General features: G+C 35.2%; 2 protein-coding genes and 1 long non-coding RNA gene across 3 annotated transcripts; 2 read left to right on the forward strand and 1 right to left on the reverse strand.

The window, feature by feature from the left end:
- The first annotated feature begins 531 nt into the window (after positions 1-531).
- On the forward strand, positions 532-29,318 carry LOC149896011 (uncharacterized). The gene is made up of 15 exons (XM_090118194.1): positions 532-763; positions 3,559-3,616; positions 15,941-16,000; positions 16,766-16,873; positions 20,075-20,188; positions 20,477-20,611; positions 20,905-21,085; positions 21,573-21,676; positions 22,159-22,349; positions 22,983-23,198; positions 24,647-24,820; positions 25,291-25,415; positions 26,691-26,867; positions 27,108-27,270; positions 29,058-29,318. Exons 1-15 carry the CDS (start codon positions 733-735, stop codon positions 29,258-29,260), a joined length of 2,040 nt encoding a protein of 679 aa, XP_089974320.1. The 5' UTR covers positions 532-732; the 3' UTR covers positions 29,261-29,318.
- LOC149896012 (uncharacterized) lies at positions 9,574-10,975 on the reverse strand. The gene is made up of 3 exons (XR_016458395.1): positions 10,643-10,975; positions 10,451-10,512; positions 9,574-10,376 (listed from the first exon to the last, which is right to left on the reverse strand). It is a non-coding gene; the product is annotated as an uncharacterized LOC149896012 (long non-coding RNA).
- A 5,517-nt stretch (positions 29,319-34,835) lies between the features above and the next one.
- LOC149896013 (protein C-mannosyl-transferase DPY19L1) lies at positions 34,836-51,363 on the forward strand. The gene is made up of 10 exons (XM_090118322.1): positions 34,836-35,044; positions 35,746-35,996; positions 37,148-37,356; positions 38,929-39,109; positions 39,894-40,804; positions 41,434-41,540; positions 42,895-43,051; positions 43,662-43,787; positions 47,919-48,080; positions 50,153-51,363. Exons 1-10 carry the CDS (start codon positions 34,957-34,959, stop codon positions 50,178-50,180), a joined length of 2,220 nt encoding a protein of 739 aa, XP_089974448.1. The 5' UTR covers positions 34,836-34,956; the 3' UTR covers positions 50,181-51,363.
- The last annotated feature ends 2,732 nt before the right edge of the window (positions 51,364-54,095 follow it).

The raw sequence follows: 54,095 nt of genomic DNA on the forward strand, positions 1-54,095 counted from the left end.
TGAGTTCGAGTTTATGTCAAATTATTTATGGGTAAACACGCGTAGAGCGTTCTTTCGTTGTTCTTAGTGCGTTCTATGCAATGATCTAATACTGAAAAAGACTGATAGGTACGAGTTTTTGTTTACACTAAACCATCACGTAAGAATGTTATTTTGATTTAAATACACCGTAAAAAACATTTTTGGTTTTGCTTAAAAACCGGGAAATCAGCACACATGCGTATATTACTTTACAAGAACAATATTCACACATGTAACAATTTTTAAGCACACATGTAAAAAAATAACCAAAACACACATAGGTAATTCACCTTTATGTTCATACTTCATACGATGCGCGAGTATTTGGTTGTGTTCAAGAGTCGGAAAATCTTCACACATGCAAGAATTGTAGCGTTTTGAGCGATTGTCACACATGCGTATATCTAAATGCAATATACTAACACACACATACACATGTGTTGATTTTATACTAGCATGAACAATTCATAATACAACAGACAACTATGTGCACTATATTACTTGCTCTGTGATGTGGTGGTGATGTGCAGTGTTCGCTCAGCGTCGTTCTGAGCATGTACCGCGCTCTGCTAAATTAAATACACGCCGGGAACATCGTCGAGAAAAGTTTAAAGACCATAAAATAAAGATCACACAATAAATGTCGTCGGTATAAGTGTTTGTGTTTATTAAAATAATTTATAATATTATATAGTTCTAAAATCTATCGATATGATATCTTCTAAATTCTTTATCTGTTTGGGTAAGTAAAGCTAATTATTATTATATATTATCTAATTCTAATAAGACTTGTGCGTCATCTGCGTTAAAATAAATAGGAAAATGCTTCCTTTTACTAGATACAATTGAAAAATTACTACATAGTATAAAACAGGGCCTTTCCCGCCGTATGCTTAAATCTTTAAAATTACGCAAGGGATTTTGATTCAATTTTTTTCAAATGATCCAGTTATGCTCGACGAAGGTTTTAGTAAATCTATATTATAAAACATTCGAAAAAGAATTATCGAATTCGGTCCACCCGTTCACGCGTGATGCCGTGACCAAGGAAAACGGGTTTCATTTTTATATACCTACTAGCGGTCCGCCCCGGCTTCGCCCGCGGTATATATTTCGCAATAAAAGGTAGCCTATGTACTTCCTCAGGGTCTAAAGATTATCTGTGCCAAATTTCATCAAAATCGGTGCAGTAGTTTATGCGTGAAAACCATACATACATACATACATACATACATACATACAAACCTTTCCTCTTTATAATATTAGTATAGATATAGATTTAAAAATAAACTATGTATTGTTGTATACGTAGTATATTATTATTAGTCTGTGGTATTGTCAACGCTATGTAAATTATATTTCTATCTATGTTTGGTGCCTAAATATTATGTTTTTTCCTGTTGACCTCACAAAATAAAGCTTTAACGAGCGTGAATAAATAGTTGATTGACGAGCTTAGGGAAATAAAATATTAATCACTAAGAAACAAATTGACTACACAATGGTTATTATTTAAATTTTAAATGTTGATAATTTACTGCGTAGAATATGGTTATATAAAAATGTATTATAATCTATGCTAATCTTATATATAAAAATGAATCGCAAAATGTGTTGGTAAGCGCATAACTTGAGAACGGCTGAACCGATTTCGTTAATTCTTTTTTTATTATATTCCTTGAAGTACGAGGATGGTTCTTACGTAGAGAAAACGTAAATATGTACCACGGGCGAAGCCGGGGCGGACTGCTAGTATGTATTATAAAGCTGAAGAGTTTGTTTGTTTGAACGCGCTAATCTCAGGAACTACTGGTCCGATTTGAAAAATTCTTTCAGTGTTAGATAGCACATTCATCGAGGAAGGCCATAGGCTATAATATTATATCATCACGCTAAGACCAACAGGAGCGGAGCCACGCGGGTGAAACCGCGGAGCGCAGCTAGTTTATAATATTTGCTTTGGCTAAACAGAAAAGCTTTAAAGTTTGTGAGGATGGATGTTTCTTACTCTTTACCAATACTACCGATTACAATGAAATTTGGTATGTAGGTAGCTGAAGACCCAGAATAAGACATGGGCTACTTTTTATCGCGGAAATCCAACAGGAAAGGTACGGTTTTTTTTGTAAAAACGCGGGCGAAGCCGCGGGCAGAAATCTAGTAATATATATTTAATTGGAATATCGCCGTTGGCTATAAATAGTACCTACAGTTTCGTCAAAATATTGTTTACTGGTGATTTATCAGTATAATTAAAATAGGATTATTTATAATAATTCCTAGCGTTTTCCTTGTTAAATAACAAACTTAAGTAATGATATCATCATTTAGCTTTAAATTAGTGCCAATTAAAATTTATAATATAGGTAATATTAGATGTATCCCGCGGTTTCATCTGTGGAAAAAAATCTACGACAAAAATTGTTACTCCTAACCTTTAGGAGTTGGTTTAAATAAAGTAGGTACCTACTTCTCCATTATCCTTTGATAAACTTTAGTATTGTACTTAGATCATTAAGTTATTGTATTTTTCTCTATAAGTGTTATAAAATAAACCTTTATTTCTAAACCTTTAAATCTAAACCTTACCTATCTATTAAATTAAAATTCACGGCGAATAAAATATATACTTAGTTTGAAAAACTATAAAAAACACACGCTTTCGAGATAGATCAAACTAAAAAGTAATAGTCCGGGATCCATCGCCCATTTTTGCAAGTGATTACTATCAAGCTAATTTTTCGTGAGTAGCTTTATTTTGATGAGATGAATCTCTCGATTGTGGTAGCTACCAGAGGAAACAAGGATAAAATATTTTGATTTGATGGTTCTCAAATATTAATTACTAACTGAATGTTTTTTTTTTGTTCAATCTCAAGATAATTATCTAAATTATTCGAAAAAATATTTGTCCTACAAAATCTATGGTTTGATCAAAGAGTCCCCCTTTCCAATGTGTATCGATAATGAAGTCATCATAAATGATTATTAACCAGCTGATTTTTTTATTTTCACTTATTTAATACTTATATAATTCAACAGACATATTGTCCTACAAATTGCGTAATAAATATTTGAGAACCGTCAAATCGAAAATTTTTATCCTTGTTACCTCTGTAAGCTACCACAATCGAGAGTTTCGTACATGAAATTATTGGGCGTCTCATCAAAATAAAGCTACTCACGGAAAATTAGCTTGATAGTAATCACTTGCAAAAATGGGCGATGTATCCCGGACTATAAAAAATAATTCTTAATCTAGGAAACAAACATTAACCAATACAAAGTATAAAATTGTGAAAAAAGCGTGGGGTGTCATGTGCAGGTAATCAGCTCTTGAAAAGCGCCAGGCAATTAATTAAATAAATGCCTTGGCTAGTTAACAAAATTATCATTGTTTTCCGTTATTCATGAACTGTTAATCGCAACGGAGTGATTATGGTATCCCCATGGGAATTTCCTTCGACGTAAGAAGAGCACAATTATATCTAAACTAATATGGAAAAATACATTTTAATAATATATTTCTGTTTTCAGTTGTTTCGACTGTCATACATACAGCCAGTGCCGGGTTGTTACACCAGTCTTGGTACAGGTAAATATGATTTTTTTATACACTAACTTATTTGTAAAAAAAAACCGCCCAAGTGCGAGTCGGACTCGCGCACGAAGGGTTCCGTACAATGGGGGATCCTTAATTTTTTTATTGTTGTTATAGCGGCAACGGAAACAAATCATTTATGAAAATTTCTAGCTATCACGGTTTTTATGAGATACAGCCTAGAGACAGACTGACGGACAGACGACGTAACCCCAGTAACAGGGTCCCGTTGTACCTTTTCGGTACGGAACCCTAAAAATGTGAGAGTGCAGAAGTTAATGTGACAATGTGGTGACAATATATAATATAATATGTATACGTACCTAGTCATTGCCCACATCGTATGTTAACGACCACCAACTTGCCAAGTTAGGTGTGAAAGGGATAAAAAACATACAGGCGTCATTCAACGTCATATTTTCTTGTTACAAGTTAATGTTCATAGTGCAATCTCCAGTGTATTAGATATAAGCTTCTTGAATAAATATATTAGTTCCATAGACCATCGTTCTTTATTCGTGACGTCATTATAATTTCATTCTTTTGTACCTTATTCTTTAATGCCGATTTTTCAATGCTTGGTTAGTGGTTAAAACTTGTTCGTCGAATAATGTATAAAACTACCATTTTAAAAACGTATTCTAATTGCCTGTATTTGACAGTTTACGTGACATTTTAATATTATCGTGTAATACTTTATTAGACGGGTAAGTTTTATCCAAGGATTGAAAAATCGGCTCTAAAAAGATTACAAATATGTACATAGTAAAATACTTATTTAGTCTTAGAGCATTAGAAGTACAATCGCTACATAGATAGATAGATAGATAATAATTTATTGCACACACAAGATTCACATAAATCACAGAAAAATACAAACAGATGCAAGTATGTACAAATGGCGGCCTTGTCGCTAGGCAGCGATCTCTTCCAGACTAACACTAACAGTAATTTGAATAGAAAAACGCATTTAAGAAAGAATATGAATGAGCAAAAATTATTGCGTTGGGAAAAATAAACTTTTATTTCATACTTACATAGTTAGTTAGTAAAAATAGCTTACCGCTGTCGCTGTCTGACCTCTGACCGTCCGCTATTCCTTATAACATCGCCTATCTGTCAGTGAAAGTTCCGCCAAAATTGGTCCAGCCGTTCAAGAGATTAGCCGGAACAAACAAACAGATAGAGAGACATAATTTGTAAAAATTACTATTTTATGTACCGTACCTATATTTTATATTTTTTTATTATCTTGATAAACTGCATTCATTAACAAAATATATTTTAATAATTAATTCAAAATCCTGTCCAGGATTTTTCCAGCAAATCTATTTTAAATAGACTAAATCACTACATAGTATAAAACAAAGTCGCTTTCTCTGTCCCTATGTCCCTATGTATGCTTAAATCTTTAAAACTACAAAACGAATTTTGATGCGGTTTTTTTTAATAGATAGAGTGATTCAAGAGGAAGGTTTTAGTATATAATTTATTATGTTTTAGACAAAGTGGGCGAAGCCGCGGACGGAAAGCTAGTTTATTATAAAATTGGTCTCATTCTATATTATCACCCTGTTAAGGTCGATTTAGGTATATATTAGATACTAGAGGTCCGCCCCGGCTTCGCCCGTGGTACATATTTCGCAATAAAAGGTAGCCTATGTCCTTTCTCGGTTATCAAAATATCTCCATACCAAATTTCATACAAATTGGTTCAGTAGTTTAGGCGTGATTGAGTAACAGACAGACAGACAGAGTTACTTTCGCATTTATAATATTAGTATGGATTACAAACGGACACTAATTTTATTGGTAGAGATGTAGTGATGAAACAATAATATGTTTATTTGCAAATATAAACGTTATGAAACAGGCAATTGATGTCTCGAAACGCGGGGTCATTCTCCCGAGTCACAGGTCGTAAGATTCATTTATCGATGGTGAAGCATAGCGTTGTTCTACGTACAATTAACAGATTTATTGATTTATTTTCGAATAATGTAAATGCTGAAAACACTGATTATGAATTATTGAATTTTTGGAAAAAAAATGGCCAATTTTAGTCAAAATTTAATAGTTTTCTGACAAGAATTATTATACAAGTTTCCACCTTGGTGAGAAAAATTAACATTTTTATAAAGAAATTTTTTTTTTAAAACCTTAAAATGAGCTATAATTCTTCGATTTACAATATCACAAAATTCTCCATATAGATTTTGAGATATTTGACGCAATACCAAATATCCCTAGACTTTGTTGATGTGTGTTTATCCTGTAGACAGGATATTTACATCGAACGATAATAATTTGAATAAATGAACGAATTTATAGTAGAGCCATTTTAATAGGCAACATTTGACAGTTGTACAAAATTCAACAACATAACCTAGTAACGACGACATAGAATAACATGATAATATTATGTATTTCGTTTTGTTAGAACTGCACATTTGTTAACTGTTTTCAATTACGATTACATATTTATAATAATAATGACATACTTATACAAGTAATTTTAAGATTTGTATTTACTGATAAACCATTCTAAACATAATAAGCAATACTGATTTATAGCATTCTCTTATCGGTGTTTGAAGTTAAACTCCTCCGAAATGGCTTGACCGAATCCATGAAATTTTGTGTTCATATCTATCGGGTAGTTCTGAAAATCGAACGACATCTGTGTAAGTAGTAAGAGTCAGGCAGAATAATATTGCCGGGACAGGTAACAAAAAATTTATAGAAATAATATAAATCTGAAGAGTTTCAACACGCTTAACCCTAGAAAGATAATCATATTGAGTAGTACGGGAAAGATAGTCATGCGTCAAATTTACGCATGTTTCTTAGTTAGCTCTAAGTCGAGGTATATTATTTTTTTTCTATAAATTGTAAGTTATTATATATTTACAGTTATATTAGAATAATTCACACTACAAATAATTTATTTGTAATTATTTTTATACATATGAAAGAAACGAAAACATTATACGTCTGCTTTAAATCTACAATTCTTGTAACTCGTATTATTTCTAATAAAAACTTATTTTTGACCACAATTATCAGACTTTTTTATATGTTATATATATTTTGTACATATAGTTATATAAAAAAATAGTGAGAAACAAGTTTAGCACATATCAACGTATGCTCACGACATATAACTATGTTACATTTTTTGCAGGAGGAATTTGCCTTTCGTCATATTTCAGAAGGACAAAAAGTATAGTAAATACGTTTTTTTTTCCGAAGGCCTCCTCAGTACTTTCTTACGATGTACCAGATACTTCATTTGGTAACAAATTGGAGATATTATCACGCAAATATCTTATCAAAGCTGGTGATTCTAAACACCCACGCATAAACAAAGAAGATAGTTCCATGCTTCTATATTTCATGTTTTATTGACTCAGATGTTTTTGTGCTTTGTTGTTAACATTGTGGCTATAAATTTAATATGCAATATACAGGCAATTTTATTGATTCCATAAAATAAAGCCATTGGCCATCTCATTGTCTTGCTACTATTGAACATCAGGGAACACATTCGGTCTAATACATCTACTCTGCCTTTTGCTTGAATGTAATATATCATTTTTGCTTTGTAACTCATCGGGAAAAGCTTCTTCTGTGTCACTTTACTCATCTTCAATTTCGTGGTCCTCCTACTTCACTATCGGTTTCTTTACAGGGACCCTCATCGCTTTGCATAAGAGCGGCTAGTATACAATATTCTTCCAATTTTCTATCCCCAAATGTTTTCTATATTTGCTTCAATATGTATAAAAATAAATTTTTAACATAAGTCACAATATACAGTAATAATAAGCCAAAAAATATTCAAACTACCATAGAAGTCAAAATCTTAAAAGTCACGGTAAAGATAATCATGCGTAATTTTGACTCACGTAGTCGTTATATTTCAAAATCGGTTACACTAACTTTATTGACACCTATACCATAGGTTATCTCTCAGTGACTTATGAAATGTCCTATAAGCACAGTTATGGATTCGCGACATTTAAAAAGATACAGCTATATTTCGAAAACGCAGGAGTCATTTTGACGCAGACTATCTTTCTAGGGTTAACTGAGTATCTGGTGCCGTATTATGACCTCTTAATCCCAGTCAGTTTACGCCTAGCACATTTGTATAACACCATAATTAACCATAGCTGGTTATTGCCACCATAATACGAATTTGCCAGTCAGTTCAATTCACAGCGTAAACAAGTGTCCAGACAACAACTCATAATACGGCCCCAGAACCAATTTCAAAAATTCTTTCACCTTTGGATACTCTGACTGATATATGTAGTACCAGAGACGAACAGCTAGTTGTAAATAGTAGGAAATCATCTTCGAGCAATGTGTGGGCTTTGAACAGTCTGTCGTAGGTACATACGTCATAGTGTATTTTGGATGATGCACATCTAAATATAATCCATTTTACAAGTTCAAAGCCCTCACTATGCTTTTATTAAAGGTAATCGATGATCCTTTACGTAAGATGTTACAAAATCGTTAGAAAAAAGTATGTGAATATTGAAACCGTAGTTTTTGTCAATAATTTAAAATTTAAATAAAGGCTATAGAGAAACTAATGAAAAGTATTTTAACTTTTTATTATTACGGGTCAGCCCCCCTAGTCAAGTGGCTTTCTGTTAGCGTAGCGTTCAATAGAATAGACAACGAATGTATGAGATTGACGTAACCTGTAGATACGTTTATCTACAGCCTACGTCAATCTCATACATTCGTAGTCTATTCTATTGAACGCTACGCTAACAGAAAGCCACTTGACTAGGGGGGCAGACTAGCTTTTCAAGTCCGCGATAAAATTTCAGAGTCCATAGAAATTCATACTAACCAAAAACATTCTTATTTTACTGCTCCGCTCCTGTTGGTCTTAGCGTGATGATATATTATAGCCTATAGCCTTCCTCGATAAATGGGCTATCAAACACCGAAAGAATTTTTCAAATCTGACCAGTACCTAGTTCCTGATATTTACGCGTTCAAACCAATCTTCAGCTTTATAATATTAGTATAGATATTATTATTTAGATTTATGAAAATTTAATAGTTACTTTGTTTCTCCTTTGTGTATTTCGTTATCCATTTCATCTTGAAAATAAGTATTAAGACGATACACAAAAAAAAATCCACTGCTTGGCGGGCGGAGTCTAATAGCTCGCTATCGCGAACGCGGGTGTGCGCGAAGTCATTCTTGCAAACTCGCCGCGCTGCCGCTGGCCGACTCGGGACAAACATGTATGGAGTCGTCATACAGTTATAATCTTATATATAAAAATGAATCGCAAAATGTGTTGGTAAGCGCATAACTCGAGAACGGCTGAACCGATTTTGATAATTCTTTTTTATTATATTCCTTGAAGTACGAGGATGGTTTTTACGTAGAGAAAACGTAATTATATGTACCACGGGCGAAGCCGGGGCGGACCGCTAGTATTGTTATACATTTATTCAATTGTTGATTTATTGGTTTTATTTTCTTGCTTATAAACAAATAATCTTCTTTCCAACAACTACTTAGACATTATTAATAATTATTATTATTTCGTAATGTTTACTTTATTACAAAATAATACAGGTTATAAATAATCTTTAAAATAACAAAAAATATTGTTACTCTGAAAAAATGAAATGGTAATCAATAACGCGGACTACTGAATTGATTTAGATAGAATTTGATGCTGACGTAGATATTACATCATGCCCAGAAATGAAAGGTACTATTTCTGAAAGAAGTTATAAACCCTAATTCTTCTCAGTCAAAGTCAAGAGTGGAAGATATCACTAATACAGTAAAACTGATGCGAAACTTTGGATGTTAATTTGTATATTTTTTTGTTAGTTGTTACTTAATCACGTCAAGACTACATTACCAATTTTGATAAAATATAGCTAATTGCCTGGATTTACACATAGGATACTTTTTATCCGAGCTGAACACTTCTGTGGGATAAAACAGGATTCACGATATAACCTAATTCCAAGCGGGCAAAGCCGCGGTCGGAATGATATTTTTTTAAATAGAAAAATTGTTTAAAAAAAAACACAAAATATATTGACGCATGTATTTATTTTTTGCACTCTATTATAATTGTAATTATTCATTACAAATAATCAAAATAAAATAGCCAGAACAAAGTTAGGCCCTGGTAGGGTAGGTAGGCAGGTACAGCAATGTGAGACGAACACTGGCTTATTTATACCAATAATAATGTATTATAAACATTAAATTAAGTCTACAACAAAAATACATAATATTAGCTAATGTGAAAACGAATCAACCAATCAACCCACAACAATGAAATGTGCACACAAATATTCATCCAAATCGGTTCATGTGATTAGGAGGAGTGACTGCAGCGCCATCTTCCGGGCCCAATTGTGTTTCCAGATCACCCAGGAATTCAATTTAATATACTTACACAAAATTTTTCGAAATTAAAACTCACATTACTATGTAAATATGAATATAAACCTGTTTTAGTACTAAGCAATTTCCCGCACAGGTGTAGTAAGTATAAATGAAATAAATATCAACATCAAATTCTTTATACAACATACTTATCTACCACCTATTAAGAAATGTAATTCTTGACATTTTTTCGTATTTTTTTTAAATATAATACTACTCCAATGAGCTCCTGTTCCATATCACGTCCGCCATACTTCCACTAAGTTCACCATGATTTTTTATTTCTTTGCACTTTGTTGCTTTTTGCTAAAAATGGAATCATGCGATAAAACCAGTAGAACGTTGATAACATACATTTTTGACTGAATAAAGGTACTTACGAAGGAGTGGGTTCACATTGTGAACAATCAGTGGGTTTATTTTCCTTCTGGATTCCGGATTTCTGAAAAGATTATCTATGCTATAAAATATAAATGAAAAAAATCTTACACATTCGTTATGTACTTAAAACAGGGGTACATATCAAACATCGTCTATAATACAATTATCATCAAATTTAAAATAAAACCAACTTCTTCATTAATTTGTTCCAATTGTAAGCATTCTTTTTTCTCCAACCTTTATGTTTCTTCTTCTTATTTTCTTTATTGTCCCCATTTGTCTCATTTTGTCTTATCGTGTTGTCACCCTTTTTTACGATTGCGCGAGCGACACAAGTTCCCCGTGTGACGGCCGTAGCGGGAATGACTCGTGCAGCGATCGGGGTAGGAAGGTACAGGGCGGCTCTCGCTATATTGGCTGGTCGCGCGCTAATTTCAAGTATTTCTTGTTTATTTCAAAACCATCGCATATTTCAAAATTCTAAATCGGTAGACGTATAGGTTGTATATTTTATAGTTAATATCCAAAAAGTCCTAACTTTACGTTTGTTATTTTGAAGATGCCAGAGATTATAAAAAAATAACAATGAGAACTTTGTATTTTTTTTCTATCGAGAAAATATCATGGAATCATGTTTCTAAAACGGTAGACGTATTTTGTTACTATTGAACTTTCTTGTCAAGAATTTTCATCACGACAACTTTAATAATATAAAAATTACGAAGGTTTGAAAAGGGCCGTAAATGTTAGAAAAATTAATTCATCACCTTAAATCATCGCTCAATCTGTATTAAAAGCACTCGTTTACACAGCGTCTGAAAATAGCTGCCGCCGGGTTTTCCCGGCACTTACAAACATTAACCTGACAACAACACGTTTAGTAATTGAAGTGAAACTTCTTTATCGGGGTTGGAAAAAAAATGTATGCGTGTACTAGAGTACAAACGTAAGAATTGAAACTTCTTTATGACCTTAAAAATGTCACGAGTATGGCGTAACGCAAAAATGTCACGCGTACGGCGTAACGCAAAAATGTCACGCGTACGGCGTAACGCAAAAATGTTACACTAAATTTTTGTCCAACCCCGATAAAGAAGTTTCACTTCAAAAATTTAGTGTAACATTTTTTCGATACGCGTGACATTTTTCCGTTACGCGCCATCTTTTTCTTATCTTTACCACGCGTGATTCGACGTATTTCTGTAAAGTTGCATATTAGTAATTTTTTTTTTTTTGAAAAATAAGGTCATAAGGAATTTTCACTTCTTACGTGTGTACACTAACTACAACACGCACACATTTTTTTTCTGTTATGGCAAGAAGATATAACTATTTTCCAGCCTGAAAATATTTATTTACCTATTAACTATTTAAATATTGTCGTTGCCATGAATAAAATAATGAATTAATGAATCACCAACATAAAAAACATAATTATATTACATTATTTTACTTTCTTAGTTTTTTTATAAGACCAATACTACCTAATACACGCAATAATAATCCAGTAAAAATAAACATTTGAGTTAACTAAAATTATTATAAAGATTCCAGATTAAACAAATAAACATCATTTTTGTCATATTTAAGACAGGCTTTAGACACGTTTAAAAACAGATGTAACATCATTGAGATAATATTACTACGTATGGAGGCAGGAGGAGACACCACGAACACAATCTGTGCGCCATTTTTTTGCTCTAGTTAACTAAGTTTTAAAAATTATCATCTAGTTAAGGTAACGGCACCAGTGGTGGACAAGCATCCAGTAATGGACAAAATAAATATTAAATTTAAATATTAAGACCAAAATTAACGTTATATAATTTGGCAATACTTAAAATAAAAGTTTGGTTCATAAGCTATCAAAATACGACATTTCATCTTATTCGGCCAAAATGTTTGAAGATGGCAGAACGTTATGTTTAGTTGCTGCGACTCGTTTCGAAGAAATCCGTTTTTACTAAGGAAATCCTTAAGGAAGTGAGGACACAATTTTGGTTATAAGAATTTTTGTATAAATGTTAGCAAAATTTGATATTACTTTTATTTATAGTAGTTAATTGTACGAAATATTACACGATTTAGTATCATGATAGGTTATGTTGTTTAAATAAAATTCTTCAGTGTCCATAACTGGATTTAATTCTATGGATATATCCATTTATGGACATATGTCGAAAATAAACTTTTTTTAAAGGTAATAATTACATGCGCTTTTCTGTATTGTCTTTTCTTTCTAATTAATAATATACCTATCACGACCATTTCAAACAAAGGGTCCCAATATTGTACAACAATTGTCCATGACTGGATTTGCTTTGGTTCCTATAATGGACATTGATATTTTTTGTTAAAATTACACTAATGGGTCCAACAACATAATATCTATCTAAACGTGAAGAATATATTTTAGAACAATGGGTCATTATGTGCTGTGCGACTCGTTCTCGGCTTCATTCTCTATCACTGCGTAAAGAAGTCGCATACTTATGCGTATTGTAACGCATCTATCATAGAGAGTTCTCTGATGAACTGTTTGGATCGCTGTCTGCTGCTAAATTCCACCACCATATAGCACACACGCTTAAATTTCATCCACACCACCTTGACAACAGTTTAAAAAAAACTTTTTGTCTCGTGCTACAATTTGGAATCCATATCGATGGACCGATCAGATTAAGACTGCTGGCGGATTCAGATTGGCGATTCACTTCACGAGTGTAGCGGAATGCCAGGAAACAGGCGGAACATCGTGAAGCGGGTAACATCTACCCCCCCAAACCTCATGTTGACCACGTTTGCTCTGACTAGAGTGATATGACGAAGAAGAAGAAGTCCCAAAATGGATGGATTGGCAGTACTTTTTTTAGTTATATTTTTCATCCCTGACTTATTGAGAAAAAAACCCATATTGGTTTTTCTTAACGGACATAACTCGTATTTAACGATGCATTTGTCCAATTTTTGCCTAGAAATTTTTGCCTGTTTTAAATATTATAACTATGCAAAATAATTAATAAGTACTATTTTTTATAAATACATCCCCGATTTATTGTATTCTAATCATCATTTTCAAGATTCTATTGATAACTATAAGTCTTCTCCAAGTGTAAATAACTGGAGAAACGACATTAGGTACAGTCCATAAATGGGTGTTCATAACTGGATGTTGTCCAAAACTGGGTGTCCATCATTAGATTTTTCACTGTCCAACACTGGTGCAAAAAAGTGTTTTTTTAATTTATAAATAACTTCATTATTTATGCATTGTAATCTTTTTTCTAACATTGGTTACGTTAAACTAACATTGAACTAAAGGTATTTAACTAAACAATATCCAATAAAGTTAAAAAACCTACGAGAAATTTGCAAAAAACTTCAATTTTTTCCTTAATCTGTACAAGACTGGTGCCGTTGCGTTAGGTACTTACCGATGAAAAGTTATGTTAGTCACATTTCCGTATTATTTGTATTATTTGTGCAATATCGTAACACATACGAAGGCATATTTGATGCGTTTCACTTTAAAACAAATAAAAAATGAGCGTGCAGTTAAGCCATATATTATGGCTTATGTTGAGCGGAACACAAGTGATGTAGGCGGTGTCGTCTCCATAATATGTATATCTCAATGTGTAACATTCCATTTTTAAATTTACCATTTGACATATAGACCGGGAGATACTGACACAAAATTTCGAGTCATTTGTAACAGGATAGCGGTTCTACAGGGTTCTTAGTACGCAATGACAAAAAGAAAAATGATGGTGTGAACGCTGGTACCGGCGGCTTAGTCGCGTGGGCGTTAGTCGAACTCGTCGGAAAATAGCGAAAGTCAAACGATTTGTAACAGTATGGCACTTATTTTTCCTGGAAGTTTGAGGATCAAAGAATATAAATACAAAATTTCAAAGATCTAGGTGTTGGAAATCTTCACTTATATAAATTAATACTAAATTAATTTTTCAAGTATGACAGCACTTTTTCCCCCTACTAGAAGTATGGCAAATATAATAATGGTCACATTTTATCAAATACTCTCCAAAAATCCAAATGCAATACTGGTACAAAAAGTTTGGCGAAATAAATTTTTTTTGCAGATTTTCGGCGGTATGGCGACCATTTGGAATCGTCCGAAAAGTATGGCATGGCGATTTTCGTAAATGGCTGCACGACGATGGTTACCTGTGAAAAAGTTAGCCTGGTACAAATGGTTGAATAATTGTTTTATTTAAATCAACATATTCGCGTCGGTATGGCGGGCTGTAAGTCACACCGGAAAAGTATGGCATGACACTACCGCCTTCTTCTTTTTTATGGGCTATCGGTAAATACTAAAATTTTTGTGTTACAAATCGTTTGACTTTCGCTATTTTTCCGACGAGTTCGGCTAACGCCCACGCGACTAAACCACCGATACCAGCGATCACACCATCATTTTTCTTTTTATCATAATTGCGTACTAAGACCCCTGTAGAACCGCCATCCTGTTACAAATGACTTGAAATTTTGTGTCAGTATCTCCCGGTCTAATAGGTATATCAATGTAAAATTTTTCCAGATTTTTGAGAAGAAATTAGAAATTGGTTATGGTTCACATTGTGCAATAATTATTTCTAGAAGCCGCTAAGCGAACGGATATCTAAAAATACGAGCGCATAGCAGACGAATATACACATCTAAAAATAAAAAAGACGCGAATAATCCTAACGTGAATCCAGGTCAATGTTCCTTCGGATTTAAAGAACTGTCTTCGCTACAATTTTGTTTCAATAAACCTTTTTTCTTTTTAAATACCAGAGACGTTACTCTAAAATCGAAATCTGACATCTAGAATCGAATGCATTGATTACTTGTGAATAAAAATCATCATAAATTAATAAATGCGTTGTTTTTTTTTTAAATTATGAAGATACTTGTCTTATTTAGCTCCTTAAATTTACTTAAGAAAGTATATTACTGGGACAAGGATTCGCTTGATGAATTTTAAAATTGACATGTGTTTAAAGTTCGATTGACAAATGTTTCAAGTCCGTATCGATTAATTCACTTTGATCGCAGGTTATCTCTCTTCGGAGATAAAAATAAAATTGATAGACGTCAAATGTTGCCTATTAAATTGGCTCGACTATAATATTATAATAAAGAATATAGCTTACTAGCTTACCGGCCGCGGCTTCGCCCTGTTTGTCTAAAACCTAATAAATTATATACTAAAACCTTCCTCTTGACTTGAATCACTCTATCTTTTAAAACCGCATCATAATCCGTTGCGTAGTTTACAAAAAAGAGCGTGTGTGCCGAGCACACGTGTCAGAAGTGAAAATCGTCGCCTTACTCCATGACGTGACCGTATTACCATGACGCGACCTTGAAATTTTACTCTCAACGCGCATGAAGTTTCAGCTTAAAAATATAACAGCAGTTATTTGTTACCATGTAATTTTATGTAATAGTAAATATTATATTTTTTCTTCTATTTTCAGTGATCCACACAACAACATTGATGCCTTATCACGAACAAAGAGACAGAGTTATGCCTGCAGGTGAGACTTTTCCATATTTGCTTATGCTTAAGTAAATCTTATATACTTACCTAATACATAGATTTCCGCCCGCAGCTTCGTGTTTTCAAAGAAAAAACCCGCATATTTCTGGTTCCTGTGGGATTTTCGGGATAAAAAATAGCCTAAGTCTTATTCTGGGCTTTCAGCTACCTACATACCAAATCTTATTGTAATCGGTTCAGTAGTATTTGCGTGAAAGAGTAACAAACATCCATCCATCCTCACTAACTTTCGCATTTACAATATTAGTAGGATAAATCTTATATAATAGGTAACTTAGAAAAGCTATAGGTACTTAATAATATTATAAAGCTGAAGAGTTTGTTTGTTTGTTTGAACGCGCTTATCTCAGGAACTACTGGTCCGATTTTAAAAATTATTTCTGTGTTAGATAGCCCATTTATCGAGGAAGGCTGAAGGCTACAACAGTAGTGGAGCACTGCGGGTAAAACCACGGGGCACAGCTCGTTTTTAATATCCTCTTCCTACTAATATTATAAATGCGAAAGTTTGTGAGGATGTGTATTTGTGTGTTTGTTACTCTTTTACGCAAATACAACTGAACCGATTACAATGAAATTTAGCACACATATAGAGTGTAACTTGGATTAACACATAGGATAGGTTTTGTCCCGGAAATCCTACAGGAACGGGAACTATGAGGGTTTTTCTTAGAACACGCGGGCGAAGCTGCGGGCGTAAAGCTAGTTGATATTATGCTAATAAATTATATTTCATTTTCAGTGAAGATCAGTTCCAATGCTTAGACGGTACTTGTTTAGACTTGGAGTTAAAGTGTGACGGTAAAGTCGACTGTCGCAACGGAGATGACGAACGATCCTGTCGTTTGAAGTAAGTAAATAAATATTAGAATAATCCTTAATCTTGTAGCAACATTTTATTTACTGCTTTTAAGAATGATTTATAAATAATAAATAAATATTCAGGACAATTTTCACACACGGCATTATCTGATCCCATACTAAGCTTTCGCTTATGTTATGGAAACCAGATCGCTGATAAACTTGCATACATAATTTTAAATATAAGTATTTATAACTTATATAGATAATAATTAACACCCAGACACAGAGAAAACATCTATGTTCTCTCTCTCTCTCTCTCTCTCTTCAGCCTTTTTCCGTCCACTGTAGCCTGTAGCCTAAGGCACGCCATAGAGCTCGATCTTCAGCTTTTCGCCGCCATTGAGTACCAGCAACCAGCTGCGTATATCGTCGCTCCACCTGGCTACAGGGCGCTCTACACTACGTTTGCCGAGTCGCGGTCTCCACTCTACAACGCATTTGCCTCAACGGTTATCCGATCGGCGACAAATGTGGGGCCATCCCACTGCCCCTTCAGCGTACAAATTCTCTACATCTATGTTCATCACGCAAATATTTGCCCCGGGTGGGAATCGAACCTCTGGCTTGGAAGGCAGGGCCACTACAAACCAAGCCAACCGGTCAGTCATTTTATAAGACGCTTTAATTTGATCATACGATGAAAATTGTGGCTGATCAAAACAGCTGATAATGGAGACGAAACTAACGCTGTAATAAATTAAATTTTGTTATAGAACCTACTGAATATTTGCTTACAAACAATACTTTAAGAAGAGAGCGTACTCCTCCCTCAAAGGCCGGCAACGCAACCATAATACTCCAGAGTCTGTGGTTGTTCATGTGCGGCGCCAATCATCGCTTTCCGTATGGTGACGCGCAAGCTCGTTTGCCGACTTATACATAAAAAAAGACGGGTTTGCACTCCGGGAGTGCCGGCAGAAGTGAAAACTTGATTATTAACGTTCAGCATGTTTGATATTTTGGAATGGTATCCGTCTTACGCATGGAATATAAGGGCTAAAAAAAAAACATCCGTCTTACGCTTTTTCGATCAGGCCACGTGTCCTGACGCGAGTTTAAGATTTTATACCCAACGCCGCTAAAGAAGTTTTCACTTCAAAAAACACTCAAAAATCAAAATGAACATTTCAAAACGTTTGGTATTAAATTTTATAGCATTAAATAAGATGCTTTAGGTATACTTTAATTTATTTATTAAAAAAAGAAAAAATCCAACCCCGCCACATAAAAATATTTTTTATATTCTTTAAAAAAATTTAATTTCAAGACTTTTCATTCACATTTGTTATACAGAAGCTTTTCTTGGGAAACATGAAACGTAAAATTATTCTACTTACTTACTTACATAATTTTTAAAAGAAACATGTTTTTCCTTATTCTTCTATGTCATTTATTGGAAAGAAAGGAGACTTTTTTTTGTGGGCCCACCAAGATTCGGTAACGTATAGTAATAAAAAAAAAAAACGTGTAAAAATATAAAATTATATTATGAATTTTGAAGCTTCGTTGTTTTACAAACGAAACCGGAATCATGAAATCGAATTAAAAAGCCTTATTTTGATAGCATCCCTGCTGCAGTAGTGCTGTCTACAAACCAAGAACAATGGCCAACATTAAAAAAAAACTGGAACGAAACGTTTTTATCGATAGAATGAAAATAAAACCAAAAAGCGAAAAAAAATGCCTTCAATAAACCACTTTAGAAACTGTTTTTATTCTTATTTATATGGAAGAATAAGATTGATAGCAATTTTAAATCCTGTCATTTATCAAATAAAACAATTTTTTTCTACTCAGCTAAAAAAATCCGTGTAACGAAACGTTATATCTATTGGCTGCTTTGATGGAATATGTCAGATTCCTCCTGTCGTAGCCCCCTGTGTCAATGTTTGTAGTATTTGTATTCTCTTTGGTTTGCAATGTAAACAATGTTTTTTTTTACCTATTTTAAAATGAAATTGCTACAACTTAAGAGCGTTTAAATAAATAAATAAATAAATATTTATAGGACATTATTACACAAATCGACCTAGTCCCACAGTAAGCTCAATTAAGGCTTGTGTTGTGGGTACTAGGCGACGATAAATATAATATTTAATAAATACATATATAGATAATAACACCCAGACCCAAGAACAAATAATTGAGTTCGTCACACAATTATTTGCCCTGACCGGGGATCGAACCCGGGACCGTCGGCTCAGTAGGCAATTGCTTTACCACGCCAACCGCGTCGTCAAATCGTCGTCGTTTATTATTACAATTGAACATGAATAATAGAATAGCTGTGCAAATGGATACCTATCCTAATATTATGTACCTACTCCTAGTCATAAAATATCACGTACCTAAATACCTACCTACTTAACTAATAATTTCATATTGAATCAGTTTTTCCAATCGCTAAAATCGCATCAAGGTCCAGAAACTTGAGGTACACCCACTTATATCTATTTTCTATACTATTTATAACCAAATCGGGTCTCTGTGTTTGCGGTAGGTACCTTCGTTGTGTCCGATTTCCGAGCTTGGAATCGTGACAATGTATATGATGTTTTCTAATATTTATTTATTCATTTATTTAAATATATTGTACCCAATGATTCGGATGGGTCACACAAGACAAATTGCTTATTATCAGTTAGTTTTTATGTAGTAATGAGGTGAATGTTTGCACACGTATTTCTAAAGATTCCGGTTAAATCATGTAAAAGTAATGTCACCACTTTAATCTGGGGACTTCAAGGAACAAATTAACACACATTTCATTAATATACGCTAAGAAATTGAGGTGGGCCTATTCTCCAAACAAAAAAAATTGTCTCCTTTCTTATCGCGCGTTGCGAAAGGGGGCTAGACGGAAAAAATTAAGACGAAAACTTGTAATGACACTTTTTACTATAGTCGCAGAATGCATAAGAGTAGCTAGACTATAGTTGTAAGCCGTGCGGCGTGCCTGTTTAATTAAACATGCTTGCGGCCTAATTTTGACTGGCAACCTAGGCGATATACATTCTCCTTAAAATATGTGTACATAAAATTTTCGTTTTACCAAAAAAAAACGATGAACGCACGAATCCTGCTGTGGGATTTTGTTCTTTCATAAAAAGCAAGCCAGTTATTTAATATTTTAGTAACTTAGTTCAATACGGGTCTTATTACTTATACACACTTATATATTTTCCAGACATATAAACAAATGCAACGACGGCACTATAATATCAATGGACCGGGTGTGCGATGGAAAAGTCGACTGCCCGGATCGCAGCGACGAGTCGCATGCGCTCTGTAGGAAAATGCAGTAAGTGTGATGGATTTTATGTTAATTTTTTTAAATTATTACTATTTTTATGCTTTTTTTTAAATGCATTTTTTTAAAATTAGCCGTGTGCGATTTTATTTCGCACGCTTTACAATTGTAATGCAAAATAATGACGTGTATTTATGACTACAAATAATATTTGCTGCTGCCGCTGCTGGCTAAGGGGGCTAGGCGAGCGTCAGGAAAAATTCTCCACGACACTTTTGTGATTACTGTGTGATTCACTTATTTCATTTATCATATATGCATTTATATGTGATATTCCAGATGTCCAGACTACCTGTTCCGTTGCACGTACGGTGCGTGCGTGGACGGGTCGGCGCCGTGCAACAACGTCACCGACTGCGCTGACAATTCTGACGAACTGCAGCCAAGGTGCAGGAAGCAGAGCGATATTGTCGGGTTGGTATTTAAATTCAATTTATTTATCACTACATGGTATACAAACAAAGTCGCTTTCTCTGTCCCTTGGCCCCATTGAATGCTAAAATCTTTAAAACGTACGGAGCGTAGGAGGTAGCGCAAGAGGAAGGTCTGAGATATAATTTGTTAAGTTTTAGAACAAGCGGGTGAAGCGGGGAAAGACTATGATATTTAAACTCAAACAAAACCCATAAAATGTATGAAATACTTCGTAATAGAAATGTATTTTTTTTAAATTAAAATATACCACCGAAAAATTATATACGTTCCAGGGACAAGTTCAGGTGCGCCGACGGTGAGATGATAGACCTGTTCCTCGCCTGCGACGGTATCTCGCACTGTTCAGATAACTCCGACGAACAACTGAGCGCTTGTGCATCCGCTGTGTGTTCCGCGAACTTGTTTCAATGTGCGTACGGAGCGTGCGTGGACGAGGGTGCCGACTGCAACGACGTGAGTGACGTCACACAAACACACACACACATTTTTTTTTCATAAAATAACTATAATTGATAAGATAAATTATGTATACTAATTACATATAAAAACGCCAATTACAAGGTACACAAATAATAGTCAAATTGTGTGACTATTACAATAAGTATTCTTGATGAAACACAAAACTTAAATGAACAAAAATAAAAGTAAAAGTGAACCTATTAATGTGACTATGTGAGTGAATGAGTGGATGTGTGAACAGTACACACTCATGTGTGTGTTTGGATCTGTGTGTGTGTGTGTGTGTGTGTGTTACTTATTCAAGTTATTGATAATCATATATCCGTTGTCCGTGTAGTACCAACCAACATTCAGTAAAGGATACGAGCTTACTCCCAATACTACAAATCTGATGTATACAATAACAAACGGAAGCCAATTTTACGCACATATACAATTAAAAAGCCGATGTATGAAATTACAAACAATTTTACGCTGACAGATACAAGAGTGCGCGGATGGCTCGGACGAGGACGCGCTTCTGTGCAAGCGAACACTCATCACCACCACCACTACCACAACCACGACCACCGCACCAGCAATACAGTAAGTTGATTCTTACCAAAACCTATTGGAACGAAGTTGCGAAAGAGGGCTAGGCGGAATTAAGACCAATTTGTATCGACACTTTTTGCTTTAGTTGTAAGCCGCAATGAACAATGTGAGCAGCAAAAAAATCGACAGTTAAGCTGACGTGGGCAGTGTTATTTTTGGCGCTATTGAAAAAAAATCTAAATCTACACTTTTTAGCAGCAACTAATTCACCTGCATTTATCCAACGATAATCCCTTTTCCGATTTCTTCACGCTCCCTTAAATGTAAAGCTAGAACTGTTGCTGATTTTCAGCGATCGGGTTGAGCAACAAAATCGTCATTATAAAAAAAGGGCCAAAAATTTAGGCGTTGTTTTTTTTTAATTTCGCTATATTTTCACCGCCAGCTTTACAGACCTTAGTTTTATATACAGGAAAGAAAAAAATATAATTAGTTTTGTTCTTTACATATATCGCGACTAATTAAAATTCCAGACCGCACATCTGCGCCCTCCCTCCCCACCCCAAGAACGGTGCGTTCCGTTCCAATATAATCCTGCAGGACGCGCAGAACACTCTCATTTACGTGAACACGACCTGCTTCCAAGGGTTCAAGGTTGTGGGGAATGAGACCTTCTTCTGCAGTAATGGGGTCTGGTCGGATATTTCGTTTCCCAAGTGTGAGCGTGAGTATACTTTTTTTGTTGATTGATTTATTTGTTCAGGGAAATAAATGTATGACATTTACAATTCTTACTCATAAATGAAAAAAAATGTTTGGGAAATCCAAAAAATTATAAAACGTGTGAGGCGTTAAATGTGCCTAACACGTCTTGTAATTTTTTTTTAAACGGAAAATAAAAAAGAAAGGAAAACCTCACTTCCTTACATATTGTTTTAAGGAGGTAGGAACCAGCCCATTGGTGGACACAACTACGGGGATTATCTCGGCAGACACTCCCTCCCACATCTCGACAGCCAGATATTTGAGCCGTTTATCTGACTCGGCCTAAAAAAATATTTATTATTATTATTTATTTATTAATTATTATCCTACTACAATATTATAAATTCAAAAGTTTGTGAGGATGTGTATGTGTGTGTTTGTTACTCTTTCACGCAAATACTACAGAACCGATTACAATGAAATTTAGCACACAATATATAGAAGGTAACTTGGATTAACACATAGGATAGGTTTTATCCCGGAAATCCTACGGGAGCGGGAACTATGCGGGTTTTTCTTTGAAAACGCGGGCGGAAAGCTAGTTTATAATATTATGTTTGGATTTATTATTACTTTTTGACTGTACTTTCAGGATCGTGCAAGCTGGAGCCGTCCGAGAGCGTGGTATACCACTGCGTGGTCACCGAGTGGTCGGGCGCGGACGGGACCCGCAAGTGCGGCAGCGAGGAGCTGGAGGGCACCATCGTGCAGCCCGAGTGCCGCAGACCGAACTACTTCAGCGCGACCGACCTGCCGTACATGGTGTGCAGGGACGGCAGATGGAACTACCGGCCCAAGTGTGACCCAGGTACAGAGTGAATCTATACTAATATTATAAAGAGGAAAGGTTTGTATGTATGTATGTATGGTTTTCACGCATAAACTACTGGACCGATTTTGATGAAATTTGGCACAGATAATTTTTAGACCCTGAGAAAGAACATAGGCTACATTTTATTGCGAAATATGTACCACGGACGAAGCTGGGGCGGAAAGCTAGTCTTCAATAAAATTTTTCAACATGATGAACCAAAATTTCCAATAAGCCAGCCATTAAATACTAAAATTATTTTTTTTCCTAACCGATTATGAATACATAGTTTGAGGGCAGTACGAAAAAATCATAATGCACAACACTTAGCTGAGTGGGAGGTACCCATCAATGAAAAATGTAAAATTACCTTCAGGCCTTTTATTTTGTGATGCGTTTATGTATGAGTGTATATATGAAAGCACGGAACCTTCACTTTGTTTGCTTATTATTATTTTTTCCATATAAATAAATACTAATAATAAGTTATTGCTTAGTGTCGTACTTTATTTTTGGAACGAAGTTCCTTATCGTGCGTTGCGAAAGGGGACTAGAAGACGAAAAGTTGTAACGATACTTTTTGGTACAACATGACGTGTCAAATGGATGTTGTAGCAAAAAGTGTGTGTGGTGCGCGCGTGCGCGTGTGTTTCTCTGTCTGTCTCTCTCTCTCTCTTTTATAGATAAAGGAAATTCGTTCCATCCGGGTGTCCCTTGACACCCACTTAGGTATAAATTTATAAGGAATAGAAAAAATTCGATTACGAGGCGGGACTCGAACCCGCATCCTTTCACACCAATCCGGGGCAGACGCCTGACCAACTCAGCCATCCGTGAAGTAGGCGAGTCCCGCCTCTATCTCTCAAGTTGGATCGAAATTCGAACTGCACATGGTGTACGAATTTTATTATACATAATCGGTTAAGTGGTTTAGGAGTCCATTGAGGACAAACATTGTGACACGAGATTTATATATTCTACAGTCAAAACCCTGAACCAGTCAATATCCTTATTGACGGTTATTAACCTTATTGACTAAGGGCGTCGGTTAATATATCCTTATTGACTGATTTAATCTGTTTTTCTATTCTTTATAAATTTATATTTATTAAGCACTAGGTTTCCGCCCGCGGCTTCACCCGCGCAGTCAAAGAAAAACCCCGTTTCCGTTTCCGAAAGTTCCCGATCCCGTGGGATTTCCGGGATTGCGTCATTTTTACGGGATAAAAAGTAGCCTATGTCCTTTCTCGGGTACCAAAATATCTCCATACCAAATTTCATGAAAATTGCTTCTGTAGTTTAGGCGTGATTGAGTAACAGACAGACAGACAGAGTTACTTTCGCATTTATAAATATTTTAAATTAAATTATAAATATTATAGTATGAATTTGAATGCCATAAAACCAAAAATATCAAATTTAACAATATCTTGTTTGTCTCGCAGAGTGCGGCACGCTAACACCACGCGGAACTCCACTGATCCTGGGCGGGGAAGTGGTCGAGCGCGGTGAAGTGTCGTGGCACGCGGGCATCTACTGGAAGAACATTAGCAACGCGGGCACCACGCACGAGCAGATATGCGGCGGGTCGCTCATCAGTGACTCTATTGTGTTGTCTGGTGAGTGGTAAGATGATAAAAGTACCTCCCAAGTACATTAATAAAACCATTTAAAATAATTCTTTTTTCAAGTTACGTTTATCAAGAAATTAAGCGATTCGTTTTTATTATTTATGTCATAGTCAGCTGGTTGAATCTGCTATTTGGTTGAATGACTAGCGCGTTCATTGAATTGCGGTCTGTACTGGGTGGCACTTTGGTGGGGGCGGAATTGTGGAATAAAATACAGTATTAACAATGAATTTTACTGTTGTTTTTTTTTCATGTGGTAACAACGTGATAATTTGTCTACTTTTCAGTTATATTACGCTCGATATATATTGTTATTCATTTAAAAAATGCAAGGGCGTCAAATTCGGGATCCGCACCGGGTGCTAATGTCCGTTCTATGCCTCTGGTCATTCAATCAAATGGCAGATTTCACTAGATGACCGCGACATAAAGCTTACATTGATTATGTGTATGTCCAGCGGCGCACTGCTTCTGGACCCTGCAGTACGGGCAGCTGCCCCCGTGGCACTTCGCGGTGGCGGTCGGCAAGCTGCACCGCGCCTGGGACGCGCCCGCCGACGCGCTCTACGCGCAGAAGCGGAACGTGAGTACAGTGCCATCTGTTCATAGTAACATCGAAGGGAAATATCAAACACGTTAGACTATATATATATATAAGGGTGGCCATACAGGGACCACTTCAAGCAGTTGAGACCAACTGCTTGAAGCCGCGACCGCGCGGTGAACTATGGACATTCATTCACTACCGTACACGGACTGCTCGAGCCGTCGCGACCGCTTAAAGCCGTCAACTGCGCGGTTTGTAGCGACAGCTCGAGCAGTCAACGAACCGCTCGAGCAGTACGTGTACGGCCGCTCTTAGTGGACGTCATACGAAGCATTTTGTAGAAAATAAACAATCTCCTGTTTTTGTTAGTTTGTATTTATTTTAATACAGCTAAAATAATTGAGATAACTACACATTGAGACAAATAACAAAAAAAGCGTGAGCCCCGTTCGTCGACGGATATCTCATAATTCTCTCAAACATTGTCAAAAGTGTTAGAAATCGTTTCGGTCCCTATAAATATATATAATTTATTAAAAATTGGTCACAATAAACGACATGGGCGGAAAGCTAGCTAATAAAACATATATCTATTTCCCACCAGCCCCCCTAGTCAAGTGGCTATAGCGTAGATACGTTTATCTACAGCTTACGTCAATCTCATACATTCGTAGTCTATTCTATTGAACGCTACGCTAACAGAAAGCCACTTGACTAGGGGGGCTGGTAAGAGAGATAAAGCTTTCCGAGCGTTACTACGGCGCGGCCATCAACTCCCAAAACTTTAGGACTATCGACTATCGATCTATTTTAGAACGATCTAGCCAGACTTTAGGATAGTATCCGAAACAAGGATAAATATATATCTAAATTTAAGTATGTATTTCAATAATTTCCTATCAGGTAAGAGAGATAAAGCTACTTCGGCACATCCATCAACTCCCAAAACTTTAGGGCGATCTAGCCAAACTTTAGGATTTGTTTAGGATAGTATCTGAAACTAGGATAAATATATTTCTACGTTTCTAATAAATAGCATTCTATACCCAAATATTTCAGTAAAGGTATCTATTTCCGATTGATGATATTCTGCAATTGACAGGCAAAGACTGGATGAAGGCAGCTGGAAACAGGAGGAAATGGGGACAGTTGGAGGAGGCCTATACCCGAAAGGGGCCAGGACATTTAAACGAATTGCACTATTAATTTTTTTTTTTTCATGTACTATGTATCTTTTGTTATAAATTGTATTTAAATGTCATGGAAGATAAGGGCTAAATAAATAAATAAATAAAATCTATTTCCCACCAGGTAAGAGAGATAAAGCTATCCGAGCGTTACTACGGCGAGGCCATCAACTACCAGTACGACATGGCGGTGGTGGTTGTTTCCGAACCGTTCTATTACCGCACCTTCATACGCCCGATCTGTTTGAGCTTCTCCCAGACGTTCAATAAGGAGCAGCTGAAGAGAGGCAATGTTGGCAAGGTTGGATTATATTTGTTTAGTTGGGACAGTGTAGTGTAGTCTAGTACGTGCTATACCTAGACCTAGATCGCGTCATGGCAATACCGTCACGTCATGGAGTAAGGCGACGATTTTGGTGTCTTTGAATATTGTCAAAGAAGTTTCACTTCTGACAGGTGTGCTCTTTTTTATTGAAAAATCAGCCATGAGCCAAATATTTTATATTTTTAATTAATCGAATGATTTCTTAAAACCTTTCAGGTAGCAGGCTGGGGCCTCACGACCGGCCACAGAGGCTCCGAGTCGCCCATACTCAAAGTACTCGACATGCCGTACGTGCCGTTTGACGAATGCGTGAATAAGAGCAAGCTGTCGTACCGCGAGTTTCTGTCGGGGGATAAGATTTGCGCGGGCTATGGGAATGGTGAGTGCTTTTTTACTATACATTTATAATATAATATAGCCACTGCTTTTTCAAAACGTTCGGTAAGGACTAATTTTCTCGTCCAGAATCCAGGCACAACAGTGTGCAAGTGCGACAGCGGGGGCGGGCTGGGTTTCCTCGCGCACGTGCAGGGCACGATTTTATAATGGAGTAGGCAAACGGGCATGTGCGCCTGATTCTAAGCGAGTCCACATATTCATCCTAAGAGGCCGCTGCAGAAGCGTTGTCGATTTTTAAAATCACTGCTTTTCCAAAGCGTGTTCCACATGTGACCCTTTAGACATTACTTTTATTTAACTAGCTGTGACTCACGGTTTCACCCGCGTGGCTCCGCTTGTGTTGTTCTTAGCGTGATGATAATATATAGCCTATGCCCTATAGCCTTCCTCGATATATAAGCTATCTAGCACCAAAATATTTTTTCAAATCGGACTAGTAGTTTCTGAGATTAGCGCGTTCTTTATAATATTAGTAATAATTACACCTCTTATAAAACTTATTTCAAAACGAAACTTCGTTCCAATCGGGTGTTCCACGCTACATTTCAGGCATAACTTGTTTTGTCCAGGCACAACAGTGTGCAAGGGCGACAGCGGGGGCGGGTTGGGTTTCCCCGCGCACGTACAGGGCACGATTTTATAATGGTCTAGGCAAACGGGCTTGTGGAGCGCCTTATCGATAGTCCACATACGTACATTTTCATTGCCAACTTTTAAAATCCCTGCTTTTCCCAAGCGTGTTGCACATGTGACCCTTTAGACATTACTTTTATTTAACTAGCTGCGATCCGCGGTTTCACACTTGGTGGCATGGCTCCGCTAGTGTTGTTTTTAGCGTGATGATAATATACATATGTGACCCTTTAGACATTACTTTTATTTAACTAGCTGCGATCCGCGGTTTCACACTTGGTGGCATGGCTCCGCTAGTGTTGTTTTTAGCGTGATGATAATATACATATGTGACCCTTTAGACATTACTTTTATTTAACTAGCTGCGATCCGCGGTTTCACACTTGGTGGCATGGCTCCGCTAGTGTTGTTTTTAGCGTGATGATAATATACATATGTGACCCTTTAGACATTACTTTTATTTAACTAGCTGCGATCCGCGGTTTCACACTTGGTGGCATGGCTCCGCTAGTGTTGTTTTTAGCGTGATGATAATATACATATGTGACCCTTTAGACATTACTTTTATTTAACTAGCTGCGATCCGCGGTTTCACACTTGGTGGCATGGCTCCGCTAGTGTTGTTTTTAGCGTGATGATAATATACATATGTGACCCTTTAGACATTACTTTTATTTAACTAGCTGCGATCCGCGGTTTCACACTTGGTGGCATGGCTCCGCTAGTGTTGTTTTTAGCGTGATGATAATATACATATGTGACCCTTTAGACATTACTTTTATTTAACTAGCTGCGATCCGCGGTTTCACACTTGGTGGCATGGCTCCGCTAGTGTTGTTTTTAGCGTGATGATAATATACATATGTGACCCTTTAGACATTACTTTTATTTAACTAGCTGCGATCCGCGGTTTCACACTTGGTGGCATGGCTCCGCTAGTGTTGTTTTTAGCGTGATGATAATATACATATGTGACCCTTTAGACATTACTTTTATTTAACTAGCTGCGATCCGCGGTTTCACACTTGGTGGCATGGCTCCGCTAGTGTTGTTTTTAGCGTGATGATAATATACATATTATAGCCTTCCTCCATATATGAGCTATCTAACACCAAAATAACTTGTTTTGTCCAGGCACAACAGTGTGCAAGGGCGATAGCGGGGGCGGGCTGGGGTTCCCCGCGCACGTACAGGGCACGGTGCGCTACTACCTGCGCGGCATCGTGTCCACGAGCCCGCCCGCGGACGACGGCGCGCTCTGCAACCTGTACGCGCTCACCAGCTTCACTGAGGTCGTGGCGCACGAGCCGCTCATCAGGGAGTATTGGTACGTGTAGGGCTCTAGATGCCTGACCAAGTGGACCTCTACATGCCAGACCAAGTGGACCTCTACATGCCAGAGATGGTGGTACGTGAAGGACTACTTGCGAATGGACCTCTAGACAAATGAAAGAAACAAGTCAAGTTTATGTCAATTAGTATGGAAAGAGAATTCTATTTCTCAGCATTTCTGCCATTTGTCGAGAGGCCCTGTAGTGTGTAGTCACTGTATAGTGCAGTACCCGATCATATTGTGACGTGACGTTCAGCATTCCCGCGCTATTCGAGCGCTAAGAATCGACCTACACCTTTTTAGTTATGATATCGTTGGCTAAATATTACATAGTACCTACCGTACCGTACAAAATTGTAATGCGCAAGTAGAATTTTGTAAACTTGACTTAATCAAATACTGTAGCGACAATTTAATATTTAATAATAATATTTTTATGTACTATAGCATATACTATAAGACACTGGTCCAGGATCTTCTCTTTTTCGATGGAGGAATTCCGCCTTCCTCCCTTTAAAGACTTTATTTTTATTTTTTATCAATAGGTACAGTAACAGATTGCAGAACAATTCCTTATATCTAGCTCTTACATTAAAATACATATAAATTCCACAACCCAATTAACACAGCTTTGAACTAAAAAAACTATAAGAGAAACTGTTTACATTATGACCATGTTTTACCAAAAGTTTAGTTGAACAAAAAGGTGTAGATCGGTGATAGTAACAAAAATGATGGTTCTCAATAATTCGTGTAAATTGTTTTTGGAACGAAGTTCCTTATCGCGCGGTTTTTGGAACGAAATCCTCACGACACTTTTGCTATAGTAGGTACACACTATAGCAAAAGTGCATTTCTTCACTTACCTATTTAATTATACCTCATAAAATACTAATTTCAAAACGAAAGGAACTTCGTTCCGATTGGGTGTCCTACATGTCCTCAGACACCAGTTTGGTTACTTATGTAGACCAAAATTGTCTATTACTCAAAAATGGTTGTGTATTTCGGCTTTGTGTGTGACTCTATTGTCTACATATTATTTTTATGAAAGGATGTAATTACCTTTGTAACATGTAATAATAATTTAAGTTGTATTTGTATTTTGATTAATCGTCTTGACACTTAAAATTAAGAATATGAAATTTTAATAGCTCATCGAGTATGGTATTAATATTTCAAATTCTTATTTCAATCTGAAATGACATTTAATTTATGAAACTTACATTAGCAGCGGCAATATAGAGAAGTTCGTAAAAAAACTCGGTGTTTTAACCAGGAAATATGTGCATTTTTTTATTGCCATTTTTATATAGTTTTTATGTTTTCTGTAACTACAATGTACGTTTTCTGTAACTACAATGTACGTAGGTAGTATAGTAAGTTTATCTAAAGAATCTCAGTAAAATGTTTTTTTTTTATCTTTTATAGCGTATCCTACATCCTGAAATCCAAAAACATATTTTAGTTTATATTCTTTGATACTTAAATATTTTTTTCTAAAAATGTTAGTTTTAGCATGTTTTAGTGAGTATGATAATAGGATAAATCCTAATAAAAATGTCTCTTGTAAAGAATAATACTTATAATGGTGCTCAAAGTAAGTTCCTTCGTCTTGTGTGGTCTTGATTATATTTAAGCTTTTTAATATCAGCTGTTTCTAAAACGCCCAAATTTTAAATGTCTCTAGTTTGTATTTGTCATAAAACCAAAAACTTCTTACCTTCATATTAAAGGAATAGAATAATTATTATGTATTAAATCAACTTGTATTAAACGCGAGCGAAGTCACTGGCATCGTATAGTCATCAAAATAAGATCATAGTTACCTTCAAAATATTATTATATACTAGCTTCCGCCCGCGGCTTCGCCCGCGTGTTGTTTTGATAAAAGGTAGCCTATGTTCTATCTCAGGGTCTAAAGATTGTCTGTGCCAAATTTCATCAAAATCGGTTGAGAGGTTTCAGCGGGAAAGCGTAACAGACAGACAGGCAGAGTTACTTTCGTATTTATAATATTAAAGTAGGGATTTCTTTTATCCATAATATCACACACTTTCTATATTATGATATTTTAAATTTAATACCATTATAGAAGATAATATTATGAAGTCTCAAGGATTAAAATATTATGTAAGTTTGTCTGTGCCATTACCATAGCGTATGTGATATTAAAAAGTGCCAAAATACGACATCATATTATTAAGTGCAATGTCATAATATAATATTTTATTTATTTGTCATACTTAGGTGTGCTACTTGACCAAACTTTGTCCTGGACTCACCACATCCAGGAATTAAGCCGTAGGATCTATGCTGCTTCTGCTTCGCTCCGGCGGCTTCGTAACTTCTTGCCTATTCCTACCAAAATTACGCTAGCGCAATCCCTTCTCCTTCCTATACTTGATTACGCGGATGCATGTTTTCCTGATTTAGCAGTCGAGCATCTTGATAAACTTGAGCGTCTTCAAAATTTCTGTATTAGATTTATTTTCGGCCTTCGAAAATATGACCATGTTTCTTCTTTCAGGAAAAAGCTCAAGTGGCTCCCTATCCGACTTCGCCGGGATCTACACTATTTGCAATATGTTCCGTATCCTTTTTAATCCCTCCGCTCCCTCCTACCTCAAATCCAATTTTTCCTTCTTGCACAATGAAAGCTATTCACTTCGCTCTGAGGACAGACTTATCTTGCGTGTTCCATGCCGACGCACAAATTTCTATGGCAAGTCATTCGCAGCAATATCCGTGAATTTATGGAATTCTCTGCCATTAAACATTCGGCAAGCCCAGACCGCTTCGGGGTTTAAAAATCTTGTGAGACAACACTTTCTCTCTGCTGTTGATCCGGATCAGTAGTATTCTTTTAATATTTTACATGTATGTGGTATATATTTTATTGAATATCAGTGTGTTTCCTTCAGAATATATATTTATATTATTTATGTATAGTTATATGTAATTTGTATGTATAGGTACCTATTTATTTTATTTATGTATGTCTATGTAGATTTATATCTATTATCCTTGTACATGTATATATATATATATATATATATATATAATATAGATATGTATGTATGTAGATATGTATATAGATATGTATTATTTTATGTAGATATATATTATAATATGTTTTATACATGTTTGAATGATAAAACCTCTTTATTTTTCTGTTTTTCTTGCTACTATTATTATTATTATTATTTTTTTCTCTGTTCTCGTCCCGCCATTTTAGTGACCTCTTTGCTTGTTACCTTTTACCGTGGTTGCCTGGTAGAGATCACTACTTAGTGATAAGGCCGCCAAGTTAATTGTACTCTGTTTTTAGATGTAATTAATTCTAAGGTTTCCTATTTGTACAATTAATTAAGTGTAAATAAATAAATAAATAAATAATATTATAACGTTCGGTGTCTCTTTTTTCGATGATGATTAATTATTAATGTATATTTCATGTAAGTTTATAAGAATAAATGAGTCAGTAGATGAAATGTGTTTTATTTTCTCATTCCCTATAAATTAATTACTTTAAAAAAATGTGAGAAACTTATACAAGAGACGATATTAGCGAATAGCTGCGCCACAAGTTAATTAAAAAGGGAGTATAGGGCTGGCGCAGATAATATGGCCACTAGACATGGCGGAGCGCAGATCCTCGGGAATAAATTGTTGTTTTTTGATTCTGAATTTTATTTCAATGAGGACAATACTGATCGTAGTTTGTCAATGAAAAATGCGCTGCGCTGCGCTCCGCCATATCTGCACCGGCCTATAAATAAAAGGCTCGGCGTGGAGCTGCTGTTGAAGTTGACAGACTAAGGCGCCATAGATTAACTATTTATTTCTATTATAACGCATTTATTAAAGAAACGAATCTTAAATGGCGGCGCTTATCATTCCCTCTAGCTTACACACGGCCGTACGGCATGCAAAAAAAATAGGGCAAAGTAAAATCACTAAAATGTACATATTATTTGATTTTCCCTGTATTAGTTTTTATCATAAATTTACAATGACAATTATGTATTTGCGATAGTAAATAATGTTTTATTGGAATTTGACAAAATATGTTCTTTGGGAAAAGTTGTTCAGTTTTTAAATTTGCCGCGGACACAATTTTGTAGAATTTAATAGAGAATAATTGCTATTTTTATAAGCGTTCGATTTCAAAAGATCACGAAATTAAAAATTTGCAATAATATGTACGCGATCCATTTAAAATAAAGATTAGGTATGATCATATTCAAAACTTATCTGCCGAGTACTGTCCCCGTTTTCCAATTACAGCATTATAGAGCGCATTGCGGAGCACTAGAAAAAGTAATGCGCGTGCATTGATGCGTGCAATCGATTTATCGTTAGTAATTATTAATTGTTGGAAAAAAATTTAAAGCTTTCGTTTCATTGTAGTTTTTTCGAAATAATCAAAGTTAATTCAAATTGTGTTAAAAAAATAAATATAATTATGGATGAAGGTAGTTACAAACATTGAAAAAAAAGTTAATGAAGTAATCAAAATCCAATATACTTAAAATAACCGTAAATATTTTTCAACCAAATTATTATGTATTATTTACACATTAATGAGGTTATTGCTAACTCTATGAATATTTTTTTTTTCAACACTGAACTTAGCGCAACCTGCTGGCACAGTATTACCATATTTCCTACAGTAGTGCGACGAATGTACTTGTGCAGAGAAACGGAGGGGAACTGGCGGGGGTCGGGCGACGCGGGCCGCGTAAAGCAATCACGCTGAGATTGCTTTACCTATCGCGAAAGGACGACGCAGTCGTATTTTTTGTGTAATAATTTTATTATACATAGGTACTTACATATTCAATTATGGCGCGCACAAACTGTTCCGTTTACGGATGTAAATCTACATTGAAATCCCAGAAGGAAACAATATTTCAGAAAGATTGTATTAATTATATCTGTTGAATTAAAATCAAAGCTATGTATATGTTGTCCTCATTATTTTCTAATCAGATTGTACATCCCAATGCGAATGCATTACTTAGTTACATGTTATAATATACAATTAAGAACATCCAAAAATAAAGTGTCCACGTAAATAATATTTAGCAGTGCAATATCTGTAATTATATATTAATGAACAAATAATTACATCAGATTTAATAATCGCAATTATTTTGAATGTACATATGAATAAATGATTTCATCAAAATATTAATAATCACAATTGTTTTATTTCCCATTTGTTGCAACCCTAGCGTATTTTCGTGTGGCAGCGTAAGTACCTACGCTGGCGGCGGCATCGCGCGACATCAAAGGCGATTCCTTACTGTAGGAAATAATATTGTAATACTGTGCTGCTGGTGCGTTTCACATTCCAATTAAGCATCAGCATAATTCGGCATTGTGCGGCACTGAGTCGCATTATGCTCTGTAATTGGAAAACAGCCTGTTTTTCCACTGTATTTACAATCTGTTGAAATGAGAAAAAATACAAGTTCAAATAAGTTCACGCATCAAAAGACAATATTATATAGTCTATTGATCACATGCCAGATGTCAACTGTCATACATCATTGACATTTGACAAAGGAATAAAAAAATTGAACATATCAACAAGTAAATAATGAGCCGAAAATATAAATTATATTAAATTTGTTTGGATAAAGAATAAGTCAAGTGAATAAATGCAAGTGGAGTAAAATTTATGTTATCAATATGGAAGAATCGGTTGGGAAACCTCAAGAGAAAAAATCTCGATATTCAATCAAATTTATTGTAAAAAATGTTTTATTTGCTTTTTTGGGTAAGTTTTCACTATAACTTCATATGCTAATTAAACCATATATATACACAATGCATCCGTATACTTCATACACATTTGTACAAGTAATTATGTCGCTATGAGTCTATAAAACAGTTAAACATATTTGTTTTCTTAAAATTTGTTGAGGTCTAAAACGTAGCTTTTTTATTTGCCTCAGACACCATGTTTATATGTTCAATGCTCTAATTAATTTTAATTGACCAATTCCCTAATAAAATGACCTTACTCTAGAAAGACAGATTAACTATAGTCTGGTTGACTCATATTTCATGTTAATACCATTTATGCATGCCCAGAATCTTACTCAAAAACTAAGCTATGGATTCAAGATCAATTAATATGAGTCATGATTTAATTTTAATTTAAACTGATATTATAAAATGGAATTTTATTTGATCATGGCAATATCTGGCCCTACTGTTTTCAATTTAAAAATTATTTTGTGTTTAATAATCCATTTATAATAGTTATTTAGTAATAAGTTATGTATTAATAAGAGACATAGTTATACAAAGTTTAAACCTAAAATATGTTCAAAAATAGCAAACACAAAAAGAAAAGAATTATTAGCTTTAGGCAAGTCTGCAGTCAAGTACCTGTAATTTCCAATTTTGGCAGTTCATTTATATTTAAACAAAGAATTTTCACATAATATTTAATAAATTAACACATTCTTTAAGTTGTAGCGATAGGTCACTTACATTACACATACGTAAGTTACCTATTCGAGAATGATCGTAATTTCTCATATCTCTCCGATCTTGAGCGAGAGATGTCGTTCCGCACTGAAATGGGGTTCTATTACTCGTACTATAAGACTGTAGTGGAAGAGAAACCGTTTATAGCTGGCATTTCGAAACTAATGTACGATAAGACTGTGGAATATCCAAAGGAAGTTAATGCTTTTAATCGGTTCAATATACATCCTGAGGTAAGTGTTATTATTATTTTTATATAATAGATTATTCCATTGTACATAATAGAATAAATATAGAAATCCTTTCCAAAAATTTAATGCAAGTCACAAGTACCAAATCTATCCTATTCTATCCTACTAGTACTAATATACTTTTACTAATATAATAAACTAGCGACCCGCCCCGGCTTCGCACGGGTGCAATGCTGATACTAAATACACTACAGAAAAATTGTGAACGTTGTATAGGTATAAAAATATAGCGGCCCGCTCCGGCCTCCGGCATCGCACGGGTATAAAATACATAGCCGGGCGGCCGCAAACGCTACGTCCTGCAATTTTTAAATCTGTAATATCTTCGAAAATATTCACTTAAATCATACGGTGTAAAGGGCCATATAGATCTATATTAAATGAACAATGTATCCATGGTATTTAATTGGTTAAGGATTAATGCTGTATTGGTTAAAATCGCTTCGAAAATTAGCCATTATTTGTCGTAAAAAGTAAATGACAAAAAAAAGTTATTGTGGGTTATCCATAAGAGATAGACATATACCATCGCGGACTTTTCTGTAGACCTTTTCAATGTGTATAATACTTAGTACATTATTTTGATAAAACTCGTAGGGTTCAGCCTGCGTTTGCAATGTAAGCGGAATAAATGTAATTTTTTACGACATCACATTAGAAACCTCAAAAATAACAGTACTTCTCCACTACTTAATGGATCTTATTATACATATAAACCTTCCTCTTGAATCACTCTATCTATTAAAAAAAACCGCATCAAAATCCGTTGCGTAGTTTCAAAGATTTAAGCGTACAAAGGGACATAGGGACATAGGGACAGGGAAAGCGACTTTGTTTTATACTATGTAGTGAAGTGGCTCCTGTTGGTCTTAGCGTGATAATATATCGCCTATATTACTCGTGGATAATGTAGCTTTCGAATGGTGAAAGAATTTTTAAAATCGGCCCAGTAGTTTATGAGCCTATTCATTACAATCAAACAAACAAACAATAAAGTTTTCCTCTTTATAATATTAGAGTAGATAAGGGCATTGGATATGATGAAAATTTTGAAAAAGGCGACGAAAAGCTTATATTATATAAACAAAAGTAACATCAATATAAATTTTGTAGTGCCTTCATACAATTTTCAGGTGATCGTCGGAGCGCTATACCGCTATCTAGAGCCGTGGATAAACAACACAATGTACAAAGAGTGTCACATGGTAGACCGGGGTGCGGATCGGGAGCCCGTCGAGAGCTGTGTGGGTGTGGGACACCCGGTGTTCTTCTATTTGGAAGTTATTTGGATCTTCGCCGGTGTGAACGTGGCTGCGTTGTTCTTGCACGCGTTGGAGCTTAGGTAATTAGGTTTTGCTACTTAATAATGGTTAATAATTTAATTCTGTCTATAATTTAAATTAACAATATTTCTTTATTGAAACTGCTTTCAAGTTATCGGAACTGGATAAAATTTAAATGTAATCATCGAAATCGGTTCACCCAGTTGAAAGTTGTGAGATAACAAACCATTTTCAGTTGGTTGCAAATTAAATGAAACTTGAGTTAAATATTTGTATATTTATGTATTATGAAATATTAGAAGAATTTATTTGTAGTATGAACTTCAAAAGCTGCTAAAGAAGTCGGTCTATGAAAAAATCTTACGAGCTCTGCCTAGTTAAGGCTGCATATCCAAGCAGTATTAAAATGTATAGTACACTTACTTAGCGACAGATTCAAGCAGTATTAAAATGTACACTTACTTAACGACAGATTGGCAACGTCGCTAATTTCAGCATTTCTTTAATAACTGCTTGGATACGTAGCCGGCGAGGTTGTTTGGCAACGTCGCCAATTTCTACATTTCCATGTTAGCTTGTGATGCCGTCATAGTGAGGCAGAGCTCTTACGAGTATTTTAAACTGTTGAATTTAATAAAACAAACATTTACCTTTTTTAAATGTAGTACGTGTTTATTTTGTAAAAAATTGGTTGTCTGTAAAGTCGGTTTACTGACAATAGTTGAATGTGACAACGTCCGATTGTGCTTCTTTGTCGCTCGTTCCGCGCTCTCGCTTGCACTTCAAGCTTTACATGGAACGCCTCAGAGCGAGGTAACGCCGCATGAGTCATGTTTTTTCGTGCGTGCAGCCGGAGCTATCGAATTATAAGACGTTGTCACGTCAAAAATAAATTGTGTTGTATAATTGCACGCCTCATAAGCGAAGCGTTGAGGTGGGTACTACTGTCACTTCGCGCAAAACATCTGATTTTTCAAACTTAAAATGTCTTTATGTATCATACATTGCACTTGTAAGATAATACATACACACACATATTAAGAAAAAACACTATTTTTAACGTTCATGATATTTTTGATGTCATTTTTGTTATTTAAACTAGTTAAAAAACAGTTTAAAAAAGTTCTGTCTTGGACGTCCGTGTGTCTGTATGTGCGGATCCTTTTTCTTGTTAACACGATAGCGACCGAAATACTTTACTAATCGAGTCTTTTTTTTTCTCTTACGCTTGAGTATGCTCAGGAATAGAACCCTTTCATTTTTCAGGGTCTGATTCGATGTGGTTTAATTGTTATTAAATAAACAAAAATAATAATTAATAAATATTTAGAAAAAAAATTATGAGGCGTGCACTTTTGGATTTTCCAAATTTTTTTTTATTTTTATTTTTGATTGATTCTATCATTAAAGCGTGTCTTTACTTTTTGAAGTGAAACTTCTTTAGGCGCGTTGAGATTAAAATTTTAAGGCGACGTTTTCAGTTTCTTTGAATCTTGCCAAAGAAGTTTCACTTCTGACACGTGTGCTCGGCCCATACGCTCTTTTTTATCGCTTCTATCATTAAAGCATGTTTTTAGTTTTTTTTCTATATTATTTCGCAGTTCAATTATGTTTTATTCCCCATTTTTCAGCGAAAGCTTCCTCGGCGGTTTCCTAGCGGTGGCCCAATACTTCGCGAACCACGCGGAGTGTACACGTGTTCAATGGGCTCCCAATGAGAGAGAGAACTGGGCGGGGCCGCTACTACTGTTGCAGGCGTGGCTGCTGACCGTACAGCTGCAGGATAGGAAGAGATACGCTATACAATTGCAGGTCTTTATCCTTTAGATAGTCTGGTAATAACAAAAAAAAAACAAAAAATATCATACTTTTTTTTATTTTCATGTTATTTAAATTCTAATTCTACTTCCAAAAAATTTTATTTACTAAATATTTCGCTTTTTTACCGCTTGGTTGCCTGGCAGAGATCACTGCTTAGTGATAAGGCCGCCAATTGTACTACATCTTTCTAGAACCATATTTTCTTTTTATTGTTTCTTATTATTTATTGATTGTATTACAATAAAGTGTAATAAAATAAAAAATGGGAAAAAATTACAAAAAGTCGATAATTTTTTTTTTTTAAATGTCGATTGTAGTGTGTTACGTACCTAGTGCTAAAAAATTATTTTTGTTTGTAGATGTAGGCAGGTAGCGCTAAAAAGTAATAAAATGGTAAAAATAGACAACAAATATAATATGTATATCGTTGCCAGTAGGTATCGAGACTAGTGTAATCGGACATATTATTATACCTGCACTTAATGATTGCGAAAACTTTTCGGGTTGTTACTGCTACCGTATACATGATGTTTAATGTTCTTTAACGTAACAACTACTAAACCGATAAAAGTAAAATTTTATAGCAAGACAGTGAATAAACTACTTTTAACTGGAGCATCATGCTATCCAAACTATAGGTTAATCTTAAAAAAATAATAATTTATTGTAATAATAATATGACCGAAATAGGCGCTTGACGTCGAGTTGCGGAGAAATGCCCGTCTATTATTAATATGACAGAAAAAAAAATTTTTCTATAAAATTTTATTTTCAGATCGGAATCTTCATGCTCAACTGCCTCTGCCTTTTATTCTGGCAGTTCACACAGTTCATATTCCTCACGCAAATAGCTGTGTTTTTCGTGATGGAACAATTGAGAATAATAGACACTCGACACCTTTCTATATTCCTGCACTCACACTACTGCGGCCTGCACATGGCCATACTCCTACTACAGGGCAATGATATGCTAAAATCGTCCTTATACGCTTGCCTGTTCCTAGTAGTGTCCGCGTACTGTTTGTTCTTCAGCGGTCTACGCATTAAGGTTCAAAACCGCTTCGACTTCCTCGTCGAAGCTTGGCTCGTACTATTACGCATTTGTATCGTCGTGTGCGCGTCCGTGTATTTAAAGAAAGTGATCAGTGACTTCTTGGAAGTCGAAGAAGACACACATGTTTGGGAGATTCTTTTTTCGAAATTCACGAATTATAAATCGTTCCATACTTTAATGTACACCTGCTCCGAGGTGTTCGATTTTCTGCCGTTCAAATCGATTCTAAACATGACGTATTCGTTCTTGATTCCATACGTTGGCTTCTCAATAATCAACGTGCTGTACTTTTGGATTTGGAACACGGAAACGGAGACGGAAGTAGAGGATAAGGAAGTGGAAAAGGATGTCGATGACGAAGATAGTGGCATAGACAACAGTTCGGATATGAAAATTAAAAAGCGAAGTGATTTGGACGAACTGGGCAAGCAAACGAGAGTACACGATGAAGAAGTGACGGATCAGTGTATTCTTTTTTTGAAGAATTTGAACGTTGACGCGGCGATATTCTATAATATATCGCAAATGGTTGTCTATGGTGTCATGGCGGCGCTGGTTATGCGTCTCAAGCTGTTGTTCACAACGCAATTGTGTCTCATGTCTTCCTTGGTGTTTAAGAAGAGATATTATATGTAAGTAATATGTTTTTTATTTTAACAAGATTTTAATTTAAATTATACTTTGCAAGTATATAAATAAGAATTGAGTGAGTTTTAAAAGGTTTCCAAATTTATAGCTGTTTTTCTTAACTGCATAATATTCGTTACTTTTTTCAAATCTGACACAGCTGAACCGAGCTTTTAGGGGAGTGCGTTGAATATGCTCTGAAATTGATGTATTGGTTTTATGGCATTCAAATACTTAATAAATATTAATTTATAAAGAATAGAAAAAATTAGACACATAAAACTGAAAGAATTAAATTCGATTGCTCTAGCGGGTCACGAGTGGCCGAGTTGGTCAGACATCCGCCCCGGTTTGGCGCGAAAGGATGCGGCTTCGAGTCCCGCCTCGTGATCGAATTTTTTCCATTTTTTATAAATTTATATGCTCTTAAAACTTCCACATAGAGATTATTTTATTCGGCCTAAATTTACAGAAACCGTTAAAAAATTGAGTTCGGTTTTAACGTCGTCGTCGTCTTGTTATAGTTATCTTGATTTAAAGTTAAGCGTTCATTTCAGTAATTTCATTCATAAAAATAAATTATTATATCCATATAACAAGTAATAATAAGATATTTTTTTACTCTATCTTTCAGATATTCAAAACGTATGATGAAATACGTAAAATTGCTGATCCTTTTTGGAGCAGTTCCCATGATACGATGTCTCATACAGAATATGGGACACGAAATGGCTCATATAGGTGAGTAATTTATATTAAATACAAATCATTTTATTTTTCAATAATACTTATTTTAGAAGCTTTTTTTAAATGTCCATAATATTATGTACGTATATTAAGGATCAGGGAATGCTATGCTATGCCACTTAAAAAAAAGGTAATGCTATGCAAAATAATAATTGAAAAAAAATACTTCATTCGTAGTCATAGCAACAGAAAGAGTGGCAAAGTGTTAATTGCAATGTTTCAAAAGTGTGGGAAATCTCGAAAACCGAGGGACTTATACTGAACACACCTGTAATTACCTTATAATTATTTCATTCTGTATACGTATTAACGTATACATAAATTAACATAAAAATTAACACCTTATTTCGTGGCACTAATTGTCAAAGTCTTTTAAGTGGAGGCTCCCTAAATTTTATGTGAATTTGCATTAATATTCTGAAACAGTCACATATATACAATCAAAATGGACCTTTAGTACATGATTCATCGGGTCTTTTTCTTTCCATGTACAAGACAGTTACGTAATTGTAACATTTTCGCTCGATTCATTTTTTATTCAAAAATTATGCCTTTTTTTAAGGATTATTACATTTTTTTAAAGATTTACTTGGACTTTATGTCTAAAATAAATGTTAACAGTAAGAAAATATAGTTAACTATCCAATCCCAAGATATTTTTTCTCTAGATCAATTATTACTTTAGTTATAAACGAAATAAGAATTGAGACTTACGAGATTTAGTTTCGAGCTCGAACGCGATCAAAGAGCGCACGCGATATTCAACTTTATTACGGCTGTGTTAGCGTCTAGCACCGTAGCGGTCTAACCGGTCTCTCAGTGCCAGAAATTACTTAAGAGTGCCTGGTCTTAACATTAGAAAGCTCTGCTTGATACACGCGTAGGCAGAGTTTTGCTTCGGACAATTTTTGAGGGTGATTACTAATTGTGAATCTAGTTAGTTGTACGTCAATGTTCATATTTTGATAACGTGACGTCACTTCTCGCATCAGTTGCATGAAACATGTTTAAGAGTTTTGCCAAAGAGGGCTAGACGGAATTAAGACTAAAAGTTGTAACGACACTTCTTGCTATAGTTGTAAGCCGTGCGGCGTGCGTGTGTTTCTCTGTCTATCTCTTTCTTTTTGAAAGAAAGCCTGTTATTCAAGAGACTTCGTTCCATCCCTTGACACATGTCAAGTTTTTGAAGTGAAACTTCTTTAGGCACGTTGAGGGTAACATTTCAAGGTCGCGTCACGGCAATACTGATATGGATTAATGCGACAATTTGCGGCAAGATTCAAAGATCCAAGAAGTTTCACTTCTGACACGTGTGCTCGCCATGTACGCTCTTTTTTTTATTTTCCAGGCGAATTCAGCGACTACAACCAAGAGGAACTTCTTCAGTGGATCAAGCAGCAAGCTCCCGGCGCGTTCGCGGGTTCGATGCCCGTGCTGGCCGCGGTGATGTTGGCGACGCGCCGGCCCATTGTGGCACACCCGCACTATGAGCACTTGGAGGCTAGGTAACAGTATATATCGCGGGTTCGATGCCCGTGCTAGGTATATTTATAGTATTACTAGCGGTCCGCCCCGGCTTCGCCCGTGATACATATTTACGTTTTCTCCACATAAGAACCATCCTCGTACTTCAAGGAATATAATAATAGTTCAGGATCCATCGCCCATTTTTGCAAGTGATTACTATCAAGCTAATTTTCCGTGAGTAGCTTTATTTTAACGAGACGCCCAATAATTTCCTGTACGAAACTCTCGATTGTGGTAGCTAACAGAGGTAACAAGGATAAAAATTTTTGATTTGATGGTTCTCAAATATTTATTAAAAACAACAACCTCAAAGCAACAAACGTGCATCCAAACACACTTTCACGTTTATATATTACTGAAAATGAAAATTGTCATTTATTTTATTTTCGACTAGCTGCGCTCCGCGGTTTTACCCGCCGCTCCTGTTGGTCTTAGCGTGATGATATATAGCCTATAACCTTCCTCGATAAATGGGCTATCTAACACCGAAAGAGTTTTTCAAATCGGACCAGTAGTTCCCGAGATTAGTGTGTACAAACAAACTCTTCGGCTTTATAATAATATAGTATAGATTTTATTGTGTTACAGGCAAAGAGCATACGCAGTATACAAAGTGTACGGAAGGTTTTCCCCCCACGAGCTGTACCTAGAGCTGAACAAGCTCAAAGCGACCTACCTTATAGTTGAGAATCGATACTGCTATGGACGGAGCAAGTGAGTTATTTACTGCCTTTTTCAAATTACAAAAAAAGACGGGTTGCACTGGTTCCGGGAGTGCCGGCAGAAGTGAAAACTTGATTATTAACGTTCAGCATGTTTGATATTTTGGAATGGTATCCGTCTTACGCATGGAATATATTTGACGGAAGAAGGGGCCCAAAGGCTGTTTTTAAATCTATTGGCGCTTTGCTTAACAACTTAGGGCATAAAGTAACCAATTTTTGCACTCCTAATAGTTCATTTACATATATCATGAATTCGTTAGATAATTTTAGTTTTAAGGAAAATAGTATTGTTATTATATTATACGGAGATAGTTTTAATTTAAAAAAACATGACATTGATATAGGATTTCAAAAAATGTTGAAAATTAGTAATGAGACAAAATGCAAATTTATGTTGTGTACATTGCCATATTTGCCTGGTTTGACACAAAATCAAAACAAATTTATCTATAATATTAATTTAAAATTATATAATTTAACAAATCATCATAGTGATGCATTTATATATTTTGACATAAATTCTTGTACAAAATCTTTTTGTTTGACAAAGAATACAGTGTATCTGCCATCTAGATATAAGAGAGAACTTGCTATGTTAATAGCATATAAAATTATTAACCAGTCTGATACATGTTCAGTAGCAGACCATCGATCTACTATAATTTTATGTAGTAGTAATTATATACACCAACCTAGGTTAAGTGATAGACAAACTAGCCCTAAGCTAGATTTAAACTAGTATGTAAGACAACAGCTAAGCAGCCTTTTTCCATTGTACATCAAAATATTCAAGGCTTGGCTAGCAAATTATTAGAAATAGAATTATTTTTAAATCATAATAGAATTGAAATATTTTGTGTAACAGAACATTGGCTTAAACAATGTCAGTTGTTAATAAATATTGATAATTATAAATTAAAAAGTATATACTTTAGGACAAATACTATTCATGGAGGTTCTCTTATTTTTGTACACAATAGTTTAAAATGCAAGGAACGAACTGACATTGTTAGCCTTTCTGTAGAACGCACCATTGAACTGTCCTGTGTTGAGCTTGAGCGTTACATTATTGTTTGCGTATACAGACCTCCTTCCAGTGACTATAATTTGTTTGAGACAGTCATGGAAGAAATATTAAAGCGTTTAGGCAGGAGTAAAAAGAAGGTAATAGTATGTGGTGATTTTAATATTGATTTACTTTCACACACACAAACGGCAACACGAATAGTTAATTTGTTTCATTCATTTAATCTGTATAAACTTTTTGATGAGCCCACACGAATAACACCTACTTCTGCAACTTGTATTGATAATATATACTGTGATTGCAAATGTTTAGAAAAATATATTCTCAACACGCTAACTTCGGATCACTGTGGCCAGAAAGTAGTTTTTGAATGGGATTGCATACCTACATTTAAAAGAATTAATGTTAGGCCTATAACTAGAAAAGGCATTCATACATTTAGAAATAATATTGATAATAAACTGCCTGACCTGAATAATCAATCCTTTCATAAAAATCCTTGTGAAATGTTTACAAATCTTTTTAAGTTCATTCATAGTGAATATGAAAAAATATTTAAAATTAAATCTTTAACTATTACCAAGGATTTACCATTCAGCCAATGGGCAACTCCTAGTATACACAGATGCAGGAACGTTCTTTACGAGTTATATGGTATGAAACAATATAACAAAGACTTGTCATTTCTTAGTTATGTTAGAAATTATTCAAAAACATTTAAACAAGTTTGTTTCACTGCCAAGAGTTTGTATATCAGAGACAAAATACGCAACTCTGACAATAAAGTTAAAACGGTTTGGACAATTATTAATGGTGAATTGGGCAAAATCCGATCAAACGATAGTGCCATAAAACTTGTCAACTCTGGTAGGGTCATTGACAAAAGTGCTGATGTTGCGCTTGCTTTTGAAGATTTCTTTAGTAGTGTCCCTGCTAGTTTAACTAAGAATTTAAATTCGTCTTCAGCGCTTGCAGAGTCTTTATTGAGGGATAACGTTGCTGAGTGTAACAAATTATTTGAATTGCGACACGTGACTGCCGATGAAATTGTTAAAACTTTTAAAACATTAAATTTAAAAAAAACATGTGATCTCTGGGGTATGTCTGTAAATTTAGTAAATAATATCATAGAAAACATTGCCAATCAACTAGCGTTTATATTTAATCAGTGTTGCGACTGTGGTATATTCCCTGATTTACTAAAGTTTAGCAAAGTTATTCCTTTATTTAAAAGTGGTGACCAAGAAGACAGTAATAACTATAGGCCAATTTCCATATTACCAACTTTGAGCAAAGTCTTCGAGAAACTAATTTTAAACCAATTAAATAGTCATTTTGCATCAAATGGTTTACTGCACGCCAAACAGTATGGTTTCACAAAGGGGCGCTCTACCACTGATGCCGGAGTAGCTCTTTTGTCACATATATACAAAGCATGGGAAAATTCAAAGAATGCTTTGGGGATATTCTGCGACCTTTCTAAGGCTTTCGACTGTGTAGAACATTCCACTCTATTACGGAAACTAAATTTTTATGGTATCAAAGGTTTAGCTCAGGATCTCATAGCTTCATATCTTCAGAACAGGGTACAAACCGTTGTCGTTAATGGAGAGAAATCTCGCGGTGCGCCGATTAACATAGGTGTTCCGCAGGGATCTATCTTAGGACCGTTTTTGTTCTTAGTGTATATTAATGACCTACCTTATTATTTGCAGGATATGTGTGAAATAGTACTGTTTGCAGATGACACCTCATTAATTTTTAATGTGGATAGACATGACACAAATGTTGACGAAGTAAACTCTGCTCTTTTACGCATATCCAATTGGTTTAATGCTAATAATTTACTATTAAATACAAAAAAAAACAAATTGTGTAGAATTTATCCTCCCAAATGTAAAAAAGGTGAAAAGGAATATTATTTTAAACGGGGAGGTATTATACCCTGTGGAATCGACTGTTTTTCTTGGTTTGACATTAGATGAGAAGCTTCAATGGGGGGCCCATGTTACCACCACCGCTGCTAAGCTCAGCTCAGCTGCATATGCAGTTAGAAGAATAAGGCATCTCACCGATGAAGAAACGGCTAGATTGGTTTACTTTAGCTACTTTCATAGCATAATGTCCTATGGAATTCTGCTGTGGGGCAGGGCTGCAGATATAGAAACTATATTTATATTACAGAAAAGAGCCATACGCTCTGTATATAATTTGCGTGCTCGAGACTCACTAAGAGATCTCTTTAAGAATACTGGTATCCTTACTGTACCGTCGCAGTATATATTTAATAATATTTTATATGTACATAATAACGCTTACTTACACACAAAAGTAGGAGATAGACATTGTTATGACACAAGAAACAGAAATAAAATTGAAATGCCATTTTTCCGGCTAGCTAAAGTTAAAAATTCATTTATGGGCCAAGGTATACGCTTTTACAACAGAATTCCTCATAATATTAAAGAGTTTAGTAGTTCTAAATTTAAATCTTATATAAAAAATGTACTTGTCAAGAGAGCCTATTACAGTATTAAGGAATATATGGAAGATAAAAACCCATGGAGGGTTGTCGCGTGAAAACCACAGGACAGTTCTTTGGCTTATTATGATGATAATATATTATGATATTACTTAGGTAATTTGTAAAATTGTAAATCTGACATGATTAAAAAGAGCAACTATGGAGTTTCTTGCCGATTCTTCTCCGTAGATACTGCTTTCCGAATCGGTGGTAAATGTTAAAAATATGTACTTAATGACGTTTCAAAAGTGCTTCTAGAAGAAGTCTAATTGAATAAATAAATGTTTGAGTTTGAGTTTGAGTTTAAAAAGAGTGACGTCTGTAAATAGTAATTTTTACAATTTTTGCAACTGTCTGTCTTATTGTTAAATCTTTAAAACTACGCAACGGATTTTGATGCGGTTTTTAATAGATAGAGTGATTCAAGAGGAAGGGAAGGAAGAATTTATTAGGTTATAGATAAAGCGGACGAAGCCGCGGGCGGTAAGCTAGTAGGGTAATAAGGATACACTCAAAACCGCGGGGCGCAGCTATGTATGAATAAAAATATGAAATTAAACGTTTCTCAGCAAAGGCTGTTCATTCGCTGACATCTGGGACAGCACGGTGCCGTCTCAGCGCGGTCAGCCGCGACTGTGCCACACTTTGCTGACAGACAGCGTCGAACATTTCTACCCGCTGTTCAGGAATTCGCAGTATGCTGTCTTTAGGGTACACGACGTTAGTGTGAGGTTAGTATGGGTTGGGGAACATTTCTTAAATTTTATTAGGGCCGATTTTTCAATGCTTGGATAAAACTTATTCGTCGAATAAAGTATTACACGATAATATTAAAATGTCACGTAAACTGTCAAATACGGACAATTAGAATACGTTTTTAAAATGGTAGTTTTATACATTATTCGACGAATAAGTTTTATCCAAGCATTGAAAAATCGGCTCTTACCAAACTTAACGTAACATATTATAATCTCTCTCTTTTGATTCCATCTCATCATTCAGATATTTTTAACGCTTATGCACATACTTAATATATTTTTATGTATGTATGTTTATTAATTATTATCTATAAGTTATATATTTTATATTATTTATTATTTTATCTACAGGTACTTATTTAGAAAATTGTTCTTGCTTTTTTTTACACCTCCTAAATTATAATCTTCCAGCATTTCCTTGATCACAGGTTGTCTGGTAGAAATCACTTGTTAGTGATAAGACCGTCTATTGTAAAATAATCCTATTTGCTGTTATTCTTTTTGTATTGTTTTATTTGGTGTACAATAATGAGTTAATTATTATTCAGAATTAACAGGACTAGATAAAAAAAATATTTATTTAATAAAATAACATGCAAAATAGCCCCTTTTCAAATGTCACTACTCTTCTTTACTATTAAACGTTTCATCTATCTATTAAAGATAGGTAATAAGCTGGGATGTAACGGAGGTAGTTTTATCGGAACCGAAATCGGAATCGGAGTTTTCAAATTTGGTTTATCGGAATCGGAATCGAAATCGGAATCGAAATCGGAGGCAGGGTTTGTTTAAGGACAAATAAAACATGATTTATAGTCAATTCTTTTCATTTTTATTTTTTATTATAAAATAAAAAACAACTGTGAAAAAAAATTGGCATAATTCCAAATGAACAAAAGATAAAATTAATGAATTTAAAGTTTAATTAAAATTAAAACCCAAAGTAGCGTGTTACATTTGGTGACATTACAATAGCTAAAACAAATTAAATCAAAATGGACTCCAAAAGTAATGTATTGTACTTTATGAACAAAAGCTTTGATGCTTTGTAACAACTAACAAGTGAAAAAATAATTGATGATAGAGTACACGTAGTGGGGGTCGGGGGATTCCCCGCGCGACATGTATGAACCTGTTCGGCACAGGCCGTCGCGCGCCGCCCGCTTTGTTTCGTTCGACCTCCGATTAACATCCGATACAAAAATATCGGAACCGAAGTCGGAACCGAAAGTGTAATAATAATCGGAAGTTTCGACTTAACGGAACCGGAATCGAAGCTCCGTTACATCTCTGGACTAATAAGCAATGACCGCCTCCTTGGTACAGTGGATGACGCGTGAGCGTAGCACCGAGGGGTCCTGGGTTCGATTCCCGGTGGAGACGAAGAAGAAAAAAATGTCTTGGTCTGGCAGGACACAGAAGGCTGATCACCTACTTGTCCTTAAAGAAAATGGATCAGTGAAACAGATATATAATGCATCTGCCCCTTACCCCACTAGGGGACATGGGACTTCACACTTTTTAATCTTATATATAAAAATGAATCGCAAAATGTGTTGGATTTCGATAATTCTTTTTTTATTATATTCCTTGAAGTACAAGGATGGTTCTTATGTAGAGAAAACGTAAATATTATGTACCACGGGCGAAGCCGGGGCGGACCGCTAGTAAGCAATAATTTCATGGGTTACACGCTTAAGTGTTTTTAGTTTTTTAAACTATATTATTTACGAGCTTCCGCCTGCGACTCCGTCCGCGCGGAAAAATTAAGAAAAATTAAAATTTTTTTTTCTACGTATTTATTCAGGATAAAAAGTATCCCATTTTATGCCCAGGATAATAAGGTATAATTATACCAAGTTTCATCGAAATCGAACCGTTAGTTTTCACGTGATGCCTGTAGTTTTAATAACATATTTGGGTTTGGTATCGATCCAGTAACACCCCCTGCTAGTTATTTTTTCAATATTTTTAATGTACAGAATTGACCCTTCTACAGATTTATTATATGTACATAGATTAATTTTAACTATATTTATTTTCAGGTACATGCCGCGAAGTTTCGATACCTGACATCTGGTGAATTGATTAGGTTTTGTACAAGAGACTGAAATACGCAATAAAACGTAGCTGTTATTTATATTAATGAAATATTAATTGTTTTTGAAGTGAAAACTTCTTTAGCGGCGTTGAGCACTTTTTCTGTAATGGGTATAAAATCTTAAACTCGCGTCAGGACACGTGACCTGATCGAAAAAGCGTAAGACGGATGGATATCGAACATGCTCAACGTTAATAATCAAGTTTTCACTTCTGCCGGCACTCCCCCAGTGCAACCCGTCTTTTTTTTAATAGGTGTATCGTAAATTTGGTATATGACTAGCGGAAGCATGTTACTGTAACGGTGACATTTACATAAAAACCGACCAAGTGCGAGTCGGACTCGCGTACGAAGGGTTCCGTACTATGGAGACCCCCCTTTATATTTTTGTTTATTAGTACATATTTGTTTTTCACAAATGATGTATTAGCGGCAACGGAATTACATCATTTGTGAAAAATTTCAGCTTTCTAGCTATCACGGTTTATGAGTTACAGTCTGGAGGCAGACAGACAGACAACGAAGTCTCAGTAATAGGGTCCCTTTGGGTACGGAACCCTAGAAACGAACATAGAGCTAGAGCAAGAGCATTCTTTCGTGATCTTTTAGTGGAAACGAAAATTTGAATTCAGTGTTTCAGTATAAGAACATTGCATATAATATTTTCGAACGCACTAAGAACAACGAAAAAATGCTCTGCGCGTGTTTACACTAAAATAATTTGACGTAGTGGCACAGAATACATAATAGTAGCTAAACCCTACAGAACGGATACTCTCCGCCTCCCGCCAAAATTAAACACTTATCTCACCCCGCACGATCATGCTATATAATGGTCCGCATTTTTCCGTAAGGACGATACGCATCGAAGATTGACAACATTAATCAAATTGACTTAAAGTAATTTTATTATTTTGGATTTGTGATTATCGTTTTTCGTAGAAAATGGTTAGATATTGTGCTGTTTACGGATGTATTTCATCAGAAAAACGCGAATTTCTTTACGCTAGTCACTATTAATGTGCGAACCCTAAAGCGTTAACACACACATTTGCAGTCTCTACAGTGTGACTGTCAAAACGATAATTTTGTATGGAGTGTCCGGGGTGTGGTAGTGGGGTTAGAATGAGCATTCGCTCGTTTGATGTAAATGCACCGTAAGTATGTATAGTGATAAAAAATAGTTATTCTGTTTTAATTTTTTTTTATACAAAATATTATGATATAAAATATAATATGTGTAATGTAAATAAAGTCGATACAATTATTAAGTACTAGCTGTGCCCTGCGGTTTTACCAGCATTGCACCGCTCCTATTGGTCTTAGCGTGATGATATAATATAGCCTATGGCATTCTGTTTAAAGTTATTATTTTCATGCTTGACATCTTATTTTTGCCCAATTTCTGAGTTCTTTTAAAACAAACAAATGCGTTTCTGAACATCGAATCTTAAGATAAACTTCGTTTAAACTAGGTTTATCTTAACTGGCCATGGTGTGCCCTTTTGCGAATCTATTGCTTAAAGGTTTAACCGATGACTTCAGAAATCGGGCATTAGTTGACTTAAAAAAATAATTGTCGAATAATTTATACGTGCCAAATGTATCGTATAAACTATTTGTTTTGCTTATGTATGTGAAACTGTAGTTTTAAATATAAATATTTTAAAATTGTATTTAATGAATTACAAATTAATATAGTAGCTAATATTATTTAAAAATGTTGTTGAAGTGAAACTTCTTTAGGCGCGCGCAATACCGTCACGTCATGGAGTGCGGCGACAATTTTAGTATCTTTGAATCTTGCCAAAGAAGTTTCACTTCTGAGTTCTGACACGTGTGCTCGGCACACGTTCTCTTTGTATATTACTTACTATGATTTATGTTTACGATAGTTTTTCCTGTAGAGATTTAATTTTGTATAAAAATTGGTCAATTCCTAAAATTTTAGTTCTTATAATATGTATGCATGTGACGCATGAGTGTAGAATGTTAGTGGATGAAAAATGTTAATAAAAAAATGACGGAAACTTACGATATTTATTGTTTCCAAGTAAACTTAATGTCTTCGCTGTGAGCTAATAAGTATTACTAAAGCTTAATGTATTATAAAAATAAAGTTATTCTTTTAAAAGTTGTTTTATTTGTACTTCTTATTTATTACCTCAGACCTATATCACTACATAGTATTAAACAAAGTCGCTTTCTCTGTCCCTATGTATGCTTAAATATTTTAAAGTACGTAAGATAGAGTGATTCAAGAGGAAGATTTTAGTACATAATTACACAGTATAATTTATTATGTTTTAGACAAAGCGGGCGAAGCCACGGGCGGAAGCTAGTTGTCTACTAAACATAGGTAGGTTCATAGTTTAAGAGACTGGTTAATGTCAGTGTAGACCTAAAAATAACATAATATAGAGGGCAAGATACAGTTTAGAGACTATTTCAACTTATTCCTGGTTGTTATGTTTGTTTCTCCACTATCCTTGCATATTTTTAAGCTATTGCATATCTATCGCGGGACTTGAGTGCGGCGACCGGATGTAAAAATTCCGTAACGAAAAAACCTAACACTCCAACCGGCAAAGCGATGCCATGCTATGCAAGAGCTTTACCGCGGCAGTCCTCGTGTGCCACACATTTTTTTTTTTGTATACCAAAAATACCAGTTAGATCTTTAAAAGTATACTTGAATAAATTGTATTAAGTATTTTGAAAGGTTACCTATCTGAATCTCGAATTTTAATATTCCGAATATCCCGAAAACATTTGGACATTTTTTTCATAATCCCGTTTTTTAACATGCCGAACAAAGTTTTGTTTGCCATATAATCGCAACTCCAAATTTAATTTGCCCATTTCTTCATTTATACGACGTTTAAGAGCTAACAAAACAATAAAAAATTAGGGTTTCTTTTTATCTATTGCTGTCGCGCCATTCCCGAAGCCTCCCCCATAGAGCGCGACAGGGACAACTGCAGCTCGGGCCGAAAGTACCTATACCTAGGAAAATTACGCAAATTCGACTGTCCGTAGTCCCCTGTTTCTTCCTCCAATACTGGATCGATTTAATTACTTTTTTCATAATTTAGTAGAGAAAAGTATAGGCTATGTTCCTACGTTTGCTTTTTTATGTAATATTCAAAAATTCGTTTTATGGAAAATATGTCCTATTTCTTACATTTTGAAAGGAAGGAAAACGTAGGAACATGGCTAAAGTGCCCATAAATAAATAGTAAAAAATATATTGCTAACCTAACTAACTTTTTTTTTGTGGGGAACCTACCGAGTCGAATTTTCAATTTGACACTGAAACATTTCTGTAAATTGTAATGGGCAAGTAAATAATAGCGAGTCGGCTCGTGCGTTTGTGAAACTCAAACCTAACCTAATCTACTGAATCGAATTTAACTGAATATTATAACAATAAAGTTTAGTTACTGGTAATTTTTATTTTCAGGCGATAGGAACGATAATTATATTGACCGACCCGCGAAGGCGCAAAAAAAACCGAAATTTACTTATTAATAATTTATTGTAAAAAAATTACATTATAAATTATTCCTAACTTAAACTATGTCCCTCCCGTTCAATGTTGGAACAAAGAGTGCTCGTCGTCCACGACGGGGCAGCTACAGCGTCGCGGTGGCGATGATTGCCGCAACACTCTCTGGAATCGCAGGTGTGCGCGATGTCGCAATTGCTAACAGGTGCAAGTCCTTCTTGGGTGGCCCCATGCATCCTCTAATAGTTAAGGCGTGTATATACAGTACATAACACCTCCCTCCTGAAGTTCAGCGATTATTGGCGGGCAAGGCTCGTTAATATCGCTGAAATTTCACACTCCGCCGATTGGTGTTCTATTTCTTCTTTTTGATTATCTT

The sequence above is a fragment of the Colias eurytheme genome, chromosome 29 (assembly GCF_061535395.1).
Source record: "Colias eurytheme isolate Ceu_HAF_F1 chromosome 29, ilColEury1 Martin Lab GWU primary, whole genome shotgun sequence".
In the NCBI taxonomy this organism is placed as follows: Eukaryota; Metazoa; Arthropoda; class Insecta; order Lepidoptera; family Pieridae; genus Colias; species Colias eurytheme.

Coding starts and splice junctions, on each gene's coding strand:
- LOC149896011 (XM_090118194.1), top strand. CDS start 733: ATGATATCTTCTAAATTCTTTATCTGTTTGG. Junction 20,612..20,904: donor AAGCAGAGCGATATTGTCGG/GTTGGTATTTAA, acceptor TATACGTTCCAG/GGACAAGTTCAGGTGCGCCG. Junction 26,868..27,107: donor AGAGAGGCAATGTTGGCAAG/GTTGGATTATAT, acceptor AAAACCTTTCAG/GTAGCAGGCTGGGGCCTCAC.
- LOC149896013 (XM_090118322.1), top strand. CDS start 34,957: ATGGAAGAATCGGTTGGGAAACCTCAAGAGAAAAAATCTCGATATTCA. Junction 35,045..35,745: donor TGTTTTATTTGCTTTTTTGG/GTAAGTTTTCAC, acceptor ACATTCTTTAAG/TTGTAGCGATAGGTCACTTA. Junction 35,997..37,147: donor GGTTCAATATACATCCTGAG/GTAAGTGTTATT, acceptor TACAATTTTCAG/GTGATCGTCGGAGCGCTATA.